At 51.2% G+C, this 70,084-nt stretch overlaps 2 protein-coding genes across 2 annotated transcripts; both read right to left on the bottom strand.

The window, feature by feature from the left end:
* Positions 1–19,483: 19,483 nt before the first annotated feature.
* On the bottom strand, positions 19,484–45,869 carry GDI2 (GDP dissociation inhibitor 2). The gene is made up of 11 exons (XM_054399536.1): positions 45,804–45,869; positions 33,879–33,986; positions 31,539–31,638; positions 29,815–29,949; positions 28,144–28,342; positions 27,046–27,177; positions 26,372–26,471; positions 25,008–25,179; positions 23,526–23,670; positions 22,722–22,776; positions 19,484–20,372 (listed from the first exon to the last, which is right to left on the bottom strand). Exons 1-11 carry the CDS (start codon positions 45,846–45,848, stop codon positions 20,217–20,219), a joined length of 1,347 nt encoding a protein of 448 aa, XP_054255511.1. The 5' UTR covers positions 45,849–45,869; the 3' UTR covers positions 19,484–20,216.
* A 3,581-nt stretch (positions 45,870–49,450) lies between these two features.
* ANKRD16 (ankyrin repeat domain 16) lies at positions 49,451–69,531 on the bottom strand. The gene is made up of 8 exons (XM_054399814.1): positions 69,194–69,531; positions 66,676–66,896; positions 62,796–62,838; positions 61,110–61,218; positions 58,509–58,670; positions 52,901–52,979; positions 50,789–50,988; positions 49,451–49,551 (listed from the first exon to the last, which is right to left on the bottom strand). Exons 1-7 carry the CDS (start codon positions 69,529–69,531, stop codon positions 50,828–50,830), a joined length of 1,113 nt encoding a protein of 370 aa, XP_054255789.1. The 3' UTR covers positions 49,451–49,551; positions 50,789–50,827.
* Positions 69,532–70,084: the final 553 nt, after the last annotated feature.

Genomic DNA, 70,084 nt, shown 5'->3' with positions numbered 1-70,084 from the left:
CATGTGTTTTCCAACTCATGCTTTGATGTCCTTTCTGGGATCTACCTCTGGTCTTTCTTTTTCCCCTTTCTGGTGAGGTTGGAGGCTTTAAAGAGTAGCTTAGCCACCTTGGTTCAATTTCTCCCTTCTTCTTGGTCTTTTATTGCCAGGTGTTACTGAAACGTGGCACTTTTCACCAGCATATGACTATCAAACACAGCCCCTCGTTGCCTTTATCACTGGTTGGTTCCCAGAGCAGATCTTACTAGTGCTGTCACATGGTCAGGGTGTCAGATAGGTCCTTACCAATGCCCGGATCTGCCAAAAATGCAAACCAAGAGTGTGTAGCAGTGAGAAACACTCAACTTCTGTGTCATGCTACAGAGTTCTGAAGGAAATCGAATGTAGCACGTAGGACTTCAGCACAGATGTGATTTAATGAGGTTTTTCTTGAAGAGAGGTTCCTGTGCTGGTTTTTAGCAGGAGGTGTTGACCCTATTTAATGACTTCATGCTGGTTTTACAAAGGTGGGCCTTGAGCCATGGCCAGGGGTGTTTTAACACCAAAACCTAAATGGATGCTGATTTGCTGTGCTCTGGTTGCCTCTGGGAGCCTCCAGCTTTCTACATAGAATCGTGGCATTGTTTTGGTTGGAAAAGACTATTGAGTCCAAGATCATTGAATCCAACCATCAACCTAACACCTAACACCATGTCCATTATGAGGATGTCCCAAAATTACCATGTCCACATGTTTCTTGAGCACCTCCAGGAGTGATGACTCCACCACCTCCCTGGGCAGCCTGTTCAATGCCTGAGAACACTTTTGATAAAGAAATGTTTCCTAATACCCAACCTAAACCTCCCTTGGCACAACTTGAGCCCATTTCCTCTCTCTTGTCCTGTGACTTGCTGCATGTGAAAAGAGACCCATCTTCACCTTGTTCCAACCTCCTTTCAGGAAGTTGTAAAGGACAATGAGGTCTCCCCTCAGACTCTGTAGACTAAACAACCCCAGTTCCCTCAGCCATTCCTTGTAAGACTTCAGGTACAAACTAGAGCACAGGAGGTTTCACTTGAAGAAGAAACTTCTTTCCTGTGAAGGTGACAGGGCACTGGACTAGGCAGGCCAGAGAGATTGTGGAGTCTTCTGTGAAGACTTTCAAAACTCAGCTGGACACATTCCTGTGCAACCTGATCCAGATGAGTCTGGTTTAACAGGGCAGGGGTTGGACTAGATGATCTCCAGACATCCCTTCCAAGCCCTACTGTTCTGAGATTCTGTGATCATTTTGTAGCAGCTGTGATCTGCATGACTGTGGAGATAGTGCAGATTCCATCCTGGGAGAGATAATTTTTCCTGCCAAACTGAAAGTGTGCTTGCAACCTCTCCACAAGGCAGAGACTTTGCTTATTCCCTGACTTTGTCTTTCTCTTGCAGAATGGAAGGAGCCATTTGTCCTCCCAAGTGATGTTTCTTCCCCACATCGAGCAGCAGACAGCCAAGAGAGCGAGAGCTGCCCAAGCAGGGCTGCTGACCTTGGTTTCCATCCCAAGGAGAATGACTATGAGTCCCATGCCTTGAACTTGTTGGCTGATCTGGCTCTGGGTTCCTGCATCCCTTCACTTATCCCCAGGGAGAATGAGATGCTGGCTGTGCCCTCCAGCGACCCCGCAAAGGAGCAGCAGTGTCAGCGCAAGCACAAATCCTTGCGTCTTGCTTCCGACCACGAGTACCACAGGGTAGAGAAGCTTGCAAAGGGAGCCACCTCTCCTAGCAGAGCTTCACCAAACCACAACCTTCCTCCTGCTGAAAAAAGAGACTTAAAGAGACTGGCCTCCATTCCCAGTGAGAACAATGCTGGGATTCTCAGCAAGAAGAACGGTACGAGCACTAGCCCTTCCAAACCTCACGTGTTGCCTCCAAAACCTCATGTGCTGCCTCCAAGGGTGACTCAGGAAGCTGCTGAGGTGAACAATCACTCCTTCATCTCTGCCGAGCACTCCTACGCCTCACAGATGCCTGAGCACTCCAGGAAACATGCCCAACCCAGAGGTGCCCTCCACCCTGGACCAGCACCCACCAGAAACGGGAGCAGGCACGCCCAAGCAGGACCTCTGGTTGGGAAGGTCCTACCTTTCCGGCATCAGCAGAACAGCGGCCACCCACAGCGCCCCTTCCAGGCCGTGGCAGTGAGGCGCAGGAGCAGGCTGCTGTCCTCCAGGTTGAAGGAGAACTTCACCAAGTCCCACACGGTCAGTGTCTGTGGTGAGTCCGTGAAGGTGACGTGCCGTTGGGAGGCAGAGTACCTCTTCAATTTGGACAGCAGATACACCAATGATGCCCTGGAGAAAACTGTCATCCGTGCCCTGCACGGGTAAGTTGGTCTGGCAAGACATCTGCAGGGAGTGCCTCTTGTAGGACGTCTGGAGTGCTTTTGGAAGAGGCTTTCTTTGCTCTTGTTTTTGCTTTGCTTTGCATGATAAATGCCTTTGCTCCATGCTCAGATGCCAGCTGTGCTCTGTTGAAACTGGTGTGTCTTCTCTATGGAGAAGGACCTAGGGGTGCTGGTGGGTGACAAACTCAACATGACTCACCAGCATGTGCTCAGAAGTGTCCTGGGCTGCATCTCCAGCATTGTGGGCAGTAGGGGGAGGGAGTGGATTCTGCCCCTCTGCTCTGGTCTGCTGAGACCCCACCTGAAGTGCTGGGGCCGGCTCTGGAGTCCTTTGCACAACAGAGACATGGACCTGTTGGAGTGGGGCCTGGGAGGCCACAGTAATGATGGAAGGACTGGAAGCTCTCTGCTGAGAGAGATGGGGTTGTTCAGTCTGGAGAAGAGAAGGTGACAGGGAGACCTTCTGGTGGCCTTTCAACATGTTCAGGGGGCTGGCAGAGAGCTGTGTAGTGACAGGACAAGGGGCAACAGTTTTAAGCTGGGAGAGGGAAGGTTTGGTTTGGACGTCAGGGAGAAATGTGTAATGCCAATCATGGTGAGACACTGGGCAGGCTACCTGGAGAAACTGTGGACAGGGCTTTGAGCAGCCTGATCTAGTTGAAGATGTCCCTGCTCATGGCAGGGGAGTTGCACTAGATGAGAGACACTGGAACAGGTTGCTCAGGGAGGTTGTGGATGCTCCTTCCCTGGAGGTGTTCAAGGCCAGGCTGGATGAGGTGTTGAGCAACCTGGGCTAGTGGAAGGTGTCCTTGCTCCATGGTGGAGGGGTTGGAACTAGATGATTTTTAAGGCCCCTTCCAATCCAAACCATTCTGTAATTCGTATGGCTTTGCAGCTAGGATTGGTACCTAGAGCCATGAACCCAAGTCCTCCATGAGTTTCTCTCTCCTTTTAGCAAGCTGGAAGCCACAAGTGATCTGTGTCTGCAACTGGGAATTCGAAGCTCCTCTGCACTGTGGGGAAGCAGGAAGTGAGTTACCTTATGCTAGTCAACCAGAGGGAGGATGAAGATATTTCAGGTTGTGTTTGCCTTCCCTTCCAGGCCCTGGGACTCTGATCTGCCCGATGATATGGAAGAAATGAAGCTGATACTTCATATGTGGGTAGCTCTCTTCTACAGCAAGCCCAGCAAACTCCTGAGCAGCAGCAGGAAGGTGGTGAAGCACAGCAACCCTGAGAAGTACGTCTCAATAAACAGCACTGGGGAGTTTTTTGAGCTGAGTGATGATGGTGAGGACTGGTTTGGGTTGGAAACATGCCCTGCAGACTCTCGGTCAGACCCTGACCAGACTCCCAGCAGCTCTCTGGATCACAGCATACATTACCAGGGACCTTCTCACCCAGAGCAGAACCCTGCAGACTCTCAGACCGATGCTGATGGGACTCCTGCTGTTGTCGATAGTACGGTGTCGTCTTCTTCAGGGGAGCTGCCCTATGTGGAGGAGCAGGAGGAGCCTTCCTCCACGAGCTGTCCTGAGAGCTTTTCACTCGCTGAATGTGCTGATGAGAGCCTAGCTGTGAAAGACAGGCAGCCAGTGGTCATTCCTGAGGAGCATGTGCATGGCATCTCAACCATCATCGAGGTGAGAGTGCTTGGGGCTTGGGTGATAGAAGCACACATAATGTGCTTTGAGCTGGTAGGAGTAGGATCTTCTGAGAGGGGTGGAATGGGATGATCTGAGAGCAGAGTAGGATCTTCTGAGAGGACTTGCTTGCGGGCTCTCTTAAAGCAAGGTAGTGGAGGACAGAGAAACATCCCCCAGCATTTAGCTCCCCCAGGTGACTGTCATGCAGATATGCTCAGAGTCACCATAAAAAAGAAGCCTTGAGTGCTCGGTCCAAGTCTGGATATCATCTTGGATTGAGCTGGCATCTAGATGGACCTGGACAGGCCACAAAGATGATTAGGGGGCTGGAGCACCTCTCCTGTGAAGACAGGCTTAGAGAGCTGGGGTTGTTCAGGCTGGAGGAGAGAAGGCTCCAGGGACACCTTAGAGCAGTCTTTCAGTACTTGAAGGAGACGTCCAGGAGAGCTGAAGAGGGAGTTTTGACAAAGGCCTGTAAAGACAGGACAAGGTGTAATGGCTTCAGACTGGAAGGAGCTGAATTTAGATTTGACATTAGGAGAAATTCTTCATCATGAACATGGTGAGGCACTGGAACAGGTTGCCCAGAGAAGTTGTGGAGGCTCCAAGCCGGAAAGTGTTCAAAACCAGGCTGGATGTGGCCTTGAGCAACCTGGTCTGTTGGAAGGTGTCCCTGCCCACAGCAGGGGGTTAGAACTGAATGATCTTTAAGGCACCTTCCAACCCAAACCATTCCATGATTCTATACCATGGGTGTGCTCTCCAAGGGGAAGGAATCCCAAAGGATTAAAGCAATTAAAGAGCAGTTAAAACATTGAGCTCGGTGCCTCTTTCTGGTTTCAGCTGTGAGCTGTGCAAGCTCAGACAAGATCTCAGACCTGTGCTTCACTGGGGGAGGAGAGGAACCACAAACACCCAAAAATGGGACTCAAAAGGTTGCCTGTCTCCTGAGGGGAGCTGCATTTGTCTGCCCATGCTCACAGCAGCCCAGGGGACACAGCACAGCCTTTCCTTCTCTCTTCTGGGGGGATTGAAGTTAATTAATATTCCATTTGGGGTAGGGCTTTTTAAAATAATTTTTACATTTTTGCAGATGGTCAGGAGTGGAGATATTTGGGTCACTATTAAACTTGGGTGTCTGGTGACATCTTTCAAGCCTGAATCCTTGAGCTAAAATAAATCCTTTAGAACCTTTTAGAAATTCAATTGCTGTAGAACTTCTGCTCCTAACAAATATGCAGCTGAAGATGTTTGCATGAAGGCAAAAAAACATCTTAGTGTGGTTTTACCACCTGGGTTTAGTGCTGGGGAGCAGGCAGAAGTGAGGGGTCATTACCTATAGTGTTCATACAGCTCATTTGGACAGATAAACTCTACTGAGATAAGAGGATGCTGCTCCACTGAATCATAGAATCATAGAATAGTTGGAAGGGACCTCTGGAGATTAAGTCCAACCCCCACCAAAGCAGGATCACCCAGGGCAGGTCACACGGGAATGCATCCAGATAGGTCTTGAAAGTCTCTAGAGAAGGAGACTCCACAGCCTCTCTGGGCAGCCTGCTCCAGGGCTCCAGCACCTTCACAGTAAAGTTTTTCCTCAGTTGAGGTGGAACTTCCTGTGTTCCAGTTTGTATCCATCGCCCCTTTGTCCATCACAGGACAGCACTGAAAAAAGACAGGCCCCTTCTTCTTGACACCCACCCTTCAGATATTGTAAACATTAATAAGATTTCCTGTCAGTCTTCTCCAGACTAAACAGCCCCAGGTCTCTCAGCCTTATCTCATCAGAGAGGTGTTCCAGTCCCTTTGTCATCCTCATAGCCTCCACTGGACATTCTCCAGTGTATCCCTATCCCTCTTGAACTGGAGAGCCCAGAACTGGACATAATAATCCAGCTATGGTCTCACTAGGGCAGAGAAGAGGGGGAGAACCTCCCTTGACCTGCTGGCCACACTCTTCTTCATGCACACCTGGAGACCATTGACCTTCTTGGCCATGAGGGCACATTGCTGTCCCATTGATAACATACATTACCTCTGGGCATCAACCGATGGCCTCTGCATGGTTTGACCAATTTTAAGCCATTTCAAACCTGGTAGAAAGTTTCCAAACCTTTCCCTGGCTGGCTGTGGGACTCTGCTTATGGACCACAGTGGCAGATGGTGGTGGCCCACATTGGGTAAGGATTCAACCTGGACTTACTTTAGAGACAAACTCAATCCTCAGATGCTGTTGGAATGGTTCTACTTACAAAGTCTGGGCATTTAAAATATCCATGTCCTCCTGCACAGGTGTCTCAGCTGCTCCATTTGTCTTCTTTGAAGATTAACCTCTGAATTGTGTTGTTTCAGGAGGAGCAGCCCAAGGAAGGTCTGCTAGATGCCACCATCACCCCCAGCCCTTCTGATGAGCTCAGGAATGTCGCCAAGCCTCCGGTTGCACCAGGCAGGGAGAAACCTCACAGCCAAGCCCCAAATTCCAGTACTCCCTGGAATGATGGATGTGGAAAGCAGCAGGAAAGCAGGTGGGCAGCAGAGGCTGGGGGTTGTCCCGACCCTCCGAAGGATATGGAGAGCACGGAAGATGCTGGACACTGTATGGAGATTGAGGACAGCAGCAGGGCCACCAACAACGGACAGCAATGTGTCTGTGATTCACTGCCCTTAGAGGTGAGTCCCACAAGTGCAGAGCCTGATGGAACCAGTGGCGGGGACAGGAAATCACAAGACCCCTTTGGACATCCAGAAAAAGAGGGGGAAGAGGCAGAGGAGGGGAAAAAAGAGAAAGAAGACTCTGAGTATGCAAGCACAGCCCTGGGGCCTGCTGATTTGGTGTTTTCTCAGAGCAGTGATGCCCACATGGAGCACGGACACAGCAAGGAGAAGCGAGCGTGTTTGGCACATCTCAAGGACTTTGGTGTTCCTGGAGAGGGCCCTGTGCCCACCCCGCCTGCCTTAGCATCCCCCTGCTCAGGCAGATCAATGCCAGCGCTGTCAGATGGGAGGGGGACTAGCCCTCAAGGGCTTCCTGGTGAGATGGTGCCAAGCCTGGACACACTGCAAGAGCCTTGGGAGACTCTGGCCTCCTCAGGTGTGAACACAAACGATTCTGTTTTGGCACGTGCAGCCAGTCCAGCTCCTGTGGGGCCGCCTTGTGACATGGGGTCGATGCTGCTGTTGCCATCTGATCCAAGCCTTGTCTGTGGGGCACAGCCAGACAGCGTTACAGGCAGCTTGGGACCTGCTGGAGAGACCTTCGGGGATGGCTTGGAGCCGCAGGACAAGGATGGTGCGCCCTCTGCAGGAAGGTGGGCGCCTGTCGGGAGCAAAACTGCCATCCCAGATGGCCTGGAGTCACTGTGCAGCCAGGGACTGTCACAAACCTTGTCCCCTGACTCCAGCTCTGTCTGCCTGATGGCTCCTGATGGAGCAGCAGATCCTGGGGCTGCTCCAGAGAACCAGGAGGCCACAGGGAACATCCAGTCTCCGTCACAAAGTGACCTGGGAGGGAGTAGCTGCTTTTCCCGGAGGTGTGGAGGTGACATGTGTGCTGACCTCACTTTGCTGAGCACTGGTGAAGCAAACCAAGAAGGGAAGACAGTTTTGGTGGAAGAACAGTGTAGCAGCCCCTCTGCCCACCACAGTGAAGTCTTGGATGAGTCCTCAGGAGCAGGTGGTGGCCAGGGTTTGGGCTATTCCTTTGATTCTACAGCCTTAGCAGGTGGCTCTGAACCTGGGGAGAGCAATAACATGTACCTCAGTGCAGAGAAGTCCCACAAGAGCAACCAAACTACCACAAAAATGGTGGCTAGCACACTGCTGGAACCAGAGACCTCTCTCCCACACCTCCTGGAATCAGAACCCTCCTCTTTGGAGGCAAAGGAGATGGCTGCCATGAAAGAGCACCCCAGGAAGGAGCAGAGCTCCCCAAACCCTGCTCACAGAGACTCAGCATCTCCATCACAGCAGGTCCCTCTTCCCCATGGAGGAGACACAGACCCACACCACCACTCAGAACACAGGGAGAAGGATCCCATGCTATGCCAGCATGAGAAGTCCTGTGAGCAAGTAGCTGCTGCGGAGGTGAGTGTGGCTGCTGAGGGCCCAGGTGGTTCCTTAAAGCCCAGACGTCCAGAAGAGGTGAAAAATGACAACAGTTCCTGCCAGGCAGAGCCAGTGGAGAGCTCCCCTCCGGATGTGCCCATGCCAGGTGACCCAGGATTGATGCCTCCTTCTCCTCCACATCGTCATGAGGAAGGAGGCATCCAGCCAGGCTCAGTCCTTGGTGTGGACCCTGAGATGTGCTCCCCCAGTGTGAGCCTGGCTTTGGATGAGTGTGCCAGCCCTGAGGGCCAAGGAGGGAGCCCTGAGAAGGATCCCATCCTGCCTGAGTATTCGGAGGAAGGAAGCAGCATCCCTCTTGCCAGTCTTCCATCTTTAGAGGAGCCACTGAGTGAGCCCCAGTCTGTGTGCAACCAGGGTGAGCACGAGGCCGAGGGATCCAACACGTTTGCAGATCCACACCACACCAGCATGGAGGTGGGAGAGGGAGAAGTCCCCACTGTCTCCTTCCCAGCGCTGGCCTTACAAGCACAGAGGGAACTCTCTGGAGAAGGCCTGGAGCTTTGTGATTCTGAGTTCATTTCAGATGTGCTCCCGAGGGCAGGGCAGCTCCTCAGCAAAGACACACAGGTGGACTGGAGCTCTGAAGATCTGTTTGGGACTATATCCAGTGACTCAGACCAGGAATATTTTGGGGGGACTTCACAATCCCTGCTTACAGCCAGAGGTTCCTACAGCAGGAGATCCATGGATGCTGCAGGCACAAGGACTAACTGTAACTCCTCCTCCCAGAGCTCAGTGTGCACAGAGGGACCCAGTGAGGACTGGAACCCACTGGACATGGAGCAGGACTGCTCGTGGGCTGAGGGTGGCTGGCCCATCAGCCCAGGGGAAACCAGCAGTGGGCGCATACCACCCTATGTCAGATTTAGGGACAGCCAGGGAATCACCAAGGACTACCAGAACCTCATGGTAACCAAATGGTGCCAGGAGAGGATGGGAAATGTGCAGCCTTCAGAGAGGTGCAGCCACTGTGCAGGGCAGTCTCATTTGTTAGGGTCATTGATGGGGACTGGGAGGGGTTTTAAGGAAATCACCCAACACACTTTGGACATGGAGTGTCTCCGTTTCCATTATAAGTTGCAACAAATCCTAAGGAGTGGGCAGCTACCCTTTTCTACCTCCAAAAGCATCTTTCCACAAGACTTTTCTCCTCAGGTGATGTCCGAGACGTTGCTTGCACCAGAAGGCCCCATCCCGCCCTCCCCAGGCAGCAGGAGCCCTTTGCAGGTGACAATCCTGCCCTCGGACCCGTGGCCAAGCAGGCACAGCCAGCCCCGGCGAGGTGGCTGGCACGGGGACACATGTGCCCTGTGCCAGGATGCCCTCTGCCATGAAAGGAGCAGGCCCAGGTTCCAGACCTCCATCTGGGACCACGCAGGTCCTTTGCACCTCAGCAAGCTCAGCTACAACAGTGAGCCGCAGGACTCGCGGGGGGACATCGCCCGCATCCTCGACGAGTACGCAGAGCTCCACAGGGTGATGCTGGGCAGAGCTGAGGTGGGGAGTGAGGACAGAGCCACAGTGCCAGCCCACAGGGAGGCCACCAGCAAGCGGGCACAGGCGTCCCTGCCCAGGAGGATGGCAGCCTGCGAGGAGCTGATCGCGGAGCTGTGCAGCGCGCTGCGGTTCCACCTGCACAGCCTGGCCAAGGAGGCCTGCGGCCATGCCACCATGTTCTACCTGGTGGAGACCAGCAAAGACCCCTTCTTTGCAAGAGTCAAGGTAAAAACCAGTCCCACCAGGCTCCAGGGGAATGGGTGGCCCTCAGGTAAGAGCTGAGGGCAGCCGGGCAAGCTTGCATAACCCAACACAGATGGTGCTCGCTTCCCTTTGGTTCCCTCTGCCATTTTATCTCAGTCCCCACCATGAGGAATTAGAATCATAGAATTAGGTAGGTTGGAAAAGATCTTTCAGATCATGAAGTCCAACCATTAACCCAGCACTGATAGGTCACCACTCAACCACATCCCTCAGCACCACATCTGCACAGCTTTAGAACCCCTTCTGGATGGGGACTCCGCCACTGCCCTGGCCAGCCTATTCCAGGCCTTGACAACCCTTTCGGGAAAGAAACTGTTCCTCATGTCCAACCTAAACCTCCCCTGGCACAGCTTGAGGCCATTTCTTATTGTCCTATCATTTGAACATCTCCCAGGTCAAAACAGCTTGGAATTCATGCAGGAGCAAGCTCAAACTCAACCCCTGAAATGTGGCTTTTGTGTGAACTCTCACTAAAGGGCTGGAAATCAAGGAGGGTGGTGACATGGAAGGGTTTGCTGCTCCAGTGTAGCAAAGAGACCCAAAGTATGGTATGGTTGGATGCTCAAGGTGGCTTTTGCTGACAAAGGTAAATGGCTGCTTCCTCCACCACTGGCTGGAGCACACAGTGCCTTTGACATCAGACAGACACCACAGGGTGCCCTTAACACCAGCTGCCTGGCTGAGGTTGCTGTCCTGTTCCACTCTCCTTTTCCCCATTCATATGTATGCTAGGACAGTGGCACTGCTGCTGTGAAGATAGTACAGAATCACAGCATAGTGGAGGTTGAAAGGGACCTTTGCAGATCATCCAGGCCAACCCCTCTGCTAAAGCACGGTCACCCAGAGTGGGTTTCAAAGGATCACAATGTCCAGGTAGGTTTGGAATCTCTCCAGAGAAGGAGATTCCACAACCTCTCTGGGCAGCCTGCTCCAGGGCTCCACCACCCTCAGAGCAAAGAATTTATCCTCATCTTCAGATAGAACCTCCCGAGTTCCAGTTTGTGCCCATTGCCCTTTGTCCCATCACTGGGCACCACTGATAAGAGTCTAGGCCCATCCTCTAGGCACCAAATATTCTCCATTTAAAGCTCCTCACCCACTTTCTGTTTCAGACCTTGCTGAAGAAAAAGGGCCACGTGGAGATGGAACCCCTGAGTTTCTGTGAAGGAAAACACTCAGACGTTGCCAGGCTGTTCATTGTCATCAGGAATGAGGACATCTCCTCACACATCCACAGTGTAAGGCCTGAGTCTGTCCCTTTCTTTTCCTGCCACCAGTCTGGATCTGTTTTTGAAAGTTTTTAATGACAGACTATCTATACCTGGAGATTTAATGGTCAGTCTTCATGGATATGTTCTTCTCTCAGCTGAAGGATCAGCGCTTCATGGAGAGCTGTTCAAAACCATGAAGCCTGCCACTTCTGCTCTTCTGGCTCCATTTTTGATCTGTGAAAGGCCTCCCTTGGACTAGGCCAGCTCAAAAGAGTTAGGGTGGGCTTGTCTTGTGTAATGGAAAGTTCAGCCAGGCTTTGGCTTGTGAGCTCCACTCAATCTTGGTAGCTCCCCATTACCACTATCTACAGCTTTGGGGCTGGGTTATGGAGACAGAAGTGGTGGGGTGATGAAGAGGGTTCTCCAGGTCTCCCAGGAGTGGATGCAAGTTGCAAATGCTGTTGAAATGCAGCTGTTGTGTAAGAACTTCTCTGCCCCAAGCAGGTCCCATGCTTGCTGAAGCTAAAGCACTGTCCAAATGTGGTCTTCGCTGGGGTGGACAGCCCTGAAGATCTAACTGGTCACATCTACCAGGAGCTGTTTCATACTGGTGGCTTCGTGGTGTCAGACGACGAGGTGTTGGAAACAGTGACACTGGGTGAGTCTTGGTGCTGCCTCTTAGCACCAGGCCAGTGCCTGGCCATGGCCACTGGTTTGCCAGCACCTTCTAAGAACTTGCCATCAGTGCCCTCTGCTCCTGCTCTAGTAGGGACAATTCTTTCCCTCTGTTTGACATTTGTAGACCCCATCTAGGTTATGGGTTCAGGTCAAGGCTCCCCAAAACATCTAAATACAGTGAAGACCACCACAATGTTCAGGAGCTGGAGCAGGGGTTGTCAAATGAGGGCATTCAGCAAGCAGAGGGCAGGATAAAGAGTAGACCTCTCTTCACCTATCTTTAGCTATGTTGCTATCTTCAGCTCCCTGAGGGAAAGCAGAGAGAAAACTGAGCAATGCTCCTCCTGGAGGTGCACAGTGGTGGGACAAGAGGTGAGAGGGACAAGTCATCCTTCTCCTTTTAGATATCAAGGGGAAAAAAATTCACCAGTACAGGATCCCAATTTCACAACCCAGGTTGTGAGTCTCCATAGAATCATGGTTTGAGTTAGAAGGGACCTTTAGTCCAACCGTCCTGTTGTGGGTTTCCACTACACCTGGTTTCCACTACACCAGGATGCTCAAAGTTCCATTATCTCCTTCCTTGGAGATATTCAAAGTGCTTGTCTACATCCTTAGAGATAAAGTGCTGAGCAACTTCGACCATGGGTTAGGCCAGAAAGTCTCAGGCACCTCTTCCACCCTCAGTTACCCTCTGGCTCTTGCTGTCTTCCCAGGCCAACTGAAAGAAGTGGTGGAGGTGCTGGAGAAGCTGAACAGAAGTGGGAGGTGGAAGTGGTTCCTTCACTACAAGGAGAGCAAGAAGCTCAGAGAAGAGGGCAGGTAAGGGCTCTGCGGTGGCAGCTCCCTCATCACCACAGCGAGGATGTGCCCACTATAGCAGTTGGACTTGATGATCTCAAACGGTCTCTTCCAACCAAAACAAGTGTGGTGGCCCATTCAGTGCACTCATTGCAGGGACACAGGTGAGTTAGGTTCCTCTGGCTGGCTTTTGCCCTCTTCCAAGCTCAATTTGAAGATCTTTGTTGAAGCAATAACTTTTCTTGTCGGGAAGAGACCTTTGCCTCAAGTCTGGAGTTGCTGGGGTCAGCATTTGAGCACTAGCAAGTTTGGTAGATTTTTTCATACCTCTGTGAGATGCAGCAGCAGGACCAGGAGAGGATCAGGTGGCCTGAAATGTCTTGTGTGTGGTCCTGGATGAAGCAGAGCTCTGGCAGCTGCTTCCTGCACCCTGCTGGAGCTCCATAAGGCAGCTCCTGCCTCTCTTTGGCAGAGATGCTCTCTGTGAGCATTAGAACCTGAAAGGGCCTTCAGGAGAGGCTCAAATATCCTTTGAGGAGCTGCATGCTCTAGAAGCTGCCTTTGCAAACAGCTCCCTTCCCACCAGCTCTGGCTCACACACACACAGTGGCAGCTTAAGAAACCTTCCTGGGCCTGCCTCTCACCATCTCTGCTGTTTCTAACACATCACTTGTGGGGTTTGAGGGAGCCATGAGGAGATTTTGTAACGTGAAGAACCAGTCTGTCACGGGGAAGGTGTAAAGTCAAACCCTGTTGTGAAGAGCAGAACCTCTCCGGCTATTTGCTACTTAGAATCAAAGAGCAGGTTGGGTTGGAAGGGACCTCTCAAGGTCAGCTAGTCCAGGGACATCTGCAATTACAGCAGGTTGCTCAGACGCCTTCCAGCTTTCGTGCACCCCAAGCCTTCGTGCTGGTGGGGTGTGACCTGTGACATACCTGTGACATCAACTCTGCTTCCACCACCACTCCCAACCACAGCTCCATACCAGCTACAGGGAAGGGAATTACCTCAGGCAAAAAATCAGTGCTCCCAGTCTGTGTGAGCTGACCAGAGCAAGGGCTCATTTTTTGTCCTTGTCCTAACAGCGCCACTGGCTCCTGCCAGCTCCATTTAGTGCAGGGGAAGCCCTTGAGGCTGAAAGAACCACATGTGAGGAAAGGCAGGTCCCACCACCTCTGCTCATTGTTCAGCACATGGAATCCTGAGTTCAGTTTTGGGCCCCTCACTCCAAGATGGACATTGAGGACCTGGAGCATGTTCAGAGAAGGGCAACCAAGATGGTGAAGGGTCTAGAGCACAGGTCTGGTGAGGAGTAGCAGAAGGAACTGGGACTGTTCAGCCTGGAGAAAAGGAGGCTGAGGGGAGACCTTCTGGCTCTCTACAACTCCCTGAAAGGAGGTTGGAGCCAGGGGAGAGGTTGGTCTTCTCTCCTAATGAACAACTGGTAGGCTAAGAGGAAATGGCCTGCAGTTGCCCCAGGGGAGGTTTAGGTTGGACAGGAGGACGAATTTCTTCCTGGAAAGAGCTGTCAAGATCTGGAGCAGGCTGCCCAGAGCAGTGGTGGAGTTTCCATCCTTGGGGGTACTTAAAAGCCATGTAGATGTGGTGCTGAGGGCCATCTATGGTGGGTTAATGGTTGGACTCAATGGTCTGCAAAGTCTCTTCCCACCAAACCAATTCAGTGATGCTAGGATGTGTTGCTGATTCCTTGGAGGGGAGAGTGGGATGAAGTCCCTTCACCACTTCACCTTGCCCCTTTCCCAGCAGGGTGGACACTGATGCCCTCAAGAAGCACGTGATCCTCAGATCATGCCAAGGAGCCGATCTCATCGAGGTGCTGCACTTCCACACCTGTGACGCTGTGGCATCTCCCAGCTCCGAGCACCTCAGGTGCCTGTTGAGCCTGCAGGTGCAGCACATCAGTGCCAGGTTTGCTGTGTACCTCACAGGTGAGGCTGGGCTCTCCCTGCTCCTGCCCTCCAACCCCCATGAGCACCACCTGAAATTGGTCTAGGTGGTGGTGGAGGAGGTTCAACAAGGCCAGGAGTGGCTCCTGCACTTGGGTCACAACAAGCCCATGAAGGCTTTAGTCTGGGGTCAAAGGGGATAGAAAGTGCCTGGTTGAAAAGGTCCTGGGAAGGTTGGCTGACAGCAGCCAAAGATGAGCCAGTGTGTCTTGGCCCAGGTGGCCAAGAAGGCTACCAGCATCGAGGCCTGGATCAGCAATGGTGTGGCCAGGAGGACCAGGACTGGGATCATGCCCCTGTGCTGGGTGCTGGTGTGGTCACATCTTGAATACTGGGTTCAGTTTTGGGGCCCTCACTCCAAGAGTGAGGGGTTAGAGTATGTTCAGAGAAAAAAAAAAAAACATAACTGCTTAAGGATCTAGAGAGCAGGTATTGTAAGGCAGCTGAGGGAGCTGGGGTTGTTTAGCTGGGAGCAAAGGAAGCTGAGGGGAGACCTTCTGGCTCTCTACATCTCCCTGAAAGAAAGCTGGGGGCAGTCTCTTCTCCCAAGGAACAAGTGACAGGACAAGAGGAAAGGGCCTGCAGTTGCCCTGGGGGATGTTTAGGTTGGACATGACAAACAATTTCTTCCCCTTGAGACTTGTCAAGGCCTGGCCCAGGCTGCCCAGGGCAATGGTGGAGTCTCCATCCTTGGAGGGGCTTGAAAGCTGTGTAGATGTGGTGCTGAGGGCCATGGTAGAGTGGTGACGTGGCAGTGGTGGATTTGAGAAACAGCCTCTCTGCTTGTTTGCTTACAGTGATACTCTTCCCTTTGCAGAGAAGCCCAACTGCAGCAGGGAGGTCCTGGAAAGCAAAGGAATCCTGGTGGCTGACATCAGAACTTTCCTTGGGACACTGCAGAAGGTGGCTGCTCCATTTAGACAAAGCTACTGGTAAGCAGAGGAGCTTGGGATCAACTCCAAAGAGGCAGGAGCTGCTCCTGAGTTGTCTGCAAGGGGTGGGCAGGGAGGTGTGGTCCTGTTCCTGCAGGAGCATCATAGAATGCATAGGGCTGGAAGGGACCCTCGAAGGCCATCCAGTCCAACGCCCTCACCTTCAACTAGATCAGGTTCCTCAGGGCCCAGTGTGACCTTGAGAGTGTCTCCAGGGGTGGGGCCTCTGCCACCTCTCTGGGCAACTTGTTCAGTGTTCCACCACCCTCATAGTAAAGAGCTTCTTCCCAATGTCCAACCTGAATCTTCCCTCCTTTAGTTTCAAACCATTGCCCCTTGTCCTGGTGCTACCTGCCCTTGTAAACACAACGAGGACCTTCCCCAGGCTCTGCCAACACTCAGGGCCAGCACCACCAGCAAACCCACCAGAAGTTGCCCTGGGGAAGTTCTGCAAGAGGTGAGGGAGGAAGGGAGCAAACCACTAACCTGTGCCACATCTTTTTGTTGCAGGTGATGCAGCAAGGCCACAGCTCAGCTCCTCCCCAGGCCCTGTGCCACCAGTTTGTGCACCTTGGTCCACTGCAGGACAACCTCACCATCCTGCTGGGCTGACGTGCTGCACAGAGAGGTGGCAGGAGGAAGGTTGGCTCTTGCTCTGTACATAGGAACTATTCAAGGTGGCCAATACAGGCCCTGCTGGGGGCTTGGCCCTGGCCATAGCACTGCTGGAGGTCAGAGGTTCTCTCAGCATTACAGGTTTACGTTTCTGCATTGGTTTTAGGAGATTTAGTGGTGGGAAAAAAAAAAAAAAAAAGGAAAATTAATTCAAAACCTTTTACTTGAAGGTGAGGAGCAACCCATGGTCACAGCCACAACTGCATTTCCCACTGCAGAGGGGACACGTGTGTGAGCCATGGGGGTAGGAACCTCCACGCTAGGGTTCAAGCTGCTCCTGTTCCCTCTTGGTACGATTTCACTGCTGGGAGGACTCGAGTGCAAGCCCAGCACGTGGAAGCTCTGTAAATAGCCAGATGCCAGGACATAGGAACAACAAAGCTCTTATTTATGGTAGCTCTGGTAAACAGGCACCCAGAAGATGACCTTTGTAAGATAACCCACAGCTATGGGTGTGGAGGACACAGTTGTACCCTTTCTGGTTCTTTTTTTAAATAAAAGAATGCAAGAAGGTTCTGTACAGGGGGGACTGTGGACAGACTTTGATTCATAAAAAGCTGGAAGCTCTGTTCCTCTGTGCTCTCAAGGGAGGACTTTCTGATCAGCACCAAGCTTCTCCCTCAGTGTGGAGGAGCAGTGTGGCTTTCCCACCTCACACCCAGAGCAGAAAGCAGTATTGCTCCCAGGCAGGAATTCCAGAATCCCAGCATGATGGGGGCTGGAAGGGACTTCTGAAGATCATACAGTCCAACCCCACCCTGCAGAGGCACCCACAGAAGGTTGCCCAGAATCACAATGTCCAGGTAGGTTTAGAATCTCTCTAGTGAAGGAGACTCCACCACCTCTCTGGGGAAGGCCTGCTCCAGGGCTCCAACACCCTCACAGCAAAGAAGTTTTTCCTAAAGAAAGCTCCTGGGTTCCAGTCTATGCCCACTGCCCCTTTTTCTGTCACTGGGCACCACTGACAAAGAGTCTGGGCCCATCCTCTTGTTTCCTCCCCCTCCACCTTTAGATCCCCTCTCAGGCTGCTCTTCTCCAGGCTCAACAGCCCCAGGGTTCTCAGCCTTTCCTCCTCACAGAGATACTCCAGGCCCCTCTTTGTAGCCTCCACTGGACTCCTTCAACTCTCTTGAACTGAGGAGACCAGAACTGGACTCAGGACTCCAGCTGTGGTCTCCCCCTCTACCGTGCCTTAGGGAGTAGAACCTCTCTCAACCTGCTGGCCACACTGTTCATGACCCCCAGGACACCCTTGACCTCCTTGGCCATCATGGCACATTGCTGGCTCATGGTGAAGTTGTCCACCAGTGCTCCCAGGTCCTCCAGAGAGCTGCTTCCCAGCAGGTCACCCCTCACCTGTACTGCTGCAGGGGTTGTTCCTCCCCAGGGGCAGGACCCTACACGTGCCCTGGCTGAACTTCATGAGGTAGACAGCTTGGCTGGTGGGCTCATGGAGAATAAAGGCTGCAGGTGCAACACCCTCCTCCCCAGCAGGCTTCCTGAGAGCCAAAAGAATACCCAGGTTACAGCAGAGAAGTAACAGAGGAATGCAGGGTGAGGACCCTGTTTTCCATGTCCATGAGGCTCTGAGAAGGTTCAGCTTGATGTAGAGCACTGAAGGAGCTCAAGAGAGGAAACACAGGGCAAGGGAGGACTTCCCCAGCTGTGGTTGCTCTCCTCAGCCTGGCTTAAAAATGGAAAGGAGGTTCCTGGATCCAGCTCCTGGGAGGAGGAAGTGCCAAAAGCCCCGTACCCAGGGAGGAAGAGAGGGGCAGCATTTTTTTGTCAATGAGATGTGGTGAGCCCCAGTTCCTCTTCAGCAGCCTATCTACAGCTGAAGGGAGAGGTCAGCCCTGCCCCAGCATCCCTACCTGGCCAACCACAGCAGCTGAGTGCAAGAGGAAGATCTTCCACAGCTTTGTCTCACTCTTGCCCCTGGCACTTGTCCTTGCTGAACCTCACTGTGCCCCTGCCTCCCAAGAGCAGGATGACTTCTGGCTGCAAGATCCCAGCCAGAGGAGCTCAAGGTTCACTCCAAGGAAGAGAACCTCTGTTAGTCCAGAGAGATCTCTCTGCCCCGTGGAGCAACCAGAGGAGCAAGGGTAATTTAGTGCTGCTTGAAGCAAGCGCTATGTCTGTGTGTCGGCCCTAGAGGGTGGCTGCAGGGAGCCAGCAAGCTGTAGGTAGGCACAAGCCTGAGACTCGGTGACCTGTAGCATCTTCTGCATGGCCAACAGCAGGCCCAGGAACAGCTAGGAGTCACAGAAACACAAAATAGTAGGAGTTGGAAGGGCCCTCTGGAGAGCATCTAGTCCAACCCACAGCAGCTTGCTCAGGATCACAATGGTCAGGTGGGTTTGGAACATCTCCAGTGAAGGAGACTCCACAACCCCACTGGGCAGCCTGCTGCAGGGCTCCACCACCCTCATAAGAAAAGTTTCTCCTGTTCAGATGGAACCTCCTGGGTTCCAGTTTGTCTCCCTCTCAGCCTTTCCTCCTCAGACAGATGTTCAGTTGACCTCAGCCTCCACAGTACTCTCCCAGTAATTGCCTGTCTTTCCTGAACTAGGGAACCCTCAACTGGCCAAGTGGTTTGTCAGCTGGGAAGCCTGAGCCTGTTTCCAGCAGGAAAGGCTCTGCAGCTCTCACCTTTCACACTGCATTGGGGTGGAAGGGACCCTTGGACATCATATTGTCTAACCCCCTGCAGTTAGCAGGTGCACCACCAACTAGATAACCCTCTCAGTCGGAGATCCAGGAGGATTCAGATTTCACAGAATGGTTTAGGGTGGAAAGGACCGTAAAGATCATCCAGTTCCACTCCCCCACACCACTGGCAGGGACACCTCCCACTAGACCAAACTGCTCAAGGCCTCATCCAACCTGGCCTTGAACACCTACAGGGAAGGGGCACCCATGACCTCCCTGGGCAACCTGTTCCAGTACCTCACCACCTTTACTGTAGAGACCTCAGAGCGGAGCTGCTGCCGACACAACGTGGAAGTGAATCAGACGAGAGCCTGGGACTGGTTTCCAGAATTTGGCTTTACTTCGCAGTACAGAAATCATCTGGAGCCTTTTCAAGGAGACAAGGAGAAGCTGAAGGCTCTGTCATATCGATACCGCAGCGCCATTTTTGGTCCATCCTCTCAGAAGCCACCAAGCCTACAGAAAAATACTCCCACAATGTTGCCTGCTCCGTAATTTGTTCTCTCAATTTTTATTAAGATTAAAACACCAAAAAAAAAAAAAAAAAAAAAAAAAAAAACCAAACCCAGAAAAAAAAAAAAAAAACAAAAAAACCCCAAAAACCCAAAATAATAATAATAAAGGAGCCTTTTAGGCACAGCTGTGTCCCACCTGATGTAAACAGAGGTTTGAGAAGCTTCCAAGTGGAGAAGGTTAAAGTTCTGTGCCCAGAACCAAGCCAACATTTTGCTGCTACAATGAGATGGTGGTGAGGGCTTTGTCCACAGATAGATACAACTTTGCCACAGAGTTAGATGGGAAAGAGAGATGGAGGGGGAAGGAAGGGGAATAAAGGGGATGCTGTCCACAATGATGGAGTGCTCAGAGTTGCTATTTTACCTTGATAGAATCAGGTTTGGGTGACAAGTATCACCTTCTACTTGAGCTCACCAGAAGCACAGAACTATGAAGGGTGGCTTACAAATGGTTAAAGAATACAAAGGTAAAGACACAGCTTGGTCAGTGAGTTAGCAAAGATCTGCACCAACGGCTACCAAAAACCAGGAGGGTTGGATCTGCCCTTTAGGGAGGTTAGTTAGGAAATCAAGTCAGTAATTAAGCCAGATTCTGGACAGCAGCCCCTAAGATGAGATCATTAACACATGATATCCCAAAAAAACAAAAAACCAAACCCCCGGAATCACCACCAGTGCAGAGCTCTTCAATCTCTCCGAGATGGGGATTACACAAAAGCAGGCCTTACAATATTGGATTTCCTTACAGTCTTCATTAAGTTCCTTAATATTCATATTGAGCCCATTTGCAATTTCTCCTAATTAACGAGATTCTCTCATTACTGCTGCTCCTCCTCGCCATAGATGTCGTTCTTCTTGCGCTTCATCTCCTCGAAGTCAAACTCTGAGCCCATCATCCTCTTGTAAATATCTTTGATGTCATCGCACGTCGTCTCGAAGTGAGTGGTGGCGTCGTAGGTGCGAGAGATGAAGATCTGCAAAGAGGTGAAGCTGACACTTGAGCTGCTCTCCTCACCCCCTCCAAGCTTACCCTCCCTCAGGGGTTACTCACCCCCTCCAAGGTTACTCCCAGGTTAGCCCTTCAGAGGTTACTCACCTCCTCCAGCTTAGCCCCTCAGAAGCTACCGACCCCCTCCACGCTTACCCCCCTCAGAAGCTACCGACCCTCTCCACGCTTACCCCCCTCAGAAGCTACCGACCCTCTCCACGCTTACCCCCCTCAGAAGCTACCGACCCTCTCCACGCTTACCCCCCTCAGAAGCTACCGACCCTCTCCACGCTTACCCCCCTCAGAAGCTACCGACCCTCTCCACGCTTACCCCCCTCAGAAGCTACCGACCCTCTCCACGCTTACCCCCCTCAGAAGCTACCGACCCTCTCCACGCTTACCCCCCTCAGAAGCTACCGACCCTCTCCACGCTTACCCCCCTCAGAAGCTACCGACCCTCTCCACGCTTACCCCCCTCAGAAGCTACCGACCCTCTCCACGCTTACCCCCCTCAGAAGCTACCGACCCTCTCCACGCTTAGCCCCTCAGAAGCTACCGACCCTCTCCACGCTTAGCCCCTCAGAAGCTACCGACCCTCTCCACGCTTACCCCCCTCAGAAGCTACCGACCCTCTCCACGCTTACCCCCCTCAGAAGCTACCGACCCTCTCCACGCTTACCCCCCTCAGAAGCTACCGACCCTCTCCACGCTTACCCCCCTCAGAAGCTACCGACCCTCTCCACGCTTACCCCCCTCAGAAGCTACCGACCCTCTCCACGCTTACCCCCCTCAGAAGCTACCGACCCTCTCCACGCTTACCCCCCTCAGAAGCTACCGACCCTCTCCACGCTTACCCCCCTCAGAAGCTACCGACCCTCTCCACGCTTACCCCCCTCAGAAGCTACCGACCCTCTCCACGCTTACCCCCCTCAGAAGCTACCGACCCTCTCCACGCTTACCCCCCTCAGAAGCTACCGACCCTCTCCACGCTTACCCCCCTCAGAAGCTACCGACCCTCTCCACGCTTACCCCCCTCAGAAGCTACCGACCCTCTCCACGCTTACCCCCCTCAGAAGCTACCGACCCTCTCCACGCTTACCCCCCTCAGAAGCTACCGACCCTCTCCACGCTTACCCCCCTCAGAAGCTACCGACCCTCTCCACGCTTACCCCCCTCAGAAGCTACCGACCCTCTCCACGCTTACCCCCCTCAGAAGCTACCGACCCTCTCCACGCTTACCCCCCTCAGAAGCTACCGACCCTCTCCACGCTTAGCCCCCTCAAAAGCTACCGACCCTCTCCACGCTTAGCCCCTCAGAAGCTACCGACCCTCTCCACGCTTAGCCCCTCAGAAGCTACCGACCCTCTCCACGCTTACCCCCCTCAGAAGCTACCGACCCTCTCCACGCTTACCCCCCTCAGAAGCTACCGACCCTCTCCACGCTTACCCCCCTCAGAAGCTACCGACCCTCTCCACGCTTACCCCCCTCAGAAGCTACCGACCCTCTCCACGCTTACCCCCCTCAGAAGCTACCGACCCTCTCCACGCTTACCCCCCTCAGAAGCTACCGACCCTCTCCACGCTTAGCTCCTCAGAAGCTACCGACCCTCTCCACGCTTACCCCCCTCAGAAGCTACCGACCCTCTCCACGCTTACCCCCCTCAGAAGCTACCGACCCTCTCCACGCTTACCCCCCTCAGAAGCTACCGACCCTCTCCACGCTTAGCCCCTCAGAAGCTAGCGACCCTCTCCACGCTTAGCCCCCTCAGAAGCTACCGACCCTCTCCACGCTTACCCCCCTCAGAAGCTACCGACCCTCTCCACGCTTACCCCCCTCAGAAGCTACCAACCCTCTCCACGCTTAGCCCCTCAGAAGCTACCGACCCTCTCCACGCTTAGCCCCCTCAAAAGCTACCGACCCTCTCCACGCTTACCCCCCTCAGAAGCTACCGACCCTCTCCACGCTTACCCCCCTCAGAAGCTACCGACCCTCTCCACGCTTACCCCCCTCAAAAGCTACCGACCCTCTCCACGCTTAGCCCCCTCAAAAGCTACCGACCCTCTCCACGCTTAGCCCCCTCAAAAGCTACCGACCCTCTCCACGCTTACCCCCCTCAGAAGCTACCGACCCTCTCCACGCTTACTCCCCTCAGAAGCTACCGACCCTCTCCACGCTTAGCCCCTCAGAAGCTACCGACCCTCTCCACGCTTAGCCCCTCAGACGCTACCGACCCTCTCCACGCTTACCCCCCTCAGAAGCTACCGACCCCTCCACGCTTACCCCCCTCAGAAGCTACCGAGCCCCTCCAGGCTTAGGCCCTCAGAATTTACTCACCTGGCTTTCAGTGCCCAAATCAGTTGGGGCAAACAGGTCACTGATGCTGACGAACCTGGAAGAGGGAAAGGAGAAAAAAAAAAAAAAAGAGCCTGAGAATGGTTGGAGTGTTGGTGACATCAGTGTGGGTGCTTCAGGGCACTACGCTGCCTTGTGAGACCACACCTCAAATTCTGGGTTCAGTTTTGGGCCCCTCACTCCAAGAAGGATATTGAAGTGCTGGAGTGGGTCCAGAGAAGGGTAACAAAGATGGTGAGGGGTCTAGAGCACAAGTCTGGTGAGGAGCAGCAGAAGGAACTGGGGCTGTTCAGCCTAGACAAAGGACACTGAGGGGAGAAATTCTGGCTCTCTGCAACTGCCTAAAAGGAGACTGGAGCCAGGTGGGGGTTGGTCTTTTATTCCAAGTTACAGGCTGAGAGGAAACAGTCTCAAGTTGCCCCAGGGGAGGTTTAGGTTGGACATGAAGAACAATTTCTTCCCCAAAACGGTTGTCAAGCCCTGGATCAAGCTGCCCAGGGCAGTGGTTGAATCATCACCCCTGGAAACATTTCAAAGCTCTGCAGATGTGGTGCTGAGGGCCATGGAATAGTGGTGACCTGGCAGTGCTGGATTAACGGTTGGATTCAATGATCTGAAAGGTCTCTTCGAACCAACCCCACTCTATGGCTCTGAGCAGCCAAGCTGCAGAGTTCCAACCCCGCTGCACAGCCCAGCGTCCTTCAGATCTCATTGGCCTTCATCTCAGGCCTAAGCACAAGCAGCAGAGAGGTGAGAAGGAAGAAAGGGGGCTCACTGAGGACCTACTTCTGCTCAATGGGCTCCAAGAGGTCCAAGGCGGGCTTGATTTCCTTCTCTGGGTCAGCAGTCTCCACGGTGGTGCTGGCAATGGCGATGTACTTGCCCTGTGCCGCCACGTTGTGTGCAGAGGAGATCATGCAGACATAGATGTCTGGGGACACACAGCAGGTGATCAGCAAGAGCCAGGCAAGACCAACACCTTGGACTAGGGCTGCCCTGGCCCCAAAGCCTCCTCGACCTCACACACTCATCTCCCTGCTCCCATGACGCTTTGTACCTCCTTCTCTGGTGTAGGACCACACTTGAATGAGGTCCATACTTGTCCAGCAGCCCTACCAGCTCTGTCTCTTGGCTGAGGAGCCTCAACATGACACTAAGCTCCCCAAAATCCAGTTTCCTGTGGCTGTGACGAATCCCAAAAGCCATTGGTGTCCCCAGGAGCCAGCCCACCCCTCTGATCAAGGGGGAGGAATCCTTTCTCATAGATTCACAGAACGGTTTGGGTCAGAAAGGACCTTAAAAATCCTCCCGCTAACCCAGGTCACTCAAGGCCTCATCCAAACTGCCTTGAACCCCTCCACAGAGGGAGAATCTACAGCCTCCCTGGGCAACCTGTTCCAGTGTTCTCCTGCATGCAGCCATCAGCCCCTCCTATAGCACCCTCAGGCTCCTCACCACTTCCGCCAGCCCAGGGCACTTCCTCCAGTGGGTTCCTCACACAGATTTCCGAACACAAGCACCCAGCTTCTCCTGCCTCCCCCACCACTGCTCTGTACAAAGCAGAGCCTGGCCAGGGCCTGAAAGGGCTTCTGGACAAGGACACAAACACTGCCACAGGAGCAGCAGAAATTGCCTTTTTCTGCTGGAGTCACATCTCACTGGACATCTAATCTGGTGAGGCCACACCTCAAAAAGTGGGTTCAGTTTTGGGCCCCTCACTCCAAGAAGGACATCGAGGGGCTGGAATGTGTCCAGAGAAGGGCAACAAAGCTGGTGAAGGGTCTGCAGAACAGGTCTGGTGAGGAGCAGCTGAGGAACCTGGGGTTGTTGAGCCTGGAGTAAAGGAAGTTGAGGGGACACCTCCCAGCTCTCTACATCTCCCTGAAAGGAGTTTGGAGCCAGATGGCTCCCAAGGAATAAGTGACAGGATGAAAAGAAACAGCCTCAGGTTGCCCCTGGGGAGGTTTAGGTTGGACACGAGGAACAATTTCTTCCCCAAAAGAGCTGTTGAGCCCTGGAACAGGCTGCCCAGGGCAGTGGTTGAATCATCACCCCTGGAGCTATTTCAAAGCTATGTAGATGTGGTGCTGAGGGCCACGCTTAGTGGTGACCTGGCAGTGCTGTATTAAAGGCTGGACTCAATGACCTTAGAGGTTTCTTCCCACCAAAACCATTCTGTGATCTGAACATGCGTTCAGCTCAAGGCCATTTGACAACCACCCTCAAGCCCAGCGAGGTGAGCCCCAGCAGCCCCCGCTCTCCACACACCTGATTTCCGGTTGACCTGGTTCTGTGGAATGATGATCTGGCAGGAGTTGGCATCGTTGGTGTTCTTGATGGGGTGGCTCAGAATGCAGATTACCCGAATCACTTGGCCCACCTTTGTCACACGGTCCGAGACGTAGCTGGGGTCACAGATGAGCTGTTTGCAGCGAGCCACCTGCAGAGGCACAGACCCTGAGTGACCTCCAGACACAGGCAGAGGTGAGGAACCAGATCAGCAGTGTCCAGTGACAGGATGAGGAGCACCGGGCACAAACTGGAACACAACAAGTTCCATCTAAACTTGAGGAGGAACTTCTTTAAGTTAAGGGTGACTAGAGCAGGCTGCTCAGATAGATGGTGGAGTCTCCATCTCTAGAGACATTCAAAACCCACCTGAACATGTGACCTTCTCTAGGTGGACTTGTCATGGCAGGGGAGTTGGACTCAATGATCTCCAGAGGTCCCTTCCAAGCCCTACCGTTCTGTGATTTTGAGTAACACCAAGAGCAGTTTTGAGTTGGCTCTTCTTGAATCAGGTTCTTATTTCACTGCCAGCAGGACACTTTGACTTGGGAAAGCCAAACCTCAGCACATTGCTCCTAGAAGGCCACATGCAGCTGCGTGATCACATCTTCTCCATGTCATTCAGCACATGGTTAAGCTCTAAACACTACAGAGTTCAGTCCTCCCAGTCTAGGACCGTAACTGCCTGCAGTCAAGGTGGAACCCAACAGACAGGAGTCCATCAGTTCCCCTTAGAACTCATTTTGACACCCAGAGTTCCAGATTTGTCCAACTTGAAGCCTCCAGGCTGCCTGCACTTGGGCACATCACTCTAGCATGGATTGTCACCTCTGCTGCTGGCCAGGACACATTATCAGAAGGAACACACTACCCTACCAGCAAGTGCTAGACTGTCCTGTGAAGCTCCTGCTCCAGCTGGGAGGGCATTTTTAGCTCCCAACACTCCCTAGCTTTCTATTACCAGGTTGAGAAGAAGCTGCAGAAAGGCTCCGTGCCAGCTCTGAGCTGCCAATGCCTCACGTAAAAGGCAGAGCTGGTTCCAAACCCATGTTAGAAACCAGCAAGCAGCTCCTTTCCAGTTCCACCAGCCTGATTAATTCCAAAGACAACCTTGCCACCTCATGGAGGTTTCATTCCAGCTCCTGGAGTGGGCCCACTGAGGAGTAAGACTCCCCACCATGTCTTAAGTTGGCATGGGGCAAAACAACTGGCCAAGCAGTGGTGGTCCTAGTGCTGCGGTGAGGAGTCTTCCGATGTGTTTGTTCAGACAGAAGACCAACAGCCTCAATTTTGAGAGGCACCACGTGGGGTGGGGGTTAAGGAAAGAATCAGAAGGCACCAACCTCTCCTTCAGACTTCACACCAACCACTTTGCCATTTTCTATCACGATCTCCTCGATGGGCTTGTTCAGCATGTAGGTGCCTCCATAGATAGCACTTAGCCTGCAAGAGCAAAGCCACCTGAGCACGTTCCTCAGGGCCACCTTGGCTTCTTAACAGCCCTTCCAGCCCATCCTGCTTCTGTTCCACTTGGACATACCCCATGAGAGGTTTTTAACCTCTTCAAAGTAACACCACTTAGACAATGCTGTCCTCTCTGTAAGGCATCAGGTGGTGTTTGGAGCAAGTCATGGGTGGAATTAACCCCAGCTAAGAAGAATCTGGTCAGTGCAACCCACAGTCCTACCAGTGTCTAAGACTTGCAGGCTACACCAGGTAGGCAAATCCAACATCTTTGCCCCCTCCCTGGAGGTGTTCAAGGCCAAGGTGGATGAAGACTTAAGCAACCTGATCTAGTGGAAGGTGTCCCTGCCCACGGAGAGTTGGAACTAGATGATCTTTAAGGTCACTTCCAACCCAAACTATTCCATGAACCTATGAAGAGAACCGTTAACAACCACAGAAATGTTCTTCCAGCATCACAGTCTGGAAGCCTGAGCACTGACTCCACACATCTGATGTCCCACAGTAGGGTTGAGAAAAACCACTCCTGGAGTCCAACCCCCAAAGTTCTCACCTTGCAAAGCCCTGGGGCAGCTCTCCCAGGCCGTAGAGCGGATAAAGGTAGGGGCTCTTCCCGTATCTAGCCAGCGACTCGCTGTAGAGCTTAATCCTGTTGATTGTTTCTTGGCATGGTTGATCTAGATAGCTGGAGAGGGTAGACACATGGGGTCAAGGTCTCACGAACCAAGACTTGGACTAGAACACACCCAAGACAGCAAAACATTTACTTCCCCTGAAGCTTCCTTCCTCACCACCCAGCTGCTCCTGGCAAGCACTTCCCTAGAAGTTCCCTTTTTTGGAGGGCTCAGTGTCACCAGGGGCGTTATCCAGGAAGGAGGTACCTCATTAACCCCAGGAACCCCAGAAGCAGAGGACCTGATATTTCAAGATTTATGGGGACATCCTACACTCAGAGCCTGTGCTGTAGGTTATCAGCACTCCAGCTAGCCCAGGAGGCCAAGAAGGCCACCAGCATGCTGGCTTGGAGTAGCAACAGTGTGGCCAGGGGCAGGGATTGTCCCTCCGGACAAGGCTGGGGACCAGAGCAAGGACTTTCCCCCTGGATGGGGCAACGGTTAGGCCACACTTCAAATCCTGGGTTTAATTTCGGGCCTCTCACTGCAAGAAGGAAGGGAGGAGCTGGAGCATGTTCTGGTAAGGGCAACGAAGGTGGTGAAGGGTCTGGGGAACAGGTCTTGTGAGGAGTGGCTGCAGGAACTGGGGGTGTTAGTCTGGAAAAAAGGAGGCTGAGGGGAGACCCCGTGGCTCTCTACAATTCCCTGAAAGGAGGCTGGAAGCAGGTGGGGGTTGGTCTCTTCTCCAATGGAAAAAGTGATAGGACAAGAGGAAAAGACCTCAGGTTGCCCCAGGGGAGGTTTAGGTTGGACACGAGGAACAACTTCTTCCCCTTGAGGGTTGGAACAGACTGCCCAGGGCAGTGTTGGAGTCCCCATCCCTGGAGGGGTTTCAAATCCAAGCAGATGTGGTGCTGAGGGCCACGGCTAGTGGTGACCTGGCAGTGCTGGGTCAGTGGTTGGACTCCATGACCCGAAAGGTCTCTTCCAAGCTCAGTGAGTGCACATCCAGGGGAAGCAGCAGAGGCAGCACTTACTCATCAGTCCTGTAGAGCGCCAGAGCGTGGCCTGTGAAGTCAATGACATCCTGCCCCAAGTCAAACTTCTTGTAGACATCACGCATGGTGGTCTTCTTGGGGTCCACGCCCTCGAAGGTGCGGGGGTCGTTCTCGTCGAAGTTGGCGACGTAGACCAGGAACTTCCGGAAGCGGCGCTTCTCGAACAAGCCCATCAGGCCTGCAAACCAGGGCATCCTCTCAGCACCCCACAGCTGCTCAGGGGCTCTTCCACTGCCATGCCTGGGCAACAACTGTCAGCTGCTTCCCACATCCCATTGCCACCTGGAACCTGGCCCTCAGCACTCTAACCAAGGTCTCTGTTCAAGCAGGAGACACCAGCATCTGCCATGAAGCAGCTCTCCTGCTGCTACACCACCAACTTTTCTCAAGGCATGGCTGAAGGCTTACATGTGCTACTTCCACACCAACATCTGCCCTAAGCCTCCACACAGACCTGTCCTGGTATAGACCAAGAGGTGGTACCACCAACTTTTCTCAAGGCATGGCTGGAGGCTTACATGTGCTACTTCCACACCAACACCTGCCCTAAGCCTCCACACAGACCTGTCCTGGTATAGACCAAGAGGTGGTACCACCAGCTTTTCTCAAGGCATGGCTGGAGGCTTCTACATGCTACTTCCAGCTGAGGGAAAGCCTGGAGAGCAGTTTCTGCTTAGCTCAGTGTAAAGCCCAACCTGATCTTCCCTAAGCAGAGACCTGTGTTTGGCATCTACCAGACTCAGTGGTGATCCAAGCTCCACCAAAGCAAATGCTGCTGTGCTCTCCTCACCAAGATACAAGCAGGTGCTGTGAGGGTGTTTATTTTACATGGATTAGAAGCCAGATTGGACTTGTTGAAACATGAATGTAGAGACAGCACCAAAGGCACCTCCTGCTATCTGCCAGTGAGAGTCTGAGGAGACCACTTACAAGACAGCAATGTGGCCAAATGGAAGGAACACCTGATTACTTCACAATCACCAAGAGTATCTGCCAGGCAGACAGCTCCAAGATACTAACAAGCCAGGTATTAAGAGCCTCATTCCCAGGATTCAATCTATCAGGAGACTTTTGATGCTACATCTGAAGCTCCTGGACCACCCTCTGCTACCCCCTAATTATTTCAGCACACAACTAGGAATGATCAGAAAGGTGAAATTTAGGTAGACAACCATTCAGACTGGAGGTAGATGCCACAGGTTGGAAGCAGTCATTCCTATCTGCCTGCTGATGAATGTCACCAACATTTTTCATACACAAATCCTACCTAGCAAGGGCCCAACGTGAAATGCTTATGGCAGAGCTGGGAGCAGAAGCCCCAGACGTAACCTCCCGCAGAGGTTAAGTACTGCCAGATTCTCACCAGATGAGCCACAGAATGAGCAGCTTGAAAGCTCCAAGAAAAGAGTAAATCAAGGCTCAGGAAGCTCGAGGCTCACACTCTAAGTGGTGTTTGAAGCCAGAAGAGATGTGGAAGACATCTGTGCTAAGCATGGCTTGATATTGAGATGGAGTCTACACACAGCACCACAGAAAGAGCATCAAGATCTTTCCTACATAAGCACAGGACATCCTGAGATGTGGGTGGCAGAGACCTTTGTCTAGAGATGGTAGCCTCAGGAGGAAGTAAGTAAGGTGGCAACTACTCACTGGATGCCAAAGCTTCTGCCTCAGTGGAAGGAACTTTGTAGATCTTCCCTCCCTTGTAGACGAAGCTCCCCTCGATCACCTTGAAGTCTAAGTAGCGAGTGACTTCTGTGTAGAGCAGCATCTTTACCAACTGACCTGGAAAGGAGGTTTGGCACAAGTCAACCAGCTAGTCTACAGCCAGGGGGACAGAGAGTTCTTCCAACACAGCAAACCCTTCAATGGCAGCACCACGTTCAACCCACACACAGCTCTTACACCCTGGTGTAACAGACAAGGTGTGGCAGGTACTCACTAGTGCAATTATGAGGTAGTTTTATAGGCTCCTCACGGCTTCCTTCTCACTCCTGTAGTTTGCAGCTCTCCCCTGAGTAAAAGCCATCCTGCAGCACGTTAATCCACTGCAGAGCATGGTTGCTCTTTGCTCCTTGTAGTTCCATCACACTCCACATGATAAACAAGGTTATGTCTTTGGAGCACAGCAGCTCCTCATCCTCTATTCACATCTAGCATGACCTAAGTGTTAGCTGTCATGGAATCACAGAATGGTTTGGGTTGGAAGGGACCTTTCAAGGTCATCTAGTTCAACCCCCCTGTTGTGGGCAGGGACATCTCAGACTAGAGCAGGTTGCTCAGAGCCCCAGACAACCTGATGTGGAATGCTTCCACATGGGACATCCACAGCCTCTCTGGGCAACCTGTTCCAGTGTCTCACCACCCTCACAGTGAAGAATTTCTTCTTTTTCTCCAGTCTAAATCTCCCCCCTTTTAGCCTCAAACCATTACCTCTCGTCCTGTCACAACAGACCCTGCTAAAAAGTCTGTCCCCAGCTTGCTTCTTGGCCCTTTTAAGTACTGAAAGGCCACCAGAAGGTCTCCCTGGAAGCTTCAATTCTCCAGGCTGAAGGACCTCAACTCTCTCAGCCTGTCCTCACAGCAGAGGCGTCCCAGTTCTGATCACCTTCATGATGATGATGATTACCCATCACATTGGTTTCACATTGGCTTGTCTAGCCAACTTAACCACAAACTAGCTGCTAGCTTGCAAAGGTCAACACATGTCCACTTATTGTCCCCACCAGCTGTCAAACCCCCAGTGGGCTGCTGTCCCTTAGAAATGCACCACAGTGCAAGCTGAGGCCAGAGGAAACAAACCTTGACTGGAATCTTGTATCAGGTCTTCTCCTGCACTAAACCTGTGTGTGGACTGACACTGCACATCTACCTCCTCGTGCTTCACAGACAAGAGATTCCAGGAGCAACTGGCTGGTGTCTGGAAAAAGGAGCTGCCCCAGACTTGCCTGAACTGGTAACCAATTCACCAAGAGTGGGTTTGGTCTAGAAGACCTTTCCCAGTGCTGGAATGCATAAAGACTGAGAATTTGTAGCACCACTAAGGGATGCCTGTGTCTGGAAGCCAGAAAACAGGAACAAAGGGGATTAAAGGACACCATGAAACCCACCACTTCTTCCTAAGCCATGGAATAACCACAAGGCACAAGTTCATGGCAGTAACTCTGGCTAGAAATTGTGTTTCATGGTCAGAGAGGACACTGGAAAAGAGATGTTCAGGCCTTCCAGACACACCAGTGATGCGTGCTCCAAGCAGGAGCTTCTCAGTTGGAAAGGTCCACAGCCAAAACATGCTACAGAGGAGAAGCTGTGGTGCTTGTGGCATGAGGCTAAGCTTAGGAAGCAGGTTTGGAAGCTGCTCAGCTCGCACTTACCGTTAGCCATAAGGAATTTTGGAATGAGGTCCACGTTCCAGTCTCTTCCTCGCCCCATCGATTCTGGTGGAGTTCCTGGCAGATTAAACCTTTTGTAGAGCTTCAAGAGAGAACACAAAGTGTGTTGTAGCAGAGGAAGTAACTATGGGTATAATTTCTCCCACACATGTAGACACTTTCCACCCCCACATCTCCTCAAGACGAACATTAAGCTGTTCACAGCAAGTTTCTGGGCAACATTTCAGCTCCCGCTTGAGTTTGGATGCAACACACAACACGTGCAGGGTCTCCCTACAGCAAGAATCAGGCACCATCACTCTGGCCTTTCTCTCTCCAAGGCTTGAAGCTTGGGAACTGCTGACCTTCTGAACCAAAATGCTGTTTAAGGTAGCTGATCTGCTCCAAACATCTGCTTCAGGAGAAGGCAGGATTCTCCCTATCCCAGATCATGGTCATCAACCTAAGTGCTTAACCTGGTTGAGCAGCAAGGAGAGGAGCCATTTCCTGACATCTCATGAATCAGCCATACCAACAGCTTTGGGGGTACAGCAGGATGTAAGCAGCGACCACACGAGGTGGCATCTATCTAGCTGCAAGTCCTCACAGACCAAGCACCAAGTGTAACATCACAGGGGACACAAATGCAGGCCATCAAGGGCAGCAGGAGTTAAGCCAAAATTTTAACATCTGGCTGTGGGGGATTAAAGCTCCTGTCAGCCTGACCTCAGTGCCAGGGAAGGTCATGGAGAAGATCATCTTGAGTGCCATCACACAGCACATGCAGGACAACCAGGCAGTCAGGCCCAGTCAGCACTGGATTATGAAGGGCAAGCCCTGCTCAACTAACCTCATCTCCATGCACAACAAGGTGACCACTTAGTGGATGAGGGGAAGGCTGTGGATGTTGTCTAGCTGGACTTCAAGTAAAGCTTTTGGCAGAACCTCCCACAGCATCCTCATGGAGGAACTGACTGCTGATGGCTTGGATGGGTTGAGGCATTGCTGGGTTAAGAACTGTCTGGGTGTCCAGGTCCAAAGAGTGGTGGGGAATGGAGTGCAATCCAGTTGGTGCCCGCTCACAAGTGGTGGTCCCCAGGGCTCAGTGCCAGTTCTGGTTTATGTCTTTATCAATGATCTGGACGAGTGATATGATGGCACCCTCAGTAAGTTTGCAGACAACACCAAGTTGGGCATGAGTGTTGATCTACTTCAAGGCAGGGAGGCTCTGCAGAATTTGGCCAGGCTGCATCAATGAGCTGAGGCCAATAGGATAAGGTTCAACAAGACCAAGTGCTGGGTCCTGCACTTGGGTCACAACAACCCCAGGAATGCTCCAGGATGGGGGCAGAATGGCTGAAACTGCCTGATGGAAAAGGACCTGTGGGTGTTGGTCAAGTGGCTGAAGATGAATCCGTGTGTGCCCAGGAAGCCAAGAAGGCCACCAGCATCCTGGCTTGGAGCAGCAGTACTGTGGCTAGGGGCAGGGATTGTCCCTCAGGGCCAGGTTGGGGACCAAACCAGGGACTGTCCCCCTGGACATGGCACTGGTGAGGCCACACCTCAAATCCTGGGTTTAGTTTTAGGCCTCTCACTGCAAGAAGGACATTGAGGAGCTTGAGCATGTCCACAGAAGGGCAACAAAGGTGGTGAAAGGTCTGGAGAACAGGTATGGTGAAGAGTGGCTGAGGGAACTGGGGCTGTTTAGTCTGGAAAAAAGGAAACTGAGGGGACACCTCCTGGCACTCTACAACTCCCTGAAAGGAGGTTGGAGCCAGGTGGGGGTTGGTCTCCTCTCCCACATAAGTGATAGAATGAGAGGAAACAGCCTCAGGTTGCACCAGGGGAGGTTTAGGTTGGATGTGAGGAACAACTTCTTCATGGAAAGGGTTGTCAAGCCCTGGAACAGGCTGCCCAGGGCAGTGGTTGAATCACCACCCCTGAAAAGATTTCAAAGCTGTGTAGATGTGATGCTGAGGGCCATGGTTTAGTGGTGACCTGGTAGTGCTGGGTTAATGGTTGAACTCAATCATCTTAAAAGGTCTCTTCCAACCAAAACGATTCTAAGTGCTGTGTGCTTCTGGGTTGGCAGCTACAGGCAATACCCACCAAGTACAAACACAAAGACACAGGCTTCTCCCCCACTGTTATCTGCTGTGGAAGCACCAGAGAACTATAGAACTGTTGAGCTTGGAAGAGCTCTCTGAGATCATCTAGTCCAACCTCTTGTCAAGCATTCCTACTCAAAGGAAAGCCCCTAGGAGTAAATTAGGAGTGCTGGAGATAAGGTCCCTTTATGTGCCAGGGAGGAGACACTAGGTGGGTGTCAGCCTCTGTACTCACATCCTCCAGAGGTGTAATGGATGCACTTTCTCCTCCGTAGTAGGAGTTCCGGTCCATGTGGAGAACCTTCTTTCCATTCACCGACATGATCCCGGAGAGGATGCATTCCTAGGCAGAGAGGAAGCAAGGGAGGTGTCAGCTGTGCTGGAGTCTCCTTTTGCCCAAGGATGTTCTCCCACAGAGCGTGTTCAGACAGCCTGCAGCATGTCTAGATGGGAAGGTTCCTGCAGAATCCTTTGGAAAGAACCCAACCAGTTGCCTCGCTGCAGAATTACGAGGTGCACCCAAAGCCTTCTAGCTGACAGAGATTAACCCCTTACTAGGCTTGTTGTCTCCTCTGGGTGAGCCAACCAAGAGGTGTGAACCACTCCACCTGAGCTCCCCTGAGGGCATTTCTGGGAGGTTCACGCTTTTGGACCAGATGAGGAAATTCTATACTCCTAAACCACCAGTTACCACTTACGGGTGACAGCAGGAGCACAATTCTGCCCTAGCCAGGCCACAGCTGGAGTTCTGGGCTCTCCACTTCAAGAGAGACAGGGAACTGGAGAGAGTCCAGTGGAGGCTACAAAGATACTGAAGGGCCTGAAGCATCTCTGTGAGGAGGAAAGACTGAGAGACCTTGGGCTGTTGAGCCTGGAGAAGAGCAGCCTGACTCCTGCCCTGTCACTGGACACCACTGACAAGGGGCACAAAAATGGAACTCAGGAGGTTTCATCTCAACATAAGGAGAAAATTCACTGCTGTGAGGGTAGTGGAGCCCTGGAGCAGGCTGCCCAGACAGGTTGTGGAGCCTCCTTCTCTGGAGAAATTCCAAACCCATGTGGATGTTGTGATGCTGGGTAATCTGCTATGGGTGCTGCTGCTTTAGCAAGGGGGTTGGACTGGATGATTTCCAGAGGTCCCTTCCAACCCCCACTATGCTGGAATTCTGAGAAGATATCTTACCTAGAGACATGCACAAGAGTCAACAGCTGCTCACAGAGGTCACAAAAACTAACATGAAGCCACCCAGGAGGTTTATCACCTCAGCAGACACTTTGCTATCCTTGCTATGCGCCAGCTGAGATTAAAACCACCAGGATTACTTGGAGCAGCAATCAGCTGCTATGTCTGAACACCACTCCAAGAGGCTAATTGCAGAGGGACACAAGTTGTAGCTTGCAGAGCCAGCTAAGAATCTGCAGAGCTAAATCCTCATTAAAACACAACTTTGCCACTAACCCGGTCACTGGACCCAGCACCCACAAGCCTAAGAGCTTAACAAAAACTTGAGGATCTGCATGTTTAGGAGACCTTATGGTGGAGCTTTTACTGCTCTTTCTTTTCTGCAGTTGAGTTCTCATTCGCCATCAGTGTTCATTAATTTGTAGGTCCCAGCCACAGCTCACCTTGTGTTTTATTCAGCCTCTAAAACCCCACATCCAGCTGCTGAGAGATGCCACCACTGCACATCTCCTTGCCCAGGAGATGTTCGTTCAAGAGAATTAGCAGCTTGTGGCTCTTCTTGCAAAGATCTACACCTCCATGAGATCCTTCATAGCTCAGGTTGGATCATCTAGTTCCACACCCCCCTCCCCCAACTATGGACAGGGACACCTCCTACTAGATCAGGTAGCTCAAGGCCTCATCCAACCTGGCCTTGAACACCTCCAGAGAGGGGGCATCCACAGCCTCCTTGGGCAACCTGTTCCAGTGTCTCATCACCCTCACTATAAAGAATTTCTTTGATAGGTACTCCATGTGCATCTTTCCCTGTGGAGTACTCAGGACCCCCCTCGTGCGTCACTTCCTCCCTGCTGTGACATGCAGGACCTTTACTTCAACCTGTGTCATGGCAACACTAGTGAACCTCACTCAGACAAACCTGCTCCATCCCTGGAAGCAGTCAAGGCCAAGTTAGATGGAACTCTGAGCAGTCTGCTCCAGTTCTGCTTGCTGCAGAAAAGTTGGAGTAGATGACCTTAAAAGGTCCCTTCCAACCCAAACCATTCTCCAATTCTAGGAAACCACTCAAAGCAAAACACCTCCATTGCCTCCCTGACTTGCAATTCCTAACCCTGCTAAATCCTCAGTGTAAAGGAAGCTTTTAAAGCTATCTGCAACTTCATCAGCCAAAGACAAACTCATGGTAAAGACAGCTTGCAGGAGGGTCTTTTGTCTACTCTGCTCTGCTGAGACCCCACCTGCAGTGCTGGGGCCAGCTCTGGAGCCCTCAGCATAGCAGTGACATGGACCTGTTGGAGTGGGGTGAGAGGAGGCCACAGCAATGATGGGAAGGCTGGAAGCCTCTGCTGTGAGAACAGGCTGAGAGAGTTGGGGTTGTTCAGACTGGAGAAGGCTCCAGGGAGACCTTCTTGGGAACTCTCAGAACTTAAAGGGGCCAAGAAGAAAGCCAAGGACAGACCTTTTAGCAGGGCCTGTTGTGACAGGACAGGGGGTGATGGTTTTGAAGTAAAAGAGGGAGATCCAGACTAGAGAGAAGGAAGAAATTTCTTCCACTGAGGTTGGTGAGACCCTGTCCCAGGTTGCCCAGCAAAGTGGTAGATGCCCCATCCCTGAAACCATTCCAGGCCAGGTTGCCTGGGGCTCTCAGCAACGTGCTCTTGTTGCAGATGTCCCTGCTGACTGAAGGGGGATTGGACTAGATAACCTTTAGAGGTCCCATCCAACCTAAAGTGTTCCATGATTCTTTTTTTTTTTCCCTCAACATCTGTAGGTGCATGGATGGTTGGCAGGACTTGCTAGTTTTGAACTTCCAGGTGGCAACAGGAAAAAACCTTCTCTGCTAGGAGAGCCAGGCACTGCTGAGCAGCCTGTTACCACCAAAGTGCCACAAAAATTCAGCCAAGGCCCTAAAGAACAAAGCTGCAGCTGCCTGCCTGGTGCATGACAAGAATGGGACACTCTTGAGTCTAATCCCTGAAGTTGTGGAAGACTTCACAGTCATGGGTGACAGCAAGGTTTCATGGTCACCACAGATCTTGAATTACCCACAGTGCTTTCCACAAAACTTCTGCATGACCCATCAGCTGCTCCTTCCAGCACCATACCTCCTCAGACTCCAGATCACTCATGTCCCTCCACTGCTTCACCACACCTTGAAGAAAGCAGAGGACCCCTATAGCAGACAAAACTGCACCATACTCTGAGTTAAGACCCTACTTGAGAGCACCATCAGCCCTTTGAGGCTAAGGAACCATATCAGTGAAAGCAGAGGTGGTTTTTATGGTGTCAGTTCAGATGTTAATGATTTACCACAGGCAACATGGGACTGACTATCAGACCAAGTGCATCTCCACTAGCCAGCATCATCATCTCAGTTAAACCACACTTCACTGAGCTCTAGGAGAAGGCTCTGGTTTGACTGTTTTATTCTCCCTGGAACATCTTCCAAAAACCTGGCAGACCATCTCTGCCAGATGGTAGTTTAAGACTGCCAGTGTCCACACTGGAGCTGAGCCATGAGGAAGCCAAGGAAGATTTCAAACCAACAGAAGTATCAATCAGAGGGATGAAGTTACAATTCAAGGGTGCAAAAGTTACATTCTGCAACATGTCCAGATGTCAGCTGATTTCCTTCACCCATTTGAAGAAGCTTCAAAGCATTTCTTGCTCTATCTTCTCAGCTTACTTCACTCGCTGCTTCCCAATGAGCCTGTATCTCTTACACAGCTTGCCTGCCCAAACTGCCTCTGTAACCCAGCACTGGTGAGGCCACATTGAATCCTGGGTTCAGTTTTGGGACCCTGCCTGCAAGGACATTGAAGTGCTGCAGTGTGTTCAGAGAAGGGCAATGAAGCTGGCGAAAGGTCTGGAGAAAAAGGTCTTGTGAGGAGTAGCTGAGGGAACTGGGCTTGTTTAGCCTGGAGGAGGCTGAGGGGAGACCTCATTGATCTCTACAACTCCCTGAAAGGAGGTTGGAGTGAGGTGGGGGTTGGTCTCTCTAGAGTGAGAAGAAATGGCCTCAAATTATGCCACGGGAGGTTTCAGTTGGATATCAGAAAAAATTTCTTTCCTGAAAGAGTGGTCAGACATTGGAACAGGCTGCCCAGGATGGTGATGGAGTCACCATCCCTGCAGGTGTTCAAGAAACGTGTGGACATGGCACTTTGGGACATGGTTTAATGGCCACAGTGGTGTTAGGCTGACAGTTGGACTCAATCCTAGAGGTCTTCTCCAACCAAAACAAATCTATGATTCTATGCCAGCATTCCTCTCAAGCAAATCTGAGTCCCAGCAGAAGATTTAAGATGTCTTAAGCACCTTTTACATCTTAATTCACACCCATTATGGTGATGGAGGTATCATGACACCTTTTCATCCCAGACTCACTGAACAGCTTCATTCTATCACCCAGGCTGACCGCAGAGTCGTGGAGTGTTCAAATTCTTTCACCCTCACTTCCCTTCACAGCTGATGAGGCAACAGCTCAGTCATAAAACACACGACAGGGACAATAGATTTATCCTCCCAGCTCAGCAATTCCTTTCTGGTTGCACTGGTGCAACCAGTCTGCATCTAGGAACTGCTTCATGTGTCATGATGTCATTTGGATCAGGGAGCAAGGAAAACAAACAGCCTGAGCTGACAAAGACAGAGTTTAAACTGCAATGGAAAAGGGCAAGCATCAGAGTTCAAATCTGGGTCTTTCTCATAGTATTAGCAGAGAATCATACAACAGTAGGGGTTGGAAGGGACCTCTGTAGATCATAGAGTCCAATCCCCCTGCCAAAGCAGGATCACCTAGGGCAAGTCACACAGGAGGGCATCCAGATGGGTTCTGAAAGTCTCTTAGAGAAGGAGACTCCACAACCTCTCTGGGCAGCCTGCTCCAGGGCTTCAGCATCTTCAAAGTAAAGAAGTTCCTTCTTCCTGTGTTCCAGTTTGTGTCCATTGCCTCTTGTCCTACCAGAGGCCGCCACTGAAAAGAGACTGGCCCCTTCTCAACACCCACCCTTCAGATATTTGTAAATATTAACAAGATCTCCTTCCCGCCCCAGGCCTCTCAGCCTTTCCTCATCATACAGATGTTCCAGCCCCTTCACCACCCTCACAGCCTCTGTTGGACACTCTCTGGTATATCCCTGTCTGAGGGAGGACAGAAATGGACACAATACTCTAGATGTGGCCTCACCAGGGCAGAGCAGAAGGGGAAGAAGAACCTCTCTTGACCTGCTGGCCACATAAACTATAAATATCAACAGCACACAAACGGGTAAAACTGAGCTGCTGCTGACAGTGGGAAGGGCATCAAGACAGAGCAGGGAAGAACTCCAGGTATCCAGTTGAGGTTGAGCACCTCCACCTCAAATGACAGCTGGTACAAATAACAGTCACGTTGTGCCACTAGAATCCTCAGCTCAGGCAGCTCAGGTTACACCAGGCTCCCCAGGGCTGCTGCTGTTCTGCTGCTGAATGAATGACAGAGCAAGTCAGACCGATCGATGTTGGCTGCGGCGCAGCTCGGCTGCTGCAAATGGCCGCAGAGCGCAGCAGCAGAGAGCAGCGTGCAGCAGAGAGGTAGAGACAGGATGTTCCTCACGAATCCATGGGGAAGAAAAACAGGAATAAGGGGTAAAATCATGGAGTTGTGTCAGTTGGAAAAGACCTCTGAGATCACCGAGTCCAACCATCAGCCTAACACCACCATAGCCATTAAACCACGCTCCAAAGTGCCGTTTCCACACGTTTCTTGAACGCCTCCAGGGACAGTGACTCCACCACCATCCTGAGTAGCCTGTTCCAGTGCCTGACCACTCTTGCAGGAAAGAAATTCTTTCTAATCTCTAACCTAAACCTCTCCTGGCACAATTTGATGCCATTTCCTCTCATTCTATCATCTGATACTAGGGAGAAGAGACCGACCCCCACCTCACCACAACCTCCTTTCAGAGAGTTGCAGAGAGCAGCAAGGTCTCCCCTCAGCCTGCTCTTCTCCAGACTCTGCTAACTCAAGAGATACTGGTGTTCCCATGCTTGTTTCAGCCCACCAGCTCTTCCCCTGCTTGCACAAGCTGCTCACAACTGGACCTTCTGCACGCAGAAGCCCTCAGTGACTGAGGGATGCAATAAGGTTTACATGGACCTTCTCCAAGTAGGGCAGCAGCTCAGAAAGGCTCAAACTGGTGGAAACTTGAGCCAATGCAGGGCCATCTAACAGGACTAAAGGGAGGACTCTGCTCAAAACATTGTGCAAAAGCCCTCTGAGAACACGCTCTGGCACAGCAAGAGATCTTTCTTAGACAGGGTCCGACCAGTGGTGAGCAAGAGGTTGCACACAGCTTGTTACCATCACCCAGGCTATTCCACCTCATATTCACCTATGAGGACAGGCTGAGGGAGTTGGGTCTGTTCAGTCTGGAGAAGAGAAGGCTCCAGGGAGACCCCATAGTGGCCTTTCAGTACCTGAAGGGAACCACAGAAAAGTTGGAGAGGGACAATTTGTAAGTCCTGTGGTGATATACAAAGGGCAATGATTTGAAACTGGAGTAGGGGAGATTTAGATTGGACATTAGGAAGAGTTCTTTACCAGGAGGATGGTGAGACACTGGAACAGGCTGCCCAGAGAATTTGTGGACATCTCATCCCTGAAGTGTTTTAAGACCAGGCTGGATGAGGCCTTGAGAAACCTGGTCTAGTGGGAGGTGTCCCTGCCCATGGCACGGGGTTTGGAACTCGATCTTGATGGTCACTTCCAGATCAATCCATTCTATGATTCTGTGATGGAATCCATCTACTACAACAGACTCCAAGAAGCAAGACTTAAAGCTCTGCTTAGCTGTAAGTAAAAGCAACTACTTGCTGCACTGGCACAACCAAGGGATGATGCAAAGGGCAGTGACACTCCACTTGGACCTAGAAGTCACTCTGATTTTTTTTTTTTTTATGTAGGTTCTTCAAGCCATGAGGCTGGTGTCTCTACAATTAAGTCTATTTTGAAGCAGACTTTGGTTACTTTGGTCCTTCAGAAAGTGAAGGTGTATCTTTGCAATAGGCTTATGCAGCTTTAAGGTTGGTGGAGGCAGCTGGCAGGTAAGAAGATTAGTGCCTGCAACCAGAGAAAACCCAGCAGGAACATAGTGTTCATCTACTGGGACTAACAAGATAAGTTTAATTATACCCAAAATTCAAATCAAATAACCCACATTGTCTGGAGCACAGAAAGAAGATAACAAACAGCTGTCACAGGGGACAACATCCCACTCCTGAACTTCCTGGTGAGCAAGCACCAAGCCATTTCCAGACCAGAGAGGTGGAAATTGAAAGTGAGATGAAAACACCAGTCTGAAAAATAAAAACACTGGGTGTTCTCCAGCCTGGAAAGACATTCTCCAGCTTTGCTGATTACCCCTCCATATTAAAAGCAGGTTTGTGCAGTAGGTCTGGGACAGGATGCTGAAATGCACGATGCACACAGCAAGCCCAAGACAAGGAGCTCAAAGACATTAAGAAGCAATTGTCCCCATGGTCTCAGCACTGACGAGGCCAAACCTCAAATCCTGCATTCAGTTTTGGGCTCCTCACTCCAAAAAGGACATTGAGGGGCTGGAGCATATTCAGAGAAGGGCAATGAAGCTGGTGAAGGGCCTGGAGAACAGGTCTTGTGAGGAACAGCTGAGGAAACTGGGGTTGTTGAGCCTGGAAAAAAGGAGGCTGAAGGGAGAGCTCCTCACTCTCTACAAATCCCTGAAAAGAGGTTGGAGTCAGGTGGGGTTGTTCTCTTCTCCCAAGGAACAAGTGATAGGACAAGAAGAAAGTGCCTCAAACTGCACCAGGAAAGGTTTGTGCTCCTGCACAAACTCCAAAATGGTTTGGTCTGGGAGATGTTCAAATGATAGGACAGTAAGAAATGGCCTCAAGTCGTGCCAAGGGAGGCTTAGGTTGGACATGAGGAACAATTTCCTTCCCAAAAGGGTGGTCAAGGCCCAGATCACACTGCCCTGGGCAGTGGTGAAGTCCCCATCCCCAGACAGATTTCAAAGCTGTGCAGATGTATTGCTGAGGGCCATGGTTTAGTGCTGGGTTAATGGTTGGATTAGATGGTCTTAGAGGTCTCTTCCAACCAAAACAATTCTGTGACTGTAAGACTTGAGCAACTCGGAGGAGCCATTCCCTGCAGCACCTCCAGGATACAGTAGCTGGAAGACCTACCAGCTCCCATGTCAGAACAGCCAGATGCACCAGCACCTTGCAAACACCTGTCCTGTAGTGAGCACCCATAGCATAACACTTCACCACCACTCAATGCACAGGATTGAGAGGATCTCAGCTCTCATCTGCACACTGTGATGTTAATTACACTTCATTTAAGCTTGAAGCAGTCTTATCAGCAGTAATTCAGGATTAAAAATACTCTGGGATTATTTTTCCCAGTGGTGCTAAGACATCTTTACAAGATTGGCACTGCAATGGGGTCTCCAATCAGCATAGATAAAGGAAAAAGTTAAAATACATTAGTGCCAGTAACCCCAGTCCTAAAGCTGCCTGAGCTCTTCCTTACTGGTTGAAGAAGAGATTAGCACCTGAAATATTCACGTTGTGCTCTTAGATCCATCAACAGTGGGGTTTATGTGCATGTCACCTCTCCAAAATGGTCCTACAGCTATTTTATGGGCTTTGTACCAGTCCTACTGACAGATGCTGGAACAAGTCAACTGTAACTCTCACGGGACATGATATAAAATGGGCACAACCCAGCAGGTAGCCTGGTAGAGAGGCACAGTGCTCAAATGAGACCCCCAGTTTAGCTCACTCTGTTCCAGCAGCATCAAGACTGGTACTTGAGGTGCAAGTCAAGCTTTTCAGATAGGAGACAAGCTCACTGAGCTACAACAGCCTGACAGGACTCCACCACTACAGCCCACCTGTAAGGGCCAGCTTGAAAGAAAGGCTGGCTGAAATCATCATAAGTTTCATGACAGCTCTTTGGAAAAGGAAAGGAAAGGAATACCAGAAATGTGTTTACGCAGCATGTTTTCCAGTTCCTTCTCCTCAGGAAGCCCAACTCTGCCACCACACCAAAGCTGGAGTAGCAACCATCAAGCTACCACTTTAATGCCTTATCTGACTACAAGAACAGTTTCTGCAGCCCAGGCTGAACCAGGCTCTGCTCCAACACTACTCATGATCTACCATGGTTGAGCCAACCATGGGGAATGGGGATGGGGAATGTCCTGGCTGGACCAGGACTTCTGGTTTCCATTCACTCACTTCTCCACACAAGCTGCTCAACTCAAGACGAAGCCCATCCTGCTCTAATTGGTATTTCAGAGGTAAACTCTGCACAGCAGAAGCAAAATACTCCAGAATGCTTTCAGGCTGTGGAGTTTGGTCAAGCAGTACCTTAAGACAGGGCCCTGATTTATTCCTTTTTAACTCAACTGCTGATCATTAGCATGAGCTTGTCTTAAGAGTGATTTCACAAGAGGCCTTTTGTCAAATTTACATTGGCATTTGTCAGTTGGAGATTAAGCAGGGTGCTTACCAACTTGATACCACAGCTCACTCTAAAGCATAAATTTACATTTTAATGGAACTGGGAATCTATTTGAGGCCCCTTCACTAGAAGCTCATTATAATTTCACCTCCCCAAAAAAGCCCCTTTCCCTGCTTGGCTGAGCCAGAAACAGGTTTTAGGACAGAACTGCAGCTTTCCCTCTCAAAGACATGAAGCTTTCAGCTCCTAATTCGTTCTTCCTGCCTCAAAGAAGACCTTGAGAGAGAAAGGAATGAAAGCAACCAGGAAAGTTGGGTTTACCCTAGGGGAGTAGCTGGGAAGATGCTTCTCACACTCTGCAACATTTCTTTTTGTGCCACATCCTGGGTTTGTTGCCCTTATTCCCATACTCAAAACAGGGGAATGATGATGATAACCAACCAGATCTGCCTTCAGCAGCCATGTGCCCGGCTCCTGTCAGCAGACAGGATGGATGGCAGCGCCTCCATCAATCACAGCACCAAAAACCACAGTAGGAAGCAGATCTATTTCTAATGACCATGCCTAGGGGAAGTGGGGGAGATCCCTCAGGGCCAACCCCAAAGATCTCTCTTTGTCTAGTCACCTTTTCCCATTAGCAGGAGGAAAAAACAGCAGGAAAGGCTATTTAACAGCAAGGGAAAAAACCTTTCCTCCATATTGGATTTTCTTTCCCCCCACCCCCTCCTTCCTCAAACAATGCCTCTTATTTGTAACCTGCAATCCACCTTTCATCTCCCTTCTCAACCTGCAGTGGTGTCCATGCTTGAAGGAAGGCAGGAACCAGAAGAAATCCCCTGAAAACCTCACAAGCAGCAGCTCTGCCATTTTTATGTCTCTTTTACTCCCCTACATCGGCAGCCAGCAGTGCTGCATGCTCCACAATAGGACAAAGCCCCACCGTGGCTCATCCCCTTCTCCCTGCAGCACCCCCCAACCGCCATTAGCTGTCAGCTTTCCTCAGGGATGACTGAGATGAAAAGACAACATAGGAAAGGATGTGATTTTTGGAGGGGGGAGGATGGTAATTGGACAAATTTGACAGGCGCGCAGGACTCGCCCGCCTCCCCATCCCCCTCCTGCTGCAGTCAGGGCTGGATGAAGAGCCGAAGGCTGCAAAGGCGGAGCAGGGATGGAGAAGGAAAGGGAGGGGGGGAGGATAAACCAGGTTTGCCTCCACCCTAAGCTGAGCTCAGCTCTGGGAAGGGCACAGCTCCATGGTGGACCTGCAGCCACCTCGGGTTTTGGGTAGGGGGAGGTGCAGGGGAAAAGCAAATAATAAATAAATCAAATAAATAAAAAGCAAGCAGTAAATCCCTGCTGGCGTTTTATTGTCTGTTGTCCCTCTGCTAAACAACTGCATTTCCTGGGGCCTCTTTCAACACACATGCACACACCCTCCAAAGCAGAGAAGCGGGGATCAGGGGGCCTCCTAGGAGATGGGCTCAGCCCCGGGTTGGCGGGGGGGGGGGGGGGGGCTGGGGCACAAATCCAATCACGGGGTGTTATAATCCCAGAAAAACCCAGAACTCAGCCCATGGGGTCTAGTTAGGGTGGGGGGAAAGGACCCAAGACGGGGATTGGGAGGGATCAAAGCAGTAGCGGGTGAAATAGTGGTGAGGGAGAAATGATAATTAGGTAGGGGTAAAGACCCATATGCCTGGGGTGGGAGGGAGGGAACAGAATCCAGGCACCCCAGGGCAGTATTTGGAGGGGAAGGAAAAACCCAGATACCCCAGGGTAATATTTTGGGGGGTGAGAAGTAGAAACCTAAAACCCCCCGGGTGATATTGGGATAGGGAAACAGGACTCCAGGCATGCCAGGGTAATACTAGGGGGAAGGAGGGTAGAAACTCAAACACCCCCAGGTAATAGTGGGAGGGGGGCAGGAAGGAGGAGCAGAAATTTAGGTACCCCGGGACAATATTTTAGAAGCGTACTCAGGGTAATATTGGGGGGGGGAAGGCAGAAGCCATACAGGCACCCCAAGGTAATAGTTGGGGCTGAGGGGGGAACCCAGGCACCCCATTTGGCGGGAGGAAGGCTATGACGGTAAGGTGACAGAACAAGAAAAGGACAAAAAAGCCACAAGGGCTTGGGATGGAGAAGGATGATAATCAGGTGAGACACTAGGGAAGGGACCCAGCATCCAGGAGAGAGAACCAGGACCCGGGTACCGGCTGGGGGGGCGCAGCCCCCGAGGCTGGGGGGGGGGTGACAATCAGGTGACAGACGGGCAAAAGGCCACCGGCGCCTGGAGGGAAGCGAGGATCAGCACCGGCGTGAGGGATGGGGGTGGGGGGGAGTGTTGGGGACGAGAAGCAGGCAGGTTCTAATGGGAAGGGGAGGATGGGGTGGGGGGGGGGAACCGCGGGGCGGGGCAGGGCGGCGGCCGCCCGCGGCAGGCCTGAGGCCCAGGCGGGCGAGCGGCGGCGGCTCCTCCTCACCGTGAGGCCGGTGCCCAGCACGATCACGTCGTATTCCTCATTCATGGCGGCGCGGGGGAGGGAAGAACGGGGTGCGAGGGAGGGGCGTCTCTCTGGTGTCTCTCCACCGGCCGGGGCTGAAGCAAGCCGGGCTCTGCGGGGCCGCGGGAGCGGGAGAAAATGGAGCCGCCGCCGCCGCCGTGAAGAGACCGCGCCGGGAGGGGGCGAGGCTACCACCGCCTCCGCCTTGCTCCGGCGCAGCTGTCAATCACCGCGCTACACCTCTTCCCATTGGCTCACCGAGCTGTCGGTAATGGCAGCGGGGCGGGACATGTGCTGACTGCTCTGCCACCGTGGTGAAGGGTGTGCTGCGCATGCGCGGGGCTGAGCCGAGCCGAGTCGAGCCCAGCGCACGCCCTGCCCCGCCCGCCGGGCTTGTGCGGCGTGGTGACACCGCAGCTTGCTACTGGGCTCAGCGCTGGGCCGCTGGAGGGTCTGGCCAGGCTTGATCGATGGGCCAAGAACAAGGGGATGAGCTTCAACACGACCAAGTGCTGGGCCCGGCACTTGGGGCACCACGAGCCCAGTAAGGCTCCACGCTTGGGGTAGAGCAGCTGGAAACTGCCCAACAGCAAAGCACCTAGGGGTGCTGGGCACCAGCAGGCCGAAGATGAGGCAGCATGTGCCCAGGTAGCCAAGGCCACCAGGCTCCTGGCCTGGATCAGCAATAGTGTGGCCAGCAGGACTATGGGCTGGGCACTGGTAAAGGCACATCTTTACTCCTAAATTCAGTTTTGGGCCCCTCATTCCAAGGACATTGAGGTGCTGGAGCATGTCCAGAGAAGGGCAACAAAACTGGTGAACTGTGAGGAGCAGCTGAGGGACCTGGGATTATTGAGGCTGGAGAAAAAGAGGCTGAGGGGAGACCTTTTGGCTCTCCACAACCCCCTGAAATGAGGTTAGAGCCAGGTGGGGGCTGTTGTCTTGCAAGGAACAAGTGACAGGACAAGAGGAAATGGCTTCTAGTTGCCCCAGGGGAGGTTTAGGTTGGACATGAGGAACAATTCCTTCAATGAAAGAATGGTCAAGGCCTGGATGATGCTGCCCTGGACAGGAGAGGAGTCCCCATCCTTGGAGGGGTTTCAAAGCTGTGGAGATGTGGCACTGATGGACATGGTTTAGTGGTGACCTTGGCAGTGCTGGATCAATGATTGGACCTGATGATCTTAAGGTGTTTTCTGTGTGATTCATGGTGCCCATGCAGTAGCACCCAGCCTCCCTCCATGTGGCCGGTGCTTTTCCATGATGTCCCAGGGACCACGGGAAGTCACTTTTAACTCCAGCACTTTAATCATCACATTAAACCATAATTCTGACATTCTTCTACTTCCCAAATGCCAGTTTCACTTCTCACATGCAGCCTGTCTTGCATTTCCCTCTTTCCACCCCAAAAAGTCTTTTTGCTGTCTCCCAAACTCATACTGTCTGCAGGAAATCCCCCCCCATCTACCACCAAACCACAGCCCAGCACCAACACGACAGAGCCAAGACCTTCTTGAGCTGATCTCAGCCTCCTTTTTTTGTTTTGTGGCATTTAAATTTTTTTGGTTTTTTTTTTTTTTTTTTTGCCTTTTTTTCACCACCCCCCACTTCCTTGAAGCGAGGCAGGAATTTCCCAGTTGCAGACTGGTTTTAAGGCCCCATGGAGCCACAAGCCAGGGAAGGAGCACGTACGCAGTGGCAAAGCTGCTTACGTGCCTCGGGGTTGCCAGTGTGGATTAGATGCCCTCAGGGCTTAAGACATCTTAATGTGGTCAGATGGCTGTGTCCTCCAGCCCCACCAGGCCACACAACATAGAGGGCAACGTGCTCAGGGTGACGAAGAAGCAGGTGAAGTTCCATCAGGTGGGCAAAACCCCACCATGGTGGTTTAGATGGGAGCAGAGCAGTTCCTTTTAAATGGCTTTAGTCTTTAGAAGCAAAGAATGGGTTGGGTTGGAAGGTCATCTAGTCCAGCTTCCCTGCAGTCCTAGAATGAGAGACCTAGAATGATTCCAGGGATGGGGGCATTTACCACCTCTCTGGGCAACCTGGGACAGGGTCTTACCCCTCTCAATGGAATAAATTTCTTTTTTCTCTCCACTCTAAATCCCCCTTTTTCAGTTTAAACCCATAACCACTTGTCCTGTCACAACAGGCCCTCCTAAAATGTCTGTCCCCATCTTTCTTCTCAGCCCCTTTCAGTGGCGCACAGGCAGCTTGGGATGGGACAGACAGCCTTGTTGGCAGCTGCAGATTGGCTTGGAGAACTGGAATGATCCATCTGGATGTACAGTGGAAACGCTGAGGCTGGCCTGAACAGAAGTTGAGCTGGAAGGTCTGGCTGTGGGAGCAGTAGAAGACAGAAGAGACAGCGAAAAAGTTGGTGGTGATGTACCCTTGCCAGGAGGTCCTCCAGCTCTAGACTCACGTGTACCAGAAGCTAGTTGGGACACCAGCATTGAGAGACAACAGCTAGAGAGTGAATCCTCTTACCTCACAGAAAAGTGGAACAGGAGGAAGTGAAAATCACCTCCAGCTCTGAAGAGGTACAAAAGGGCCTCTGTTACATGGTCACCAACTAAAGGAAAGCCTGCTACATGTGACGAGGATCCAAGGGATAAGGACTGCCCTTGTCCTCAGCATCACAAGGAGACCTGACTAGACCACTGGAGCAGGTGACTAGGTGCTTGAGGAGGAAGATGCTGCAGCTGCCAGAGCAAAATCAATTTTGTTTAAACTCCAAATGCCTTCCCTTCCAGTAAGGGCTTGTGAGCTCTAGGCAAGCAGTTGGCCTTGATGATCTCGAAGGGCTCTTCCAACCTCAACAGTTCTATGAACATGATTCTACTTCAGAGAATCATAGAATGGTTTGGGTTAGAAGAGATCTTTCAAGTTTGTTTAGTCCAACCTCCCTGCAGTGAACAGGGACATCCTCAACAAGAGCAGGTTGCTCAGAGTCCTGTCCAACCTCACCTTGAATGTTTCCAGGCTTGGAGCATCTACCACCTCTCTGGGCAATTTCCCACTTATCCAGACATTTCTGCTGACCCTGTGTGTATCTCAGGTGCCCATGGTGGTCTTAAGTTGAAGGTTGGGTTCAGTGATCTTAAAGGTCTCTTACAACCAAAACAATTCTATCATTCAGCTATGTCCTACAAGATGAAGTCACTAGATCTCCATGGCTGCAGAGCCAGTGCCAACGGTGGAAGAGGACAGTGCTGAAGCTGTGCCCAGCTGCCAGGCTGTGCTCCAAACTGCCTTCAGTGCCATATGGCATGGAGCCCTGCTCCTGAGATTCCTCCCCAGGGACCAGAAGCTTGCACTGTGAGGTGTCTGCTAGGAAAGCAATGGTTTCGTGCTGCCCAGCTCTTCCCAGTTTACTGCAGCACACTCTTGAGGACACGAAGGTGCCCTAACCCCTTGCTACCATGGAGCAAGTAAGTGACAGCAGAACCAGGAAGTCAAGACAGCAAAGGCAGGCATCAAGCTGAATTCATGTTCATTTTTTCATGACCTTTTGTGCCTGATTATCAGTGCTAACAGCAGCCACTGTGTTCATGTCCCAGCATCTTTTTATTGCCTGAGGGCAGATTTAAAAGAAGAATAAATAAAAGACAGTGCTGGAGATTTGCCATTACGTCTTGCTCTTGGACAGGAGGACTGTGCCCAAGTTCCCCATCCAGGTGGACAGACCCTTGGATACTTCCCAGAAGTCGTCACAAACCATCTTCAAAATAAAGCAATTGTGTTGTCAAGGTGTTTGCCATGGACAGGAATGCTGGACACAGGCATCTGAAAACATTCTCAAGATCCCACCATGGTGGAGATTGGAAAAGACCTCTGGAGATCATCCAGTCCAAACTCCCTGCTAAAGCAGAGGCACTCACAGCAAGCTGCAGAGGATCGCAATGGCCAGGTGGGTTTGGAATCTCTCCAGAAAAGGAAACTCCACAATCTCTCTAGGCAGCTAGCTCCACCACCCTCACAACAAATAAATTTTCCTTCTGTTCAGGTGGAACCTCTGTTCAGGTGGGTTCCTGTGCCCACTGCCCCTCATGCTGTCACTAGGCACCACTGAAAAAAGTCTGTCCCAACTCTTGCCTCCCCCCTTTTAACTCTTGCTGAGCACTGAGAAGATCCCCTCCCAGGCTGCTCTTCTCCAGGCTCAACAGCCCCAGGGCTCTCAGCCTTTCCTCTTCAAAGAGATGCTCCAGGCCTCTCAGCATCCATGTAACCTCTGCTGGGTCTCTAGTAGTTCCCTGTCTCTCTTGAAGTGGGCAGCCCAGAACTGGACCAAGGACTCCAGATGTAGCCTCACTTCTCAGCTGTTTTCACATAAAGCTTAGAGTCACCACATCCTATCACTGGACATGACTGAGAAGAGCCTAGCTCCATTTTCCTGACACTCGCGCTTCACATATTCATAGACACAAAGGAGGTCATCCCTCAGTCTCCTCTTCTCTAACCTAAAGAGAACCAGCTCCCTCAGCCTTTCCTCACATGGGAGATGTTCCACTCCCTTCATCATCTTTGTGGCTTTGTGCTGGACTCTTTCAAGCAGTTCCCTGTCCTTGAACTGAGGGGCCCAGAACTGAACATAACATTCCAGATGTGATCTCACCAGGGCAGAGTGGAGGGGGAGGAGAACCTCTCTATCTATTTACCACCCCCCCTTCTTATACACCCCAGGATGCCATTGGCCTTGGCCACAGGGGTGCATTGCTGACTCATGGTCATCCTTCCATCCACCAGGACCCCCTAGTCCCTCTCCTCTGCACTGCTCTACAACAGGTCAGCCCCCAACCTATACTGGTCCATGGGGTTGTTCTTTCCCAGATGCAAGGCTCTACACTCGCCCTTGTTGTAGGAGTCAAGCTTGGTTTCTCTGCTCAATCCTCAGGCAAAAATCCTGCCAGTTTCAACAAGCATTGACCTAAATCTCAATAGTGAAGTGATTGACCTACCATGCTGAAATTAAATGTCTTTCTCTCTCCCAGTTGGTCTCAGGTTCTGACATCGGTTTCCTGGAACACCTGGATGACCTCTGGCTTGCTTGCCAGCTGCTGTGCCAGCATACCCATGCTATCCGGGGCATCACACAGCCCAGCACGGAGCAGGACCCGTGAAGCATCCGCCTGCTGCCCAGCACATGCTGCATGGAGAGCTGTGGGGGGACAAGATGGCACAGAGAAAACTGTGGAAGAGACCTTTAAGACCATCCAGCCTAACCATTAACCCAGCACTGCCAGGTCACCACTAAAGCATGTCCCTCAGCAACACACCTCCATGGCTTTTAAAGCCCTGAAGGCACGGTGACTCCACCGCTTCCCAGAGCCTGACAACCCTTTTGGGAAGAAATTGTTCCTCATGTCCAACCTAAACCTCCCCTGAAGCAACTTACTATAGAATCCTTGAAAGCACTGGGTTGGAAGAGACCTTTAAAGGTCATCTAGTCCAATCTCACTGCAGTAAGCAGGGACATCCCCAGCTGGATCAGGTTGCTCAGAGCCCCATCAAGCCTGACCTTGAATGTGTCCAGGTCAGGCCCTCCACCACCACTCTGGGCAACCTGTTCCAGCGTTTGTCATAGTAAAGAGCTTCGTCTTAATGTCCAATCTAAATCCACCCTTCCCTAGTTTCAAACCATTGCCTCTTGTCCTAGAATCACACAGAACCATAGAACTGTTGAGGCTGGAAGAGACCTTTGAGATTGTCAAGTCCAACTGCTTGCCTGGAACTCACAGTCTCACCACTAACTGCTAAGCTACTACCACTAAACCACATCCCTCAGCACCAAAGCCACGCATCTTTTAGAGCCCTCCATAGATGGTGACTCTACCATCTCCCCAGGCAGCCTGTTCCAATGCCTGAGAACCCTTTCTGTGAAGAAATTTTTCCTAATATCCAACTTGTCCTACTGCTACATGCCAGCCCATCCCCAAACTTCCCAACTTGAAGCCACTTACCTCTTGTCCTATCACTTGTTCCCTGGGAGAAGACTGATCCTCACCTCTCTCCAGCCTCCTTTCAGGGAGTCGTAGAGGACATGACCCTGAGCCTTCTCTTCTCCAGGATGAACAACCCCACTCCCCTCAACCACTCCTCACTAGACTTCTGCTTGCCTCCTAAGAGATGCTCTCCACTGAAGCATGTTATTAAGCAAATCTAAAACTGGGTAAGTTGCCAATTTGGGGCTGAAACCACTTCTAGCGACTTTTTTTTCTCCTGTTAAGAGAGAGATGCTGATGAAAGAGACTCCTCAGACTCTCCCGCTGGGAATGCCAACTCACTGGCATCACCATGGCAACCATATTTACGTTCAAGCGCTCGGTTAGTATTTGCTCCTAGGCAGTTTGCTGAGAAATTGAGATTTAAGAGCTTCTGCAGTTGTATTTTCTCCACCCAAATTGTTTCAAACTAGCTATTTCCAACCAAATTTGATGGTGAGGTGATGGTGTCAAAGATAGAAAACTCCTGAAATTCTCACACTAAAGAAATTGGGTAAAAAACAGATTCACAGATTTCACCTTGTCTAACCCCCCTGCAGTGAGCAGGGACAGCTCCAACTAGATCAGGCTGCCTAGGGCCACATCAAGTCTGATTTTGAATGCCTCTAGGGACAGGGCCTCAACCACATCCCTTTGCAACCTGTTCCAGTATTTTACCACTCTCACAGTGACGAACTTCCTCCTAATGTCCAATCTACATCTACCCTGCTCCATTCAAACCATCTCCCCTCATCCTATTGCTACAAGCCCTTCTAAACACTGCTTCTCCAGCCTGCCTGTAGGTCCCCTTCAGATATTAGCATCTCTGTCCTTCCCCCAAAACAGAGGCCCTGATTCATCCTCAACCACACCATTAGACATCAAAAACTCCTGCAATGAAGACAGAGTGAATGAAAGCTGCAAAACCCCCACCAAACCCAGGCTACAGAGGTCACACTGCACTGAAAGTCTTTTGCATGCATGAGTCTGGCATCTCCTGGCACGCTTGGCCGAGCAGACACATCATGGGCTGCTTTGGAGGCCAGGCTCCTCTTGCAAGAGGGTGAACAAGCAGCTCTGGGGCCTTACCTGAACGTTTTTTTCCATCCTTGGCATGGACATCAGCGCCGAGGGACAGCAGTGTCTGGATGGTGTGTGCATGTCCTTCCTGTGGTGAGGAGCAGAGGCACCTGGGTTATTTCTTCAGAACAAGCTCTGCATCTTTCTCATGAGGTCTTCTGTGATTTTTCTTTTTTTTTTTTTTTAAACCACAATAGCATCTTCAGACCATAGAATCACAGAACTGTTCAGGCTGGAAAAGAACTTTTAAAATCAAGTCCAACCATTCTTTAACTCTGCCAAGGCTGGTGCCAACCATGTCCCTCAGCACCACATCTCCAAGGCTTTTAAACATCTCCAGGGATGGGCATTCAACCACCTCCATGGGCAAACTGTTCCAGCATTTAAGAACCCTTTCAGGGGAAAAGTTTCCTCTAACTGTAGCAACTGGAACAAGGAGGACATCTCATCACAAGACAGGTGTGGACCTGTTAGAGTGGGGCCAGAGGAGACCACAGCAATGATGGGAGGGCTGGAAGCCCTCTGCTGTGAGCACAGGCTGAGAGAGTTGGGTTTGTTCAGCTTGGAGAAGACAAGGCTCCAGGGAGACCTTCTGGTGGCCTTTCAGGACTTACAGGGGCCAAAACAAGAGCTAGGGACAGACCTTTAGCAGGGCCTGTTGAGACAGAACAGGGAGGGATGGTTTTGAACTAAAAGAGGGGAGATTTAGACTGGAGAGAAGAAAGAAATGTTTTGCTCTGAGGATGGTGAGACCATTCCAAGTCAGGTAGTTCAGGGCTCTGAGCAACCTGCTTTAAGTTGCAGATGTCCTTGCTGATTGCAAGGCAGTTGGACGAGATGACCTTTAAAGGTCCCTTCCAGGTGCAGGTTAGGTCCATTAGCCAGGGATTGCCCAGGCACAGCAAATATGCTGCTATTATCCCATGGGAATTGGCCAGAGAAAAGCCAGCAGGCAGCTTCTCCAGCCTGTGTCCACATCCTTTGAGTGGCCCTAGCAGCAATTTCAATGCAGAAGGTGAAAAAGCAGCATCCCAGGAGCATCATTCTCTCCATGAACATTTAGCACAATATCTTATAATCAAAAGTGTTTAATTAAGACAAATGGCACTTAAAATCACACTCCAGTGCAGAGCTGTCTCTGGTGGTGGTGGTACAGCAAAGACTGATGTGCTAGACACTCAGTCCAGTCCTGATCCAGATGATCTGCTTTTAGACAACTGTAGATCCCACACAATTCTCCTGATTGTGGTAATGGGGTAACGGGCAAAGACACGAACACAAGAAGTTCCACCTAAAGATAAGGAGGAACTTCTTTAACGTAAGGGTGATGAGGCACTGGAGCAGACTGCACAGAGAGGTGGTGGAGTCTCCATCTCTGGAGACTTTCAAAACCTGCCTGCACATGTTGCTGTGTGACTTTCTCTACGTAAACTCGCCTTGGTGGGGGAGTTGGACTTGATAATCCATTCCAACCCCTACCATTCTGTGGTCAACAGATCCACCTTGCACACACAAAACCTTGAGGTGTGAGGAATTTGGAAGATTGTCCCAGGCTATGGAGGAGTTAACACACAAACAACCTCTGACAAGTAGGTGGCACAACCTAAAGATGTTTCCCAACAACAAATCAGGGCACTAATTTGTCAAGTGATCGTGTTTTTGCCTCTACAGTCCTCACCTCTGCTCCAGTAACTCAATTAAATTGCTTTTAACATCAGCTGGCCAAAGAGCTGCAGAGTGCCTGCCTCACCTTGCAGAACCAGCAGCTGGCTGATGGTTAACAGGACAAAATGTCAGCAAAAAGCTGTGTTAACCCACCCTGGAAATCCAGAGGGATCAGGAGCTGTTCTTCCTGAGGTGGAATTCAGCTCAGAGAGCAGAACCTGTTGTGGATGTGGCCTGATGGACATCTGCCTGTGGTAGCCTCTGGCACTTCCTAAAGGATTACTCCAGTATTTAGTCATGGAATCACAGAATTGTTTCAGTTGGGAAAGACCTTTAAGACCTTCAAATCCAACTATTCTCTAACTCTGCCAAGTCTGGTGCTACACCATGCCCCTCAGCACCACAGATTTACAGCTTTTAAACGCTTCTAGGGATGGGGATTCAACCGCCTCCCTGGGCAGACTGTTGCAGTGTTTGAGAACCCTTTCAGAGAAGTTTCTTCTGATATCTAACCTCCCCTGCTGCAAAATGAGCTCATTTCCTCTTGTCCTGTTACTTGTTCCTTGGGAGAAGAGACCAACCCTCACCTGGCTCCAGCCTCCTTTCAGGAAGCTGTAGAGAGCAATGAGGTCTTCCCTTACCCTCCTCTTCTCCAGGCTGAGCAACCTCAGGTCCCTCAGCTGCTTCTCACCAGACCTGTTCTCCAGACACTTCATCAGTTTCATCGCCTTCCTCTTGACCTGCTCTAGCCCCTCAATGCCCTTCTTAGAGTAAGGGGCCCAAAACTGAACCCAGTACTCAAGGTGAGGCCTCACTACTGCCCAGTACAATCCTGCTCTGGTCCTGCTGGCCATCCTATTGCTCACTCAAGCCAGGATGCTGGTGGCCTTCTTGGCCACCTGGTCACACACTGGCTCATCTTCAGCTGCTGTCAACCAACCCCTCCCCCAAGTCCTTTTCTTCTGGGACGTGTCCAGCCACTCTGCCCCAAGCCTGGAGCATTCCTGGGGTTGTTGTGACCCAAGTGGAAGACCCAGCACTTAGCCTTGTTGAACCTCATCCCATTGGTCTCAGCCCACTGACCAGCCCGGCCAGGTCCCTTTGCAGAGCCTTCCTACCCTCCAGCAGGTCAACACTCATGTCCAATGTGGTGTTATCTGCAAACTGACTGAGGGTGCCTCAATCTCCTCATCCAGATCACAGCTAAAGACATTAAAGAGACCAGGCTCCAGCACCGAGCCCCAGTGAACACAACTCGTGACTGGCCACGAACTGGATTTAACTCAATTCCCCACCACTCTTTGGACCTGCCCATCTGGACAGCTTTTTACACAGCAAAGCCTCCACCCATCCAAGCCAGGAGGAGACACAGGCTTACACACCATCATGACCCACAGTGTCCTCCTCAACTCTTTCCTCTGCCAGTAGCCACTTTGAAACGCTGCAGGGGAAAATGTAACACAGCCCCCACCCTGCATTTCTCCACAGTAAATAAATCCTCTCTCCCTAAATACCATGCCTGGCTTGGTAATTACTTCATCAACACCATGAATTAGCCTTTGTCACACAGCATGAGAAGGGAAGGCTCTTTATTTTTATCCCCTCCACCCACTCCTTCCCCACTCTGTTATGGCAGAACTCAGTAGGATCTTCTCCCACCCTGCTCCAGGCTCCCATTTCTCTGCTCGCCATCTCAAGCGGCAAAGACAAGAAGCCAGGTCCTGCTTTAGCAGCCACAGCTTTGGCAGCAAATTGAGTTGAAAGCTTAATTTGATTTTTAGGTATTTATAAATACAGAGTAACAAGAAAAGAAGGTGAAAAAAAAAAAAACCACAAAACCAAAGCACCCAACCAACCAGGCAAACAAATGATGCTGTAAACACAAAGTGACACTGAGCCTGGGGAAGGAAGAGAAACCCATCAAATCACTCCCCCATCAGCAGCCACCGGCCAAGACAGAGCTGGGATCTTCTCCAAGCACATTATATTCCTCAGCAGCCCTGCTGCTAAATGTACCCTTGGCAACCAAAAGGGCTTTCAATATGGTTGAGCAGGGCATGAGGAAGGGAAGCTGGGAGAAAAAAACCCTGCTTTTGTGGGAGCCAAAAACACCATGGCTGGGTCCTTGCTAGAAGAGAAGACTGCTGCCAGCACTCCCAGTAAGTGTTATTGATGCTTTTGTAGGAGCGGGGCGCTGGGATGCTGCTTGGTTCCCACTACAAGTCTAGACCAGGCTCTGAGTGCTGCAAGTTAAAGTTCAGCACAAGAAGGACATGGACCTGTTGGAGCAGGGCCAGAGAAGGCCACAATAATGGGAGGGCTGGAAGCCATCTGCTGTGAGCACAGGCTGAGAGTTGCAGTTGTTCAGCTTGGAGAAGAGAAGGCTCCAGGGAGACCTTCCGGTGGCCTCTCAGGAGCTAAAGGGGCTGAGAAGAAAGCCTGTTGTGACAGGACAAGGAGGGATGGTTTTGAACTAAAAGAAGGAGATTTAGACTGGAGAGAAGGACAAAATGTTTTGCTCTCAGGGTGGTGAGAACCGGTCCCAGGTTGCAGAGAAGTGGTAGATGTCCGATCCCTGGAACTATTCCAGGTCTAGTTGCAACCTGCTCTAGTTGCAAATGTCCCTGCTGTCTGCAGGGAGGTTGGACTAGAAGACTTTTAAAGTCATCCAACCCAAACCATTCTTGCATTCCCTGATCATGCAGGAATCTGAGCAGAGGCCTTCCCAGTGTGATGCAAACTGTGGACAGCACCAAGCAGAAGGGAGGCAGCAGGATCCCAGGAGTGATCCTGGTCACTGGTGAGGCTTTTAGGATCTGCTCTGTGCTCCCAGGAGTGTTGCAGGTCCCACAGCCCACCAGGCTCTGCTTCTTACACAGGCATGGGAGGAAGAGAAAACTCCAACTCTGCTTGGAATACAAAACAGCTCCTGTATGAAGGACACAGATAAGGGCCGGGGAGCTCCCTCAGCTTTTCCAGATGTCCTTTCTCAGGTCTGGCCATGGGCAGGCCAGTACCCAGCCTACTGGGACAAACAGCTGCTTTTTCACAGTGCATCAAGTACATGGAAAAGACTATGGCCAGCAGGCCAAGAGAGGTTCTCCTTCCCCTCTACTCTGCCCTAGTGAAGCCACAGATAGAGTCCTGGATCCAGTTCTAGGCTCCCTGGTTCAAGAGAGACAGGGAACTACTGGAGAGAGTCCAGTGGCTGGAAATATGCTGAGGGGCTTGAAGCATCTCTGTGAGGAGGAAAGGCTGAGAGCCCTGGGGCTGTTGAGCCTGGAGAAGAGCAGCCTGAGAGGCGATCTGAGCAATGCTCAGCAAGAGCTAAAGGGTGGAGGGCAAGCGGATGGGGCCAGACTCTTTGCAGTGGTACCCAGTGACAGCATGAGGGGCAATGGGCACAAACTGGAATCCAGGAGGTTCTATCTGAACATGAGAAGCTTCTTTGCTGTGAGGGTGGTGGAGCCCTGGAGCAGGCTGCCCAGAGAGGTTGTGGGGTCTCCTTCTCTGGAGAGATTCCAAACCCATCTGGACATTGTGATCCTGGGCAAGCTGCTGTGGGTGACCCTGCTTTAGCCGTGGGGTTGGACTGGATAATCTTTAGCAGTCCCTTCCAGCCCTCACCACACTGGAATTCTGTGATCAGCCATCTTTTGTCCAGCAAGCTGCTGACATGGAAACAAGCTGCTGACCTTCTGGGACTCAAACCACCCAGATCTGAAGACAAAAAGAAATCTGAGCTGCACTTAATTCATGGCTCCTCTACTAGGTGAGCAAGACCCCGGTGAAGAACTGTCACAGTTCATGTGACTCTAAATACCAGCAAACATGGTGTGGAACTAGTCAGGAGCAGACAGGCAGTGACAGAGCAGAACCTAGGAATGTAAGCCTGATTGCAGCACACTAACCGGCAAAGACTTTACAGAGGAAGCCTGGGCAAAGAACGAACCTTGGCTGCGTAGTGCAGAGCTGTGAGTTGGAGGGTGGTGGCTCTCTCATTGACGTTGACACCCAGCTCTGAGACAAGGAACTGGATGGCTTCATCCTGGGCTGTCACAGCTGCCCGGTGCAGAGCCTGAGCGCCCAGAGCATCCACAGCTGAAGGACTGGCCTGGAAGGGAGGGAAAAGGAAAGTAGTGAACAACTTGGTCACACCTTCAAGGACAATCACCAACCCAAGCAGAATCATGTCTGCCTGTGGTGAGAGCAATGAACACGAGGGATCACAGAATTCCAGCACAGTGGAGGTTAGAAGGGACCTTTGGAGATCATCCAGTCCAACCCCCCTGCTAAAGCAGGGGCACCCACAGTAGGTTGCCCAGGATCACAATGTCCAGATAGGTTTGGAATCTCTCCCGAGAAGGAGACTCCACAATCTCTGAGCAGCCTGCTGCAGGGCTGCACCACCCTCAAAGTCAAGAAATTTCTCCTCATGTTCAGATGGAACCTCCTGGGTTCCAGTTGGTGCCCATTGACCTTTGTCCTGTCACTTGGCACCACTGAAAAGCGTCTGGCCCCATCCTCTTGCCCCTCACCCTTTAGCTCTTGTTGAGCATTGAGAAGATCTCTTCTCAGGCAACAGCCCCAGATCTCTCAACCTTTCCTCCTCACAGAGATGCTCCAGGCCCCTCAGCATCTGTGTGACCTCTGCAGGTCTGTCTCCAGTAATTCCCTGTCTCTCTTGAACTGGGCAGTCCAGAACTGGACCCAGTACTCCATCTGTGGCCTCCCTAGGGCAGAGTAGATGGGGAGAATTACTAGTGCACCGTAATTTGAACCTGAGCTTGGTCCCTGCTTAGGTTTTTAAGTGGTAAGCAAAACTAGTGCCAAAAAAAAAAAAAAGGTCACCAAGTCCTCTCTCCTGAGTTTCTTTTTCAAAGCAGGAAGAAACAACCCAATCTCCAAACTTTATATGCTGGTGAAGAACTTGGACACAAGTTATTCAGAAATAGAGGAAGGCAGATGGGTGGATGATCTCATAAGCTCTCTTCTGTGAGTCTCTGAACGTGAATCCCAAAGATATATGATCAGGCAGGGGAACAGAAGTAACAATCAGTGCATCATAATCCAGTCCTTGAAGTCTGGTGGCCCTGACTCATGGGTTTATAAAACCTAGAAGGTAGCAACACTGCCATTAGTCCTTCCAGTGCTGCTTCATGGCAGCAAGCCAGGCCATGAAGAGGAAACTGAATCAGTGATTCCATCTTCATTGCCTGAAATGTGAGACTGGAAACGTAAGCAAACTCGTATGATGCTTTATCCTGGTAAGGGCCAGATAAGCAAAGACAAGCTCATGAACATCTCCTGAGGTCAACAAGAATCTTCTCACAGAATCTCAAGACTGGTTTGGGTTGGAAGGGACCTTTCAAGGTCATCTAGCCCAACCCTTGGCACACACATCTGCAACTAGAGCAGGTTGCTCAGAGCCCCAAACAACCTGGCCTTGAACACTTCCAGGGATGCAGCATCTACCACCTCTCTGCACAACCTGGGACAGGACCTCACCACCCCTCTTTTAGTTTCAAACCATCCACCCTTGTCCTGTCACAACAGACCCTGGTCAAAAGGTTGGTCCCATCTTTCTTACTGGCCTTTCTTACTGAAAGGCTGCAATAAGGTCCCCCCCCAAGGATCTCTCTGAGAGTGGGGACTCCGCCACACACCTAGGCAGCCTGTACCAGGACTTGACAACTCTTTCCATGAAGAAATTGTCCCCAATACCCAACCTAATCCTCCAATGGCACAACCTGAGGCCATTTCCTCTTGTCCTGTCACTTGTTCCTTGGGAGATGAACAACTCAAACTTGCCCCATGGCAAAGATGCTCTGTTTTTGCCATGCTAGCTTTCTGCCAGGCCAGTGAGGTGCACCAGTTTGGCACAATGTCCAAAGAACCCCAGACACAGTGCAGGAGAGATGCCAAATGAGAGCAAAGGAGATGAGAAGCCCAACCCCACCTCTGTGAGAATCAGCCATTAGTTGGGCTCCAACCATCTCACATCGATTCAGCAGCCAATAAATAATGCAGTGGTCTGGTTCCTGCTGTACACAATTGGCTTTAATGACACTCTGGTTATGCCTCAGTGTTGGAGGAAATTGGAGATCCTTAGGAGACAACACAAGAGAGGGAGGCCAGAGATGAGCTGCAGCCAGATGGCATCATGTCATCCAGCCCCAGCACTGCCAAGAGCCTCCAGCACTAACCCCTGGCACGGCCAAATGCTGCTCTTGACTTTGACACAGCTCCTGGGCATGACCTGTCCTCGCCTGTCACTGCTTTATGTCTCCACCCCCCTTCACCAGCTACGGGAACATCTCCCTGCCCCAGAGTGAGATCTTCACCACAAGCTGAAGATCTTCACCATGAACTGAGTCTTAGTGACCTTACTGGGTAAAACCTTGCTTATTTCCAAACGAAATTTACCTTCTTTAGCTATTTTAAACTTGGAGATTTGCGTCTTTACAACATGGTTATGGTGGATGTGTGGATGGCCTCTCCTGGCAGCTCTAGGTTAGGTTCTGGAGGAGGGAGGGAAGGTTTTTGCACCTACCTGGTGTTTTTCCAGGAGCAGCCGGGCAATGTCTACGTGACCATTCTGGATGGCATCCATGAAGGGAGTGACTCCACATCTGTCTCTGCTGTCAGGTTTGTACTGACACCTGGGAGAGAAGACAAAAGTCAGGGCAGACATACTGGAGGCTCTAAAACCCTTACTCGTGTTTCCAAGGATGGAGTATCTCCCACCTCCCCAGGCAACCTTGGCCATTGTGTCATCAGTGTAAAACATTTCTTCCTTAGATCTAGTGTACATCTCTCCTCTTCTACTTTAAAACCATCACCCTGTACACAGCACTAGTGAGCTCACACCTTGAATACTTGAATATTGTTTTGGGGCTCTTGATGCAAGAAGGACATTGAGGTTTTAGAGTGGGTCCAGAAAGGGCAACAAAGCTGGTGAAAGGTCTGGAGAATAGGTCTTGTGAAGAGCAGCTGAGGGAACTGGGGTTGTTTAGCCAGGAGAAAAGAAGGCTGAGGGAGACCTTCTGTCTCTCTACAACTCCTTGAAAAGAGGTTGGAGTCAGGTGGGGGTTGGTCTCTTCTCCATAGTAACAACTGGACAAAGGGAAATGGCCTCAAGATGCATGACAGGACGTTTAGGTTGGATATTAGAAGAAACTTCTTCACTGAAAGGGTTCTCAAACACTGGAACAGGCTTCCCAGCAAGGGGACTGAATCTCCATCCCTGGAGGGGCTTAAAAGCTGTGTAGATGTGGTGCTAAGGGACATGGTTTAGCACCAGACTTGGTAGAGGTAGAAAATGGTTGGACTTGGTGATCTTAAAGGTATTTTCCAACTGCAATGGTTCGATGATCACCACTTGGGCCACTTTAAGTCTTGAAAGGCCACCAGAAGGTCTCCCTGAAGTCTTTTCTTCTCCAGCCTGAACTATACCACCTCTCACCCTGTTCTCACAGCAGAGGGCTTCCATCCTCTGATCATTTTTGTGGCCTGTATCCTCACATAGCAATGCCACATGGACAAAAATTCAAAGCCCACAGGTCTCGCTTAGGCTGAAGCTCCAGTGAAATGAGAAAAAACAATTACCATGGAAAGCCTGGCTTGAATCACAGGGCTCCGTTTATGCTGGGCCAAGCATGGAGAGGAATTATCAAGGCTGGAATGAGTTGGCTAACAGGACCTGTGGCCTGAGGAAAGCTGCTCTAGCTCTGGAAGCCAAGACTGCTGGTTAGGAAGCTAACAGGGTCATGATGACTGAGCAGAAGGTGATTGAAAGCCACTTCACAGCAGCCACCAGGGAGCCACAGCCTGAAAAATAAAGCCTGGAGGCTCAGTCCAGCCTGGAGGAGCTGCACCCAGAACCGAGCTGTCAGAGAACTGTTGGTGTTGTTTTCGTAGGGCCTCGGATACATTGGAGCAACAGGAATGAATCAGCACAAAAAAAAGAGAGGAGTTACATAAGCAGGGTTTATGTCATCGTGAAGTCAGAGTCCATCAGAGCCCATCTGGAGCCAAGCCTTGTCTCCAAGGCTCCTAACCAGCCGTGAAAACCCTGGAGGACAGGGAGACAGCCCCGGGATAGCATGCAGAACAGCCGTGCAACCAGCCTTCCTCAGCAGTACAAATGCCCTTTGTGTCTGAAAGGCTGGAAAAACCCTGGAGAGAGGTGGGGGGAGAGCGAGGAGGCAGAGGCAGTGGCGGGAAGAAGGCTGCTTACCGCTCCAGCAGTAGCTCCACAGCATCCAGGCAGCCGTGCATCGCTGTGAGAGAGAGGAAACCTACCCTTCAGTTATGCTCTCATGCCACCACCCACCCACACTGAGAGATAATCAGATTTCTGACCCTTTTGGCTTACTCATGATGAGGGAAGAGCTTCCAAGACGCTTTAAATTTAAAGCTGTTGATGATTTTTTTGGGGTTGGTGATTAAAAACTTGGTCTCCAAATCTCAAGCCTCCCCCTGATCTTACATGCAAAACACCGGAGAAAAAGCTTGCACAAAGGTTTGCCTCTACCTGCAGAGGGAAGCTGACACACGAAGATCATTTCTTGCAAGGATTTCTGAACCCCTGAAGTGAAACCCAAGAGCAGCAAAAAGGGAAAACAAAGCAGGGAGGTGCTGCACAGCTGGATGGCATCTCCAGTCCTCTTCCTTAGCCACTCCAACTGCCGATCACTCTCATCTCATCATCCTAATGAAGCATCCTCACCCAGACAGCAGGGAAAAACAACAGGATGGTGGGGAAAAGATCCAAACATCTCACACTAGAATATTCTTCCTGGAAGAACAGCATTGATTTGGCGCTTTTTTTTTTTCCTACAGGTCATTTTGCAAAACAAACTTAATATATTCAAGAAAAAAAAAAAGTCAAACCAAACAGCTGCTTCTTCAGGCTGTGATGAAACAGAGTTCCTGACAAATGTGTGTTACCAGCAATAACCTTCAGCTTCAGCTGCATGATAAATGCTCTGGAAGCTCAACCAGTGCTTCCCATCCTCCCAGATCCTAGCTGTCCCTGCTCACTGCAGGGGGGGTTGGACAAGATGACCTTTGAGGGTCCCTTCCAAACAGACGTATTCTGTAATGGAAATACAGGCAGAGTGCCATCACAGAAAGGATTTTTGAAATAAAAATCTTGAGCTACATGAAGCAAACCCACCAACAACACGACTGCCTCCCTCAACAGCCAGAGACACAAGAAAGCTGCAGTGATCACTCCTGCACTCCACTTCCTCTAATTCTATTTCCCCTGCTCTTCTGCCTTGGGCTACACATATTTGAAGCAGCAAAGCTGGAGTAATCAACCCAAAAAAGAATGAAAATTATCCAGGGATAACTGTGACAGGAGGCCAGCTGGAATGGTCATGGGTTAACGTGCTCACATCCACACCCTCGGGATGAGAACTCATTGAGATGGGTGGTTCATCTTGATGTGATTTCCCCCAGCAGCTCCAGCATCACCTCCAGCCCCTCAGGAGCCGTGTTTGTGTAACTGGGCTTCATGGCAGGGTGGGGGTAGGGGGCAGGAATTACTGGCACCAGCATCCCCACAAGCAGCAGCCTCCAAGGGTTAAAATTAACCATCCTGACTTAAAATTATACTGGGGGCAAAGGTGGTTTAAGCAGCTCCTGTCCTTCCTGCTGTCCAGCTGCTCCCACACCAGCTGCTCCTACAGTATGTGGTCCAAGGTCTAACCTGGATCATTAAAACAACCATAAAGTGACCCAAATCATGGCTTTGCCACAAGGAAAGTCAAAGAGGCGGCAACAAAGAGGTGTAGACAGCTCTGTGAAGCAGTGAGAACCAGATGCTGGGTCCCACCTTCACTGTCTGTACCCCCATATCCCAAGCACCACAAGACACGGAGGAGACTTCAAACTCAAGGTCAAAAGCTAATACCCTTCTCCTCAGGACCATTTTCACCCTGTCCCCAAACCCTCAACCCCTAGATCTCTGTGGGGAGAGGTCTGAGAGGGTGCTGCCAAGCCCAGTCATGGAAACACAAGATTTGGGATTGATCAGGAACAGGAGAACCCATAAATAAACAAGGATCAAGCTTGATGGGGCTCTAAGCAACCTAATCTAGTTAAAGATGTCCTTACTCACTGCAAGGGGGTTGGACAAGATGACCTTTGAGAGTCCCTTCCAACCCAAACCATTCTATGATTCTATTAGCCATTTATCAGGCAACCTGCTCCTCACCACACAGCCTGAAACATCCAACACTTCCTCAGCTATCTGTCACTCTTGGGTCAAGCACAAGGACTAAGGCACAGACAACATCCCCGGGCTGGGACTGTCACTGTTGATGAGCACAGTGTAGTGGATGGGTGGCTCCTGAGGGCTGGGGAAGGAATGGGAATGACAGGCAAGGAGCAACACATCCAACAGATTAATTACAGCACAGTAGGGGTCTCCTCATCACACCTCAGGTCCTTCCAGAGAGTCAATCCTGATTAAATTCTTTGAGAACTCAGGAAGCTACAGGATTGAGCAGTGACTCCACACATTCACGTCTCCTGTAGAGGCACTGACAAGACATAGGACATGCTGGGATGGGGCATGTCCCACATTTAGGTCAATCCTGAGCTTGCCCCACAATGTCACCCTGACTTGGTGGCACAGGTGGAGACCTTCACTCATTCGCTCCCTTCATCATCCACTCTCGCAGAGGGCAGGGTCGGGGGGATTTAAGCTCTGGGAAGGCCCACACTTGATCTCCACTACCCAGCTTAGAACCACAGAATGGTTTTGGTTGGAAGAGAGCTTTAAGATCAAGTCCAACCACTAACCCAGCCAGGTCACCACTAAACCATGTCTCAATATCACATCTACATGGCTTTGAAACAGATAGGGACTCCATCACTGCCTGGGCAGCCTGTTCCAGGCTTTGACAACCCTTTTATGGTAGAACTGTTCCTCACATCCAACCGAAACCTCTCCTGGTGCAACTGCAATCCATTTCCTCTTGTACTGCACCATGTTCTGAGCTGAGGGAGCTTGGATATATCTGTCATGGGGTGGCAGAGATGAAGACCAACACCCTGGTGCAAGGAGGCCAAAGTCCATGGGTGATCACAGAATGGTGAAGATTGGAAGGGACCTCTGAAGATTGAGTCCAACCCGCCTGCCAAAACAGAATCACCTAGGGCAGGTCACACAGAAAGGCATCCAGATGAGTTCTGAAAGTCTCCAGAGACAGAGACTCCACAAGCTGTCTGGGCAGCCTGCTCCAGGGCTCCAGCACCTTTAGACTAAAGATGTTTTTCCTCAAGTGGAGGTGGAACTTCCCATGTTCCAGTTTGTGTCCGCTGCCCCTTGTCCTATCACAGGACACCACTGAAAAGAGACTGGCACCTTCATCATGTCATCATAAGTGTTCCTGGGATGAATCCATGATTCCCATGAGAATCTAACCGTTGTGTACCACAAAGAGATGCTTTGAGTAGAGGCAAAGTCCAGTGAAATGGGAGCTGAGGAGCCTCCAGCCTCCTACGAGCTTGATCTTTAACTCATCAGTAAGAAATATTAAGCCTAGATCTTTCTATTTCTCTGGAAACTACCAAAATGAGTGTCTGGCCTGAGGTGAAATCCTGCAGAAATGCAGACAAGCACCATTAGCAGACGGAAGTTCAGAGGTGAGCTCCTCGTAAGATCCATCACCAGGCTCTTCTCATTTAATTTTAGTAACTTCGTATTAGTTTCTCTGTAGTGTTGTATCAAGACAGGTCACACTTTGCTTAGAATCATATAATGGTTTGGGTTGGAAGTGATCTTAAACATCATCTGGTTCCAGCTGCCCTGACATAGGCAGGGTCACTTCCCACTAGACCAAGTTGCTCAAGGCCCCATCCAAACTGCTTTTGAACACTTCCAGAGATGGAGCATCCACAACCTCCCTGGGCAACCTGTTCCAGTGTCTTCCCACCTTCACTGTAATGAATTTCTTCCTAATATCCAGGCTAAATTAGCAGAAGCACGAACAGGAGCTTCTCCACATTAACAGGAGCTGAAATATCAGCCCCTTTCTGCTCTCTGCTGCTGCCACAGCCCACTCTTCCCAACCAACCCTGGTGATGACAGGACCTTCTCTTACCTGCTGTGTGCAGAGGAGTTCTCTTTATTGTGCTCTCTGTGTCCCAGCTGCTTGGGGACACATCCAGCAGATACTGGAGGACATGGGTATGGCCCTCCCGGCTCGCAATGTGGAAGCAATTCCAGCCATCCTTATTCTTCAGCAGTGGGTTGGCTCCATGCTCCACCAGAGCTTTGATCACCTCCAGGTTTGGCCTAGTGCAAGCCATCATTAGGGGAGTCCTAAAGGAGGACAAGACAAACATCATAACCAGAGAGACGTCAAGACCAGTGTCTTGACGGCTTTTGTCCTGATGTCTGATCCTGAAGCATGATTTAAAGTTGTTTGGAGCACCAACTGGCCTGTCTCATAAAACACTGCAGCTCAGTGCCAGCTGTGGAAAGCAAGCCAGAAAGAAAATTGATGGGCTAAAACCACCCTGAGGTAGGAGAAAACTTTGTTGGCTAAAGGCAAAGATCTTCTCCAAGCTTAATGTTGTATTTATCATATCACAGGGCTTGGGATGGTTTGAGAGAGGCTGAAGGCAGAGCCATGAGATGTTACAGCACTGCTATTGCATGCATAGGATCACTGAATTGTTTTGGTTAGAAGAAACCTTTAAGGCCACCAAGCCCAACCATCAACCCAGCACTGCCATGTCACCACTAAATCATGTCCCTCAGCACCACACATCACTTTGAAATCCCTCCAGGGATGGAGACTCCACCACTGCCCTGGTCCAGAGCTTGACAACTCTTTCGTGGAAGAGATTGTTCCTTATGTCCAAACTAAACTCCCCTTGGCACAATGTGAGGCTGTTTCCTCTTCTCCTGTCATTTGGTACTTGGGAGAAGAGACCAACCCCCAACTTGGCTCCAACCTCCTTTCAGGGAATTGTAGAGAGCCAGGAGGTCTCCCCTCAGCCTCCTTTTCTCCAGCCTCAACCCCAGTTCCTTCATCTACTCCTCACAAGGCTTGTGCTCCAGACCCTTCACCAGCTTTGTTGCCCTTCTCTGAATACGCTCCAGCACCTCAATGTCTTCTTGCAGTGAGGGGCCCAAAACTAAACCCAGTATTTGAAGTGTGGCCTAACCAGTGACCAGCACAGGGGGACAACCCCTGCCCTGGTACTGCTGGCTACATGCTGACTCATCTTCTGCCAGTTGTCAAGCAATGTCCCCAGGTCCTTTTCCACTGGGCAGTTTCCAGCCACTCTGCCCCCCCGCACTTCACCTTGTCAAACCTCTTCCTATTGTCCTCATTCTGATCCAGCCTGGCCAGATCCCTCTGTTTTCCATAGTTCTGTCCTGTTTTCCTGTGTCTGGGAAGAACATTTGGTATTTAGAAGCATAAAACACTCCAGCTGTAAGGACAGATAAGGACAGGAAGAGAGTTCTGAGAAGAAAGAGATGTCCAGTGATGTTGATTTTGATGAAAAGATGAGCCATGTGTATGCTAGGGATGACGGGGCAGAGCTGAGCCTGAGCTTGGTGTTTCCTGCAGCTCCATGGGCTTAAAAGCCATGTAGATGTGGTGCTGAAGGACATGGTTTAGTGGTGACCTGGCAGTGCTGGGTTAATGGTTGGACTTGATCTGAAGGGTCTTTTGCAGCCAAAACCATTCTGTGATACCGTGAAAAAATGTGGATCATTATCACCGTTTTTCATCAGACAGGGAAATGAGGAAGAATAAATACCTGTGTCTTAAATGGGATCTGCTAAGGAAGCAGTAATTTACAGCTTCTATTATAAACCTGGAGAAATCAGTGATAGGGTTGGAATTTAGCCCAGAGCCAACCTGTCCTGGGCTGATCCCCAGGCAGCGTGGGCAGCAGGGTGAGGGAGGGGATTCTGCCCCTCTGCTGAGACTCCACCTGGAGTGCTGGGGCCAGCTCTGGAGTCCTCAGCACAGGACGGACATGGACCTGTTGGAGCAGGGCCAGAGAAGGCCACAACAATGGTGGAAGGCCAGGCTTCTCTGTGTGAGGCCAGGCTGAGAGAGTTGCAGCTGTTCAGACTGGAGAAGAGAAGTCTCTGGGGAGATCCTCTGGTGGCCTTTTGGGACTTAAAGGGACCAAGAAGTAATCTGGGGACAGACTTTTTGTCAGGGTCTGTTGTGACAGGACAAGGGGTGACGGGTTTAAACTAAAAGAGGGAGATTTAGAATAAAGAGAAGGAAGATATTTTTTCCACTGAGGGTGGTTAGACTCTGCCCCAGGTTGTCCAGATAGGTGGTAGATGCCCCCATCCCTGGAACCATTCCAGGTGATGTTGTTTGGGGCTCTGACCAACCTGCTGTAGTTGAAGATGGCCCTGCTGACTGCAAGGGATTGGACTAGATGACTTAGAAAAGTCCTTTCCAACCCAAGCTATTCCATGATTCTATGCCTCTAAACTGGTTTCATTCCCAGCCTGCAACTGTTGTACTTAATGATCTCAGAGGTCTTTTCCAACCAAAACACTTCTACTGTTCTATGATTCTGCATCCAACCCCCTTTCAGACAGCCTCCTGAGCCACACAAAGCCAACCAGCGACCTACCAGTCTGCCTTTTTCAAGCAGTCCACACTTGCTCCTCTCTCCAGGAGATAAGAGACACAGTCCCCATGGCCCATGGAGGCCGCTTCGTGCAGAGGTCTCTTGTAGTCACTGTTGAACGCCTCAATCTCCATCTCCAACACCTCTACCAGGTAGGCAAGGACATCCTGGTGCCCGTAGCGGGCAGCGTGGTGCAGCAGCGTGTCCCTCAGGCGCCCATAGCGCTGCTTCTGCACTGCTGGGCCCAAGGTGGTGTCCTGCTGCAGCTCATCCCGCAGGAATTCCAGCCGGCCCTCCTGCACCAGCCGCAGCAGCGCCCGCGGCCTCTCCCCCTCCACCATTGCTAGAGAGTGAGAAAAAAGAGGCAAAAAGCAAGATTTGGGTTGGGAAGAGCACCCACAGAAAGGATTTTTTCCTTCGGAATAAGAGAACCTGGCCCCTCTCAGGAAAAAGGGACATTTCCCTTGGTAAACCCATCTCTCCTTCAGGATAATCAGATAGTCTCTTCTCCTTCAGGATAACAAGACATTTCTCAGAACAACAGTAATTTCCTTTTCCCTCAGCAATGCCAGACATTTCAAATTCCATTAGGAGCACCTCAAACTCCCTTTTGCCTTAGGAACACCAGAAATTCTCTTCTTCCTCAGGAAAATGAGAAATTTCCTGTTCCCTCAGGAACAACAGAAATTCCCTTTTCCTTCATGAATATCAGCAATTCCTTTTTGCCTTAGGAACACCAGAAATTCTATTCCCCTCCAGGAACACCAAAACATCCCTTTTCCTTTAGGAAAACCAGTAATTCCCTTTTCCCTCAGGAACACCAGAAATTCCCAGTTCCCTTAGTAGCACCAGAAATTCTCTTCTCTCTCAGGATAACGAGAAATTTCCTTCTCC

The sequence above is a fragment of the Indicator indicator genome, chromosome 3, assembly GCF_027791375.1.
Source record: "Indicator indicator isolate 239-I01 chromosome 3, UM_Iind_1.1, whole genome shotgun sequence".
Classification (NCBI taxonomy): domain Eukaryota; kingdom Metazoa; phylum Chordata; class Aves; order Piciformes; family Indicatoridae; genus Indicator; species Indicator indicator.
Note: the sequence above shows the minus strand (reverse complement) of the source record. Positions and strands in the feature narration are given on the sequence as shown.

Excerpts from the sequence above, each read along its gene's own strand:
- ANKRD16 (XM_054399814.1), bottom strand. The coding sequence starts at position 69,531 with ATGGTGGAGGGGGAGAGGCCGCGGGCGCTGCTGCGGCTGGTGCAGGAG. Across the intron at positions 66,897-69,193 it reads TGCTTGAAAAAGGCAGACTG|GACTCCCCTAATGATGGCTT; the intron begins GTAGGTCGCTGG and ends GTCCTCCTTTAG. Across the intron at positions 50,989-52,900 it reads GGATGGAAAAAAACGTTCAG|CTCTCCATGCAGCATGTGCT; the intron begins GTAAGGCCCCAG and ends GTCCCCCCACAG.
- GDI2 (XM_054399536.1), bottom strand. The coding sequence starts at position 45,848 with ATGAATGAGGAATACGACGTGATCGTGCTGGGCACCGGCCTCACG. Across the intron at positions 31,639-33,878 it reads CCATTACACCTCTGGAGGAT|CTCTACAAAAGGTTTAATCT; the intron begins GTGAGTACAGAG and ends TCTCTCTTGAAG. Across the intron at positions 23,671-25,007 it reads CCAGGTCAACCGGAAATCAG|ACATCTATGTCTGCATGATC; the intron begins GTGTGTGGAGAG and ends GTGTGTCCCCAG.